Source organism: Eptatretus burgeri, chromosome 5 (genome assembly GCF_056783735.1).
Source record: "Eptatretus burgeri isolate ZD-2024b chromosome 5, Ebu_testis_v1, whole genome shotgun sequence".
Taxonomy (NCBI): Eukaryota; Metazoa; Chordata; class Myxini; order Myxiniformes; family Myxinidae; genus Eptatretus; species Eptatretus burgeri.
The window spans coordinates 31,889,189-31,961,277 of record NC_140965.1 but is presented as its reverse complement, the minus strand read 5'-3'; the positions used below and the strand labels follow the sequence as shown (position 1 = coordinate 31,961,277).

The 72,089-nt window shown below is 48.2% G+C and overlaps 1 protein-coding gene across 1 annotated transcript; it reads left to right on the top strand.

The window, feature by feature from the left end:
- The first annotated feature begins 30,950 nt into the window (after positions 1–30,950).
- Positions 30,951–64,144, top strand: GRK7 (G protein-coupled receptor kinase 7). Its single transcript, XM_085881295.1, has 6 exons — positions 30,951–31,348; positions 46,151–46,486; positions 46,876–47,316; positions 48,758–48,895; positions 55,756–55,889; positions 58,176–64,144. The coding sequence occupies exons 1-6, from the start codon at positions 31,085–31,087 to the stop codon at positions 58,510–58,512; spliced, it is 1,650 nt and encodes a 549-aa protein (XP_085737421.1). The 5' UTR covers positions 30,951–31,084; the 3' UTR covers positions 58,513–64,144.
- Positions 64,145–72,089: the final 7,945 nt, after the last annotated feature.

Here is a 72,089-nt window from a genome sequence, read left to right as displayed (position 1 = left end):
TTCAGCATTGTATGGACTGGATTCTAGGGAGGATGGCGGAGAGATCAAGTTGCGGTGCGTCATTTGGGAATGTCAAGATCTCGGACCTTGACTTTGCAGATGATGCAGTCATCTTTGCGGAGACTTTAGACATCCTCTTGGGGGCCCTCGAAGTGCTGAATGAGGAGTCGGAGCCGTTGGGATTACGGGTTTCTTGGGTCAAAACTAAGATCCAGGCTTTCGGTGACATCTTGGATGCTGCTGTCCTGTCTGTGTCTGTTTGTGGTGAGGATGTTGAGGTCGTGGAGAGATTCACTTACCTTGGCAGTGATATTCATGTCTCTGCTGGCTGCGAGTCAGAGGTCAATAGACGTCTGGGTCGGGCCTGGGGAGTCATGGATTCACTGGATCATGGGGTGTGGCGCTGCCGGTACCTGTGCGGGAGGACGAAAGTCCGAGTCTTCAGGTCCTTGGTACTTCCAGTCTTGCTCTATGGGTGCGAGACTTGGACTCTGACCAAGGATCTGAGACGGAGACTTAATTCCTTTGGTACCAGGTCTCTTCGGAGAATCCTTGGCTATCGCTGGTCGGATTTTGTGTCCAACGAGCGGTTGCTGAGAGAGACTCGGATGAGATTTGTTACCTGCATAGTCCATGAGCGTCAGTTGCGGCTGTATGGACATGTGGCTCGTTTTCCTGACTCTGATCCTGCTCACCAGATTCTCTCAGCGAGGGAGTCTCATGAGTGGAGGAGGCCAGTGGGTCGACCACGTGCCTCATGGTTGCAACAGGTTGACCATCGTCTCAAGGAGATGGGGATGGGCCTGGCATCTGCCTGGGGGATGGCCAGACGGAGGCCCCTGGAGTACCGGCGGAAAGTGGACGCAGCGACGTGCTGTTCTGGCACATGCTCCCATACCTGACCTGACCTAGTATAAAAATATATAGCGACCACCCATGTCGCCTACCGGCTTGTTTGTCTGTCAGGATCTCAAAAACGTTGTAGATGGACACGGACAAAATTTGGTGGACAGTTGGGTATGTGACAATGACGAAATGATTCGATTTTGGTAAAGATCTGAATCCGGATCCAGATCTGAGAGGTTTTTAAGCGGTTCTTCACCATTGAGTGCATGATTGTGCTGAAACTATTTATCACTCGATATCTCAAAAAGTTGTGGATGGATTCAGACGAAACTTGATGGATGGGTTGGTTAGGTGACAATTACAAGCTGATTTAATCTAAGTTCAGTTTCGAATCCAGATCCGGCCTATCAGTGGGATACAAAATGTGTAAACTAATCAGCCTGGTGGAGGTATCTATTCCACCGAGTGGCCGTTGTAGTGTGGTTTTGATTTTCCTTGTCATGGGTGCATAGTTACCTGGAGGAGGTTGTCTTTTCACACCTTCTTCTTCTTCTTCCTCTTTCGGCTTGCTCCCGTTAGGGGTCACCACAGCGGACCAACCGTCTCCATTTCGATCTATCCTCCACATCTTCCATTGACACTCCAACCACCCGCATGTCCGCCCTCACCGCATCCATGAACCTCTTCTTTGGCCTTCCTCTTCTCCTCCTACCTGGCGGCTCCATCTTCAACATCCTTCTCCCGATATACTCCGTTTCCCTCCTGTGCACATGTCCAAACCATCTCAATCTCGCCTCTCTCACTTTGTCTCCAAACCGTCCTACCTGCGCTGTCCCTCTAATACACTCATTTCTTATCCTATCCATCCTCGTCACTCCCAACGAGAATCGCAGCATCTTTAACTCTGCCACCTCCAGCTCCGCTTCCTGTCTTTTTGTTAGTGCCACCGCCTCCAAACCATACAACATAGCTGGTCTCACTACCGTCTAAAATACTTTCCCCTTCACTCTTGCAGCTACCCTTCTGTCACAAATCACTCCTGCAACTCTTCTCCACCCACTCCATCCTGCCTGCACTCTCTTTTTCACTTCTCTCCCACACTCTCCGTTACTTTGGACAGTTGATCCCAAGTATTTAAACCAATCCACCTTCCCCACCTCAACTCCTTGCAACCACACCATACCACCACCCTCCCTCTCATTTACGCACATGTACTCCGTCTTACTCCGACTGACTAACATTCCCCTTCTCTCCAGTGCGTACCTCCACCTCTCAAGGCTCGATTCAGCCTGCTCCCTACTCTCCCTACAGATCATGATGTCATCCGCGAACATCATGGTCCATGGAGACTCCAGTCTGATCTCGTCCGTCAACCTGTCCATCACCATTGCAAACAGGAAAGGGCTCAGAGTCGATCCTTGGTGCAATCCCACTTTAACCTTAAACCGGTCCGTCATTCCTACCGCACACCTCACCGCTGTCACACTGTCCTCATACATATCCTGCACGATCCTCACATACTTCTCCACCACTCCCGACTTCCTCATACAATACCACAACTCCTCTCTTGGCACCCTATCGTAAGCTTTCTCTAAATCCACAAACACACAATGTAACTCCTTCTGGCCTTCCCTATCCTTCTCCATCAACATTCTCAAAGCAAACATCGCATCAGTGGTCCTCTTTCCTGGCATAAACCCATATTGCTGCTCACAGATCGTCACCTCTCCTCTCAACCGAGCTTCCACTACTCTTTCCCACAACTTCATGGTGTGGCTTAACAACTTGATCCCTCTGTAATTTCCACAGCTCTGCACATCACCCTTATTCTTGAAAATCGGAACCAGTACACTTAATCTCCACTCCTCCGGCATCCTCTCACTTTCCAAGACTTTATTAAACAATCTGGTTAACAACCCCACTGCCATCTCTCCTAAGCACTTCCATGCCTCCACTGGTATACCATCTGGGCCAACCGCCTTTCCACTTTTCATCTTCTTCATAGCAGTCCTCACTTCATCCTTACTGATCCACCCCACTTCCAGATTCACTATCTCCACCTCTTCCAACCTTCTCTCTCTCTCTCATTTCTTCATTCATCAGCTCCTCAAAGTACTCCATCCACCTTCTCAACACACTCTCCTCACTCGTCAGCACATTCCCATTTGTGTCCTTTATCACCCTAACCTGCAGCACATCCTTCCCAGCTCGGTCCCTCTGTCTTGCCAATCGGTATAAATCCTTTTCCCCTTCTTTTGTATCCAACTTCTCATACAGCTCGTCATATGCCTTTTCCTTGGCCTTTGCCACCTCTCTTTTAGCTTTTCGACGCCACTCCTTGTACTCCTGCCTACTTTCTTCATCTCTCTGACTATCCCACTTCTTTTTCGCCAACCCCTTCTTCCTTATACTTTCCTGTACTTCCTCATTCCACCACCAAGTCTCCTCATCTTCCTTCCTCTGTCCAATGTCACACCAAGTACCTTCCTAGCTATCTCCCTCACAACTTCTGCTGTCGTTGCCCAATCATCCCACCCATCTTTACCACCATCCAACGCCTGTCTCACCTCCTCCCTAAATTTCACGCAACAGTCTTCCTCCTTCAGCTTCCACCATCTGGTCCTTGGTTCAGCCCTCACTCTCTTCCTCAACCTCACCTCTAAAGTCATCCTACAGACCACCAATCGATGCTGTTGAGCTACACTCTCCCCTGCCACCACCTTACAGTCACTAATCTCTTTCAGGTTGCATCTCCTACTTAAGATGTAATCCACCTGTGTGCACTTTCCTCCACTCTTGTATGTCACCCTGTGTTCCTCCTCCTTCTTGAAATACGTGTTTACCACTGCCATTTCCATTCTTTTTGCAAACTCTACCACCATTTGCCCTTCCACATTTCTCTTGTTGAGACCGTACCTCCCCATCACCTCCTCATCCTCTTTATTCCCTTCCCCAACATGTCCATTGAAATCTGCTGCAATCACCACTCTTTCATCCTTGGATACACTCTCCACCACTTCATCTAACTCACTCCAGAAATCTTCTTTATATTCCATCTCACACCCCATATGTGGGGCATATGCACTGATGACATTCATCATCACCCCTTCAATTTCCAACTTCACACTCATCACTCGGTCAGACACTCTCCTCACCTCCAATACCCTCTTGACATAATCTTCCTTCAGGATTATCCCGACACCATTTCTCCTCCCATCCACACCATGGTAGAACAGTTTGAAACCACCTCCAATGCTCCTCGCCTTACTCCCCATCCACTTGGTCTCTTGTACACACAGTATGTCCACCTTTCTTCTCTCCATCATATCAGCCAACTCTCGCCCTTTGCCAGTCATCGTCCCAACATTCAGAGTTCCAACTCTCACCTCCACACTTCTACCCTTCCCCCTCTCCCACTTCCTCCGGACTCGCCTTCCCCATCTCCTTCTCCTCCTTCGCCCAGCAGTAGCACAATTTCCACTGGTACCCTGCTGACCACCGGTACAGGTGGCGGTCGTTGGTAACCCGGGCCTCGACCGATCCGGTATGGAAATTCGTTTTGTTGTCCGCATAATGATTTGGCATAGGTTTTTATGCCGGATGCCCTTCCTGACGCAACCCTGGTCACCTCTTATGACACACAGGGATATGGTACACCTATTCTAACCGGGGCATACATCGGGCCCAGTACAACTGGTGCTCATTTCGCCGACCTCGGAAGGATGGCAGGCTGAGTCAACCCCCTGGTGTTTTCGACTTGGTTTATATATACATATATATATATATATAATATATATACATATTATATATTATATATATATATATATGTATATACATATATTAATTCAGTGTCCCAAAGGGGCTTGAACTCAGGACCTCTTGGGTCCCAAGCCACTGCCCGAACCACTGCGCCAACACCAGGTTGTCTTTTCACACCTGTCTGTCTGTATGTCTGTGAGCAGGATATCTCAAAACCTTATGGACGGATTTGGACGAAACTTGGTGGACAGGTTGGGTGTGTGAGAAGGACGAAATGATTGGATTTTGGTGAAGATCCAGATGTGGATCCGGATACTAGAATTTTGAAGTGAATCTTTACCATTGCAAGACAGGGCCAAAATGATATACAGCGTGATATCTCAAAAAGTTATGGACGAGTTACAACAAAACTTGGTGGATGAGTTGGTTAGGTAACAAGAACAAGCAGATTAGATGTTGGTTCAAGTCCATATGCAGATTTGGCCTATCAGTGGGATACAAAACGTCAACTGTTCAGGCTGGCAGGGGGGGCAGGCCCTGAAACCTCATTACTTAAACACTTAAAATTCCCCCTTGGAACTTAAAAATCTCGTGTCATTTCTCTTGTGTTCCCAGAACTTTATTATATTGCAGATGACCACAAAGTAACTCTTCTATCAATCTCTTGGCATCTTGTCTTCCTCCCAGATCTTAACCAACATCTGTGAAAGCCAGTTAACTCCTTCAACCCCCAATACTTTATCACATCTCCACTGCCATCCCTGATGGTCCACCAGCTCTCCATATCTTCGTTTTCCAAAGAGTTGCCATAACCTCCTCCAGCTCCAAACCTCTGACTGACCCTTTCCCCTTCATGGTATATCCTTCCATTCCCCACATTTATCAGTTCCTTAAAACATTGTTTACACCTACTAAAGGTGTCCTATTCTTCATGAATAATCTTCCCTTTATTGCTCTATATAATCTTAAATATATATATATATATATATATATATATATATATATATATATATATATATATATATATATATATATATATATATACACATACATATTGTTATGGATTTCAGAATCGGATCCAACTAATGCAGACAAACATTTCGGTCCTCAGTTAATTCCCTAAATGCATGTCCAGGATAGACCCATCCCCATGTCTGGTGGGATTCTAACTTTGATGCGTTGAGAAGGGTAAAGAATAGATTCCCTTTCTTATGGGATGCCCTTTTTCTCTTCACGATACATTTATGCATGTAAGATAGCCGTGAGCCCAATGGAGGCTCGTCTGCCCCCTTTCCATCAGGACACATTGGCTTGGAAGTGGACGATTTATTTACACCTTAGACTTACAGGACATTTGATTTAGTACACTGCGGGCTTTTCCTGAGCAGTTATTCTGACGGTCAAATACGGCTGTGGATCATTGCCCTCACCCACCTTTTTCCATCGACGTTTGACACCCATTTCAGCAGCTCTATGGACGCTAACTGGCTCTTTTTCGTATCGGGCTGAACATTGAGATGATAATTTCCCGTTAACGTTTTGTGAGCGCTTCACGTTTTGGCAAATGGCTGCTTTCTTCCGTTCATCCAGCGCCACAAACATGGCATTGTAAGCTGGGCCTGTGCTGATTTGGGGATTGCATCTCACTCTGATAAGGAAGGAATGATCGCGAGATGGGCGTTTTGTCACGTGCAACGATGCACCAATAGGCAAGGTGGATTTGGCTGAAGTCTGCTTGAGGCTCCGCCCAGACTTGCCACCTATAAAAAGGACGAGAGGACCGTTTTTGTGACAGTTGGTGATGGCTATTTTCAGCTCCAGTCAGTTCAAGTCAGACGGTTGGTGAGCTGGCGACAGTTTAGTTGGTGACAGTTGGTGATGGCTATTTTCAGCTCCAGTCAGTTCAAGTCAGACGGTTGGTGAGCTGGCAACAGTTTAGTTGGTGACAGTTGGTGATGGCCTTGCAGCCTTGCAGCTCTTATCGCGGGTGACAGCATTGCATTTCCTCAATGCCTCACAGCGCCTCAGTGCCTTACAGTTCCTCAGAATGCCTTAGAGTTCCTTGCAGCTGTTCATTGGTTGTGGCTCTTGACGGTGGGTGACAGTTGGATCGTTAATGCTGGTTCTACTCGAGACCTGCTCTTGGCATACCTGATTCTTGGCGTCCCTGGTTCCTGGGGGTGACGACGTGACGTCAATTGGTGTTCAAGCCTGTTTGCGAGAGGATGCACGGCAAGGCAGGGCGCTGGCAACGGACTAAGGCACACTTACACACCAGGGACACTTACACACTAAGCACTACGACTTCTACTTGGTAAGCGAGACCGGATTCCTCTCCCCCCTGAATGATCTGCTGGGTACCCTTGTCTGTGTTTAATCGTTAAATAAGGTATAGTGATAAGCATCTGCTCTTTGTCTGTTTTTCTATCAATGCATGATTAATTCTTTATTTGTTTGAGATTATTTAAATTGATTTGAATTTTCATATTTTCACCACAAGGAAAGAAAAAGTTATTCTGTTAATTTATTTTTTCCTTATTAATAAATTCCTTGTTGACGTTTCAACCTGTCCCTGCTTGTCCTTTCCTTCCATTGATTCAACATTATCCGAACCTAGATAGACTGGGAGGTAGTTCTCAAACTAATTGACATGTCATAGTCAGCATGCACCAGCGGTAAACACTCGGCCGCCCAAGTTAAGATCTAATCAAGATAAGATTGGTGCATTGCTGAGGGCGCACTCCTCATTCAGGAAGCCATATGACCTCGAGTTAAACAGCAAAATTAGATGGCGGACATTGGAACTCGTGGTTAACTGATTGGCGTTCGTGGTTATAAAGCAACCCACCGCACCATGAAGTTAATTGTTAGCAGTGGCCCCAGGTCCGGATCTTCAAAGGATAAATGGGGATTAACCCCCTCATAATACACTTGGTACCCATGGCGTAACAAAATATATATATATATATATATATATATATATATATATATATATATATATATATTGTTACGAATTCTGCGCCCGCCGGCGTGCGGACAGCCGCTTTCGCCAATGGCGGCCGCCTCGCCCACCGAATGGACAATTCAGTCGCGACTTTCCGGAACAACGCCGAAAACCAGTCACGGGTGTGCTCCAAGCGCACACCACGGCCTAGTCAATATTCTACCCGCGCGCGACAGGGTCAATCGCCGAATTGTCGATATACCTAATTATTCGTGCGGGCAGCCTACCGAGAGACCGTACCTCAGCGAGGTCTGCTTGGACACGAACTGCTAAAGCGGTTCATTCCATTCTGGGATAACCGAGCGGGGTATTATCGCGAGACCTCGCTGGACCCGATTCTTTTATTCCGAAGGCAAGATAGCAGTTCGATTGGGGAAAGAGGACACAACGAATGGGTGACATTTAAACAAGCACATTTATTATTTACACGTATACAATCAAGCAATGAATTGGTGGGAAGGGACAAGACGCGAGCATGGCAAAGCACTACAACCGTCTATTAGTTATTATTCACAAGCACTTAACAGTTCTACTTAACTGGACACGGCACCACAACATTCACACAAATAACAGCAAGGAAAAGTCCCCCTCAAAGACAAGGGGGTCAGACTGGATGCATAGGCTTTTATAACGTGGAGCTTGGCGGACCGAAGGAGTTCCACGAGACCGTTGCAGGTTACCTCCACCCTCGTGACCCATGACGTCCCGTCCCCACGGCAGCTAGCATAGCCGCGGTTGAGCCCAGGCCTTGCCAAGCGGACGGGTGATTCCGGCCTCAGCCGGCGACGCGTTGAGAGGAACGAATGGGTCTTGATGCTCTTCCAAAGTTGATGCTCTTTGTAAGAACCCGTCCGTTCCTCAGCGATGCTTGGACTGTCCCGAAGCCCGATCACCTCAGACCGTTTGGCACTGGCTGGCGAGCTCTCTCCAGCTGTCTCCACATGAACGCGCAGGTCTGCGCGGCACAGCAGGTTTGGCCATGCCCCCAGCTCGCGTGTCCTCCGCTCTCCTGGACTTCTCCCCCGACTGTGTTCTCCAGGCTTCAGGCTCCCACTTGGCTCCAGACTTCTCCAGACTGACTCTCCACCGACTCCAGACTTCACCGACTAACTGCGAACTGGCGCTCCACTTGGCCTTTTAAAGGGCCTGAGAGACAAGCTATAACCTCCGCTCTCCAACCTTCGACCCCCACTGGCCCCGCCCCTTTTTCTCTTTTGATCCGAATTCTGAGGCGAAGCTTCCACAGAACGGACGTGCGCGAGATCACCAGACTTGCGCGGAGAGCAGACATGCACAAGGTCACCAGACTTGCGCGGAGAGCGGACGTGCGCGAGATCACCAGACTTGCTCGGTGAGCGGACGTGCACGAGATCACCAAACTTGCGTGGCGAGCAAACCCCCGCGTATGCCTGCAGCGATGCCGTTCGATGCGGACTCGCCGCGGCTGGTGCAAAAGATGGCGTCGCTTCGGGGATGAAGGAGAGGCGATGTTATTCGGGTTGGTCTATTGGGGGAGATGCGGTTTAGGAGATGGTGGGGAGATGTCGTTGTTATGAAGGCGGTGTGGAGAGGGTGGTTGGTCGTTGACATGGTGGTTGGTGGGTGGCGTGGAGAAGGTGGTTAGTGGTTGGCGTTGTGGTTGGTCCAAAATAACGATAGTAAAGAAAAATGGCTAACTCAAAGATCAGAGCCCTGTCCACACGGATAATACCCATGAAACAACGGTGGGCAAATCTATCTGAACACGGACTTATCGGCATAACTAACTAAGGACCTATATGGTGTTGTGCGAATTTCCACAGCAGTAACAATATATATGTATATATATATATATATATATATATATATATATATATATATATATATATATATATATATATCTATACATATATATATATATATATATATACATATATATATATATATATATATATATATATATATATATATAAATATATATATTTGGAAATATACATATTCTTTCGAATGAATGTTGTTGGCGCCGTGTCCTGTAAGTAAAAACTGTTAAGTGACTCGATAATTGCTGATAGACAGTCGTAGTGCTTTCACCTTGCTTGTGTCTTTGACCCCGTCCCGTGCATGATTGTATTACTGTATAAGTGTTTTTCATTGCTTTTTCGAGTATACGTGCTGTGTAAAATAAATGTGCTTGGTTAAATGTACCCCTTTCTTTGCGTCCTCCTTTCTTCCCATTGAAATGCCATCTTGAATTGTGGAATAATAGTTGGGTTGTTAAATACCGTTAAATAGAATCGGATCTGGCGAGGTCGGGTGATAATATCCGCTCGGTTATCACTGCAGAACGGAACGGACCACTTGAGCGGTTCGTGTCCAAGCCGACCTGCGCCGAGGTATGATCTCCTGGTAGGCTACCCGCACAGGTACTTAGGTATATCGATATTCGGCGATTGACCCTATTTTGTGTGGGTAGAAAGTTGGCTAGGCCATGGTGGGGTTGAAGACCCACCCGTGACAGAGTTCCGGCATTGTTCCGGAAGGTCACGACTGAATTGTCCGTCCCGTGGGTGACGCGGCTGCTGATAGGGAAACGCGGATGATCGCACGCGGAGGGCGCAAATTCCTAACACTGGTGTCAGTAGTGGGATTCACATCCATCCTGCCTCCAACTAAATTAACGAGAATCAGATCAGGGGTGTGTAGAGCGACCCTCGATTCCCATCAAATTGCGAGCGGTAATAATTATTTCCGAGAAGCAAGATGGCGTTTCAAGGCGAATGGGTGCAGGGTGGATTAGAAATGTGATTGAATGTAGGATCCATGGCCCGAGACGGTTCTTTTTATGATCCCACCACTAATTATAATCAGTGGGGGAGCTCACCCTCATATACTGAGCATGAACTTTGCCAACAAACGAACTCGAAGTCGCACAATAGCGGCGCGATCGCATCTCAGTGCAACACGGAGCGAGCTGCTATTATTAGCACAACTAACGGCATGACACGAGGTGCGTGCTCCCAGCCACCGTTTCAAACCACGGTGTCATGGCAGGCATGGCAGGATGCCAGAGCATGCATTGACGGGCTTCGGAGACAAGTGTCAAAGTCCTTGCAGCGGTGGAGGAATGGTGACAACTGTATAGGGGAATTGCATTCGTTTTCCTTTGAATTGGAGGAGGCACGGCGGCGCGTAGACAGGGTTCATGAGGATTACGTGCGAACGGAGTCACAACGATTGGCCGATGTACACGAAGAAAGGAGGGAGGAAGAACAAAGGCAAACAAAGCTAGAAGAGGAAAAACGGAAACACGATTTGGAATTAAAAAACCTGAAGGGAGAGGTAGAAGAAGGCAATCAGAAAAGAGAAAGCCGAGAAGAGACGATAAAAAAGGAGAGAAAAATCTGGAACAAGAGAAGAACAAACTGAACGAAAGAATTGAGGAAGAGCAAATTAGTAATTCCCGGGATAGAGAGAACTTGGAAGAGGAATGGAAAACTAAGCTGGAGGAGGAAAAACGGGAACACGATGGGGAATTGGAACAACTGAAGAAGGAGGTAAGAACAGGCAATCGGAAAAGAGAAAGCCTGGAAGAGAAGATAAAAAATGAACAGGAACGGCAGGAATTCCGTAAGTTTTTGCAAGGAATGAAGCAGGAAGTGGAGATAAACGAAGTGAAGAAAACGATGAGATTGAAGAATGAGGAACGAGAGAGACAGATGAATAAGAAACAAAACAAACACGAATTGGAAATTCACCAACTAAAGGAGATGAGCAAGAGAGTGGATGAAATGAGGAAGGAAGAATGTGAAAGAGGTGTGGAGATGAGGACGGAATTAGAAAAAAAAGCTTCTGAGTTACTGAAACACCAAAACAAAGAAAGGGGATTTCAAAACGTGCTGAGGATGTTGAGAGAGAGGAAAGAAAGAGAACGGAGAATGAAACGTTAAGGAAGCACACTGTGCAGATCAAACAGCTGGAAGCCAAGGCTAGATTGAAGAATGAGGAACAAGAAAGACAGTGGAATAGAAAACACATAGAACAAGGAATGAGACAGGAGAAGGAAATCAGCCAATTGAAGGAAACAACGAGATTGCAGAATGAGGAACAAGAAAGACAGTGGAATGGAAAACACAAAGAACAAGGAATGAGACAGGAGAAAGAAATCAGCCAATTGAAGGAATTAACGAGATTGCAGAATGAGGAACAAGAGAGACAGTGGAATAAAAAGCAAAAAGAGTATGAATTTGAAACTGAACAACAAAAGGAAAAAACAAGGTTGGAGTACGAGGAGATAGTGACAGAACAAGGAATGAAACAGGAAAGGGAGATTAACCAATTCAAGGAAACAACGAGATTGCAGAATGAGGAACAAGAGAGACGGTGGGATAGAAAACACAAAGAAAACGAGTTTGAAGTTAACCAACTCAAGGAGAGAGCAAAATTTGAGTCCATGGAGATGGAAAAACTCCGGAAAGATAACGAACAGCTAAGGGGGCTCAGAGAAGAAGAACAACTCAAAAGGAGCCAGGAAGTAGAACGGCACAATAAGGTGGGATGTGTGACATCACCACAAGGAGTAATGTTAGTGGTGCAGGACTTGATTGACACCACTCGTCGGAAGAAAGAACAATTAGGGCAAACCCTGAAAAAGGAGACACAAATAAAAATGGAGACGATGGAAATAACAGAGACAAAGAAGGAAATAGAAGTGTTGCCAGAGACACGGGAGATAGACGGAGGCGAGATTGAATTAAATAGACACGAACAGACAACAGAAATAAAATGTATAGAGACTTGGGAGATAGAAAAAGAAGAGGAGGGACTAGACAATAAAGACTGGATGAAATCCGAGCACACACACATGGAGGTAGTGGAGTACAATGAGGGGGAGCTTGGGGAATGTGTCGTGACCTGGTGCAAGCAGCCGGATAGCCTCCTCCAGGAACAAGGGGAGGGAATATCCCCCTTGAAGCTGATCCCGACCAGGTGGGGCCGGTCGAGCTTTGCGAGGTAGAGGGGGTCAGTGCTGTGGACGGGTGCACATGGAGCTTGGGGGGTGTGAAGGCCCCGGCACCCCTTGTGGTGGAGGGAATCCCCAGTTGGTTGTTCCGGTGTGTGTGGTTTCGGGATGTGTGTACACGAGCGTGGCCAAATGTGTGCTTAAACGCGCGCATGGTGTGGGTGAAAGGTTGTGTGTGAAAGAGAACGCATGTGTGAGTAAAATGGTGTGCGAGGTTGCGAGTGAGCCGAAATGCATGCCTTCCAGCACGCTGAGTGTGGAAGAAGCACGATGTGGAGAAGAGACAGTGTGTGTAAGTGAAATAGCGAGCTTGAGTGAATAGGTGTGTGTGAGTGGAACCACGTGTGCGAGTGAAAGGTCATGCGTGAGTGAACGGGCGTGTGTGAGAGGGACCGCGTGTGTGAGAGCGCTGTATGTGAGGGAGATGGCGGTCGGCATGCGGGAACACGCAACCGCATGTCCGATTGTCCTGGTGAGGTGTGTAAGCGTCGTGGCACGGGGGAGTTTGTGCGCGAGAGTGCGATGACGACAGTGCCTGATGGTGGACAAAGCCCGAGTTGCGGCCGTAGCTATTTTGGGGACCGTGCCGGGTTTGCACGGCAGCGCGCGCGGGGTCCGTGCTGTGGTACGCATGAGGCCGCCACTTGCGCGCCTGCGGGAGTGAAGCCTGGACCGTAAACGCACGCGGTGGATTAGCCGATCTCACGGACGGACAGAAGGTAGGCTGGATACGGATTTGGACTGGATGGGTTCTGCAGGCGAGTGTGTGTGAAGCTCCGACGAGCAGAGCACATGTGTTCGCGTGGAGAACCCCTCGGAATGCGAGGCTTGTTTTTTGATGCGCATGGTGACGTCATGGCTGCACGTATGGTTGGAATCCAGCAGGAGGGAAATCCCTGCCGGATGGTACCGTCCAAGGAGGGACGAGGTGTGTGAACAGCTGCCATGACGTCACGGGAGTAGAAGAGCGCAGGTTGCGAGTTGCCGCGCTGGTGCACGCATTTAAAAAAAAAAAAGAAGCAAGCCTCGCTTTGGGTGAACACGATTCCCGGGCAAGGGGTGGAAGACCCCTTGGCCCGGGCACAGGATACCACTAGTTGGGGGGAAGGGTTAGTGTTAGCTAGACCGGCTCCATGGGGCAGGGATAAGTCCTCATGGGGCCAGTGGAATGGATGAGGTAGAGGAATTCAGTTTAGATTTAGGAGGGAAATAGAGTTTTGGATTTGGAGGACAGTGACAGACTGTGAGTGCGCAGAGGGGACGTAGCTTAGCTACGTAGTGTTAAATGGAACATGCTATAGTTTAAGGGATGACGAGGGAGCACGAGGTAGTTAGGGGATGTAGTAAGAGGAATGGCAGAGTCAGCGATGTGTGAGAAAAGAGTGGGAAAATGGACTTGATGAGTGAGTGAGGCCAGCGAGCCTGTGGGTATGGAGTGAATGTGGAATGCATGGTGTGATGAGTGATTGGGGGAAGGAGTGATTCCCACCCAAGGGACCCTGGGGTCAGTGGAAAGTGAGTTAGTGGGTTAGTCAAATTGACAAAATGGAGGTCGTTTTGCTGTTGGTGCGAGAGTAGGCTCGAAACCCATTTGGAGGGGTGCAGGAGCCCTGTTGACGGGCTGGGAGCGTGGCTACGAATGGTGAGTATCGCTTAGTGGGTACCCCGGGCACCGGGCTAGTCAGTCACGGTAGGCCAAGGGTCCATTGGGGGTCGGGATAGTGTAGTGGGCACGGGTGGGCCCGCATGATGCGGGGCCCAGGGCGCCATTGGCCGGGTGGGCAGTGCATTGGGCATGGGCACCCAGGGAAGGGGCCCGGGGTGCCAGCCTGCCACGTGAGCGTTTCAGGGGAGTCGCCAGGGAGGGCACTCCCCGGTGTTTAGGGAGCTGGTAGGCTCGGAGACAGTTGTAGTGCCCGGGGGTGCCATAGTTTGAGAATCGGCAGAGGGTAGTTCCTGCCAAGGGAGCCATGCGTCCCAGCCATGTAACTTTGTGGGGGCACGAGGGGAAATTTGAGGGCGATGCCCAAAATTGTGAGGACACCTACACAGGCGACGGGAATCTGGGTTTTTAGAACCAGCAGTTTAAGCGAGAGGCACTTTTGGAAAGCCCCGGGGTAGTTTAAGTAATAATTGGTAGGGTAGATAGGAAGTGTACCCCTCTGCACCATCCAGCCCTTTGCTCTCGTTGTGGGCCACTGGACCCACTTTGGATTAAAGATCGCTGAAATCTGAGGAGGCCATTCTGAGGCTAACATTGGGCCTCGACACAGGACGCCAGCTCTCCCTTATTCTCTCCCGGAAGGGAACGTAGGGGTTGGGAGTAGGCTAGGATGACGATAGGTTAGCCAGACAAAGAAAATAAAGGAGGTTAGGAGACGAATTATAGAGGGAAGTAAAAAGAAAAATAAAACAAAAAAATAGGTGGGGCTAAATTTGTTTTGTTTGCAAACTAAGGGGGTCTGTATGGACAGAGACAGGCAAAGGCGATAGGTGGGGAGGGAGACAGTAGGGTAGGTCTGAGCCCGCTTTCCGAGTGGCCAGCACCACCACACTCCCTCCACGAACCTCATTATTGCAAGGCCGGTCAGTTCACCTGCCGGCTGTTTTGCTACAAGGCAAGAGGCCAGCGAACTCCATCAGCCGGCTGTTTTTCTACAAGGCCTGTGCCGATCAGATTCACCATCGGCCCGTTTTGCTACAACGGCCTTGTTTTGCCTTGCCATGCCTTGACCCCATGCCTGCTAGCCCTTCTCTTTTGCATTTGCCCCCCATTCATTACCATGTGCGCCAGGATCATCGCGCGTGCTGCAGGCACTGCCCTGTAGGCGGTCGCATCACGGGACTGCACTGGCAGCCCGTGCACCGTTTGTTTGCTGCGTCAGATCGTCACGCATGCTGCAGGGACTGCCCTGTCGGCAGCCGCATCACGGGACTGCATTGGCGGCCCATGCACCGTGTTAATCCATCCATCCACCGCTCAGTTGCATGTGCGGCTTGTGTACAAACCTGCAGTTGACTCACGAGCCAGAGACTGCGTGTGAGCAGCCTGGCTCCCTGTTTGTTTTTCCCACAGAGTCCTTAGATCCTGGGCCATGGTTAGTGTACCATGTATAAGGTTAAGGTTAAGAGTTGTAAAATGTAAATGAGCTGCGCCCCCTGCATGTGTGTCGTAGCTCCAGCAATTTATTTAAGTCGTCTGTATGAGTGGGTTTGTTTCGTTAGTTACTTAGCCCGTAGGTTATTTATTTTTGGGACACAAATACACTAAATGTCGTACTCGGGGAAACTTGCACATGATGGCACACGAAAATTCAGGGACTCGGGACGTGTCTGTAAAACGGGGAGGGGGTAGTGTTACGGCTGTGGAAATTCGCAGAACACCATATAGGTCCTTAGTTAGTTATGCCGATAAGTCCGTGTTCAGATAGATTTCCCCACCGTTGTTTAATGGGATATATTCGTGTCACAGGGCTGTGATCCTTCGAGATAGCCGTTTTTCTTTACTATCGTTATTTTGGACCAACCACGTTTCAACCACCACAACCAACTTCACAACGCCACCATCACAACAACCACGATCGCCTCAACCACCAACCTCACCTATCCACCTTCCCCGCTACGCCAACTGCCGATCTCCTTCTCCACAAACCAAACCACAACCCTCTATCGGTGGCGCGCGAATTTTCCCGCCTGTTTTTCCCACGTGCCGATCGCGGAGATCGTTCATCATTAGTCGGTTCGTGGAAGTGAGGTGCTGGAGATAAGGACCGCCGCCTTTCTCGAAACTTCCCGCAGGAGCTGGAAGGGGGGCGGAGTGATAAACGGGGAGGCACGAGGCGTTGAAACTGAAGAATATAAGGGCGTGCAGGACGCCAGGTCTGGGTCTTCGTGGTGGTTTTCGTCTGTGTGTGTGTCGTGTGCATTGGTGGTTTCGTCTTGGTCTTCGGAGAGTCATGGGTTCGGTGGTTCGGGTCGAGCCGTCGGAGCTCGCAGTTGGTGGGGATTCTGGGCATGGCATGGGGGACGCGGACGGGAGGCGCCGCTTTGCCAGCTCTGTCGCGCATGCCTACACATCCGTGTGGAGAGCGCCGGAGAGAGCTCTCCGGCCCCGTGGAAGGCCGAGCTCAGCCGCGGCTGTCCTAGCTGCCGTGGGGGAGAGACATCGTGACTCACCCACCATCGCACCACGATGATGCAGGTAACCTGCAACAGTCTCGTGGGGCCCGTTCGGTCATCCAGGCTCCACGCCATAAAGGTCTACGGACCCTGTCTGGCGCCCTCGTCTTTGAGGGCGGCCTTTTCCTTTCTTTTGAATGAATGTTGGTTGCACCGTGTCCTGTAAGTAAAAACTGTTAAGTGACTAGATAATTGCTGATAGACGGTCGTTGTGCTTTCAACTTGCTCGTGTCTTTGTCCCCGTCCCGTGCATGATTGTTTTACTGTATAAATGTTTTTCATTGCTTTTTCTAGTATACGTGCTGTATAAAATAAATGTGATTGGTTAAATGCACCCCGTTCGTTTCGTCTTCCTTTCTCACCATTGAAATGCCATCTTGCATTGCGCAATAATAGTTGCGTTGTTAAATACCCATTAAATAGAATCCAATCCGGTGAGGTCGGGCGATAATACCCGCTCGGTTATCACTGCAGAACGGAACGGACCGCTTGAGAGGTTTGTGTCCAAGCCGACCTGTGCCGAGGTACGGTCTCCCAGTAGGCTACCCGCGCAGGTACTTAGGTATATCGATATTCGGCGATTGACCCTATTTTGCGCGGGTAGAAAATTGGCTCGGCCATGGTGGGGTTGAAGACCCACCCGTGACAGGGTTCCGGCATTGTTCCGGAAGGTCACGACTGAATTGTCCGTCCGGTGGGCGACGCGGCTGCTAATAGGGAAACGCGGTCGATCGCCTGCCGGTGGGCGCGAATTTGTAACAATATATACATATATATATATATATATATATATATAGCCTGGTGTGTTGGCGCAGTGGTTAGGGCAGCGGCTTGGGATCCAAAAAGTCCTGAGTTCAAGCCCCGTTGGGCCACTGAATTAATACACCAGGGGGTTGACTCAGCCTGTCATCCTTCCGAGGTCGGCGAAATGAGTACCAGTGTACTGGGCCGGTGTATACCCCGGTTAAAATAGGTGTACCATATCCCTGTGTCGTAAGAGGCGACCAGGGTTGTGTCAGGAAGGGCATCCGGCGTAAAACATGTGCCAAATCACTATGCGGATCGGATGATCCGCTGTGGCGACCCCTAACGGGAGCAGCCAAAAGGAGAAGAAGAAGATATATATATATATACATATATATATATATATATATATATATATATATTTATATATATATATATATATACATATATATATATATATATATATATATATATATATATATATATATATATATATATATATATATATATATATATATATATATATATACATATATATATATATACATATATATATATATATATATATATATATATATATATATATATATATATATATATATAGTTACCAATTAGCCAGTTCGGCGGCTTACGCACGAACGCTTCAGCCCAACCGCAGTAGCGTGTCTGCCGTAAACCGGAATTCAGTCGTAGCTTCCTGGACAACTCCGGAAACCTGCTACAGGTGCCTTAACGCACCATAAACTGTCAATATTCTGTCCACACGGAACAGGGTTAATTGCCGAATCTCGATATACAGTATACCTAATTATCCGCGCAGACAGAAGTACCGAGAATTTATACCTCGACGGAACTCATACGGAAACGAGCCGCTAAGCGCACTCGTTCCTGTGCTGTGTCACGTGGTTGGGTTTTCGTATATCATGCCTCGCCCGCTAGGGGTGGCAGGAGTGTACTTCTGGTCACGCAATAAAGCGGAGTTGATGCTGGCGCGCGTGCTTCTTGCGTCCCACTGCACCTCGTACACTCGAGTTGGCGACGAGGATGGTTGAATACGGACTTGTGCCCGTTTTCGTCGGAGACGACTTCAAATTGTTTTCGGAGCAATTGGGATGCTATTTCCACGCGAACGATGTGGTCAACGAGAGCAAACAAAAGTCGATCTTGCTCGCTTCGCTTTCGGCGGAGCATTATCGACTACTGAGTGATTTGGTGGCACCGAACAGGCCCCGGGATGACGAGCTGTCGTTTCGGGACATTGTGCAGAAGATGAAGGCACACATGGCGCCGGAGAAGTCATTACAGCTCGCTCGATACCAGTTCGATCGCCTCTCGAAAGGAGCAGAGGAACGCGTCACTGATTTCGTGGCGCGGATTAAGCGTTCCTCCGTGGCCTGCAAGTTCACGGCGGGGGAGCGTCCAGCTCGGCTCAGAGATCGTTTTATTGCTGGTTTACAAGATGCGAAGATGGTTTCAGCGGTTTTACAGCTGAAGGGTGAAGCTATTACATTCGACTCGGCGGTCAGCACGGCTACGGCGGTCGAGCAGACTCGCGGAGATGTTCGGGCCATCACCGGCAACGCGGGGTCGCAAGCACCCCGGGACGCATGCACGACCTTCGATGCGGGTCGGACGTCGCCGCGCGACCGCGCGTACGGCGGGGTGACCCCGCAGATATGCTTGGGATGTGGAGGTCGACACCTGCGCCGTGCGTGCCCGCATAAAGGCAACGTGTGTTTAAATTGTCACAAGGTGGGTCATTTGGCGCGTGTGTGCCGTGGGGCGCCGGCCGCCGTTAAGGTCATGGACGGCGATGTGCGAGGCTACTCGGGGCGGAACCAGCGGCCGTTGATGGACCTGTTTTCAATTGGCCCGGCGGCGGCGCGCCCGATGACGGTGGAAGTCGAAGTGAACAAAACGCCGATCACGTTCCAGGTCGATACGGGAGCAGCGGTGTCGCTCATCGGCGAGCAGACCGCGCGTAGACTCAACGGCTTGAAGCTTATCAGGTCAAACCTCACGCTGTTCACGTACACCCGCGAGAAGATAACGCCAGTCGGGATGGCAGACGTGTCTGTGCGGTACCAAGGCCAGGTCGCCACGCTTCGGGTGTACGTCGTGCGGGGGAGGGGACCGTCTCTCCTCGGCCGAGATTGGCTGGCCCGCATCAGGCTATACTGGGCTGCAGTTCACCTTGTGCAACCCGTGCCGAGCCGGTGGGAGGATCAGTTAGAGGAGATTCTTCAAAGACATCAAGGGTTGTTTAGCGACGACCTTGGGAAACTCAAGGGCATGGAGGCAAAGCTCTTCTTGAAGGAGGGGGTGGTTCCTCGGTTTTGTAAACCACGTCCTGTGCCGTATGCCCTGCGGGAAAAAGGTCAAGGGTGAACTGGATAGGCTGGAGGCCTGCGGAGTGATCGAACGGGTGTTGTGCTCACATTGGGCCACCCCGGTTGTCACGGTGCTGAAACGGAATGGAGACGTCCGATTGTCCGGGGACTTCAAATCCACGGTTAACCCGGGGCTCAGCGTGGAGCAATATCCATTGCCGTCAATCGATGAAATATATGCGCGATTGGCGGGGAGTCAATACTTCACGAAGCTAGACCTGCGTGATGCATATTTTCACCTGCCGATGGATCCCGGGAGTAGCGAGCTTTTGACAATCAACACGTGTCAAGGACTCTATCAATATACCCGACTCTGTTTTGGGATTGCTTCAGCCCCAACTTGGTGGCAGAAAGCTATGGATCAGGTTTGCATTGGCCTGCCCGCTCAGACCTACCTGGACGATGTGCTCATTGCAGGGAAAATGGCGGACGAGCATCTTGCGAACATTGCCCAAGTGTTGACAAAGCTAGAAGCGTGCGGCCTGCGCTTGAACAGGGACAAGTGCGCGTTCTTCAAGCAGTGCTTGGAATACCTCGGGCACATCATCACGCCGGAGGGGCTGTTGAAAGGTCCTCGGAAGGAGGAGGCGATTCAGCACATGCCACCGCCTCGCGACAAGACGCAGCTGCGCTCATTCATTGGTATGGCCCAGTATTACCAAAGGTTTGTGCGCGGGCTCAGCTCACAACTTGCGCCGTTAATACGGTTGCTCAGGAAGGACGAGCGCTGGGCTTGGGGGCCTGCACACCAGGTGTCGTTCGACCGCGTCAAGCGGCTGCTCACAGAGGATACGGTCCTCGTGCACTACGAGCCTGCGCATCCGCTCCTATTGGCATGCGACAGCTCTGCATATGGCATCGGGGCAGTGCTCTCCCACAGGATGGAAGATGGTTCCGAGCGGCCTGTTTGTTTTGCATCCCGGACCCTGTCCACAGCAGAGCGCAGATATGCCCAGATTGAGCGTGAGGCTCTCAGTCTCGTCTGGGGTGTGTGGAGGTTTCATCAATACCTGCTGGGGCGGCATTTCACTTTGCAGACGGATCACAAACCGCTTCAATTCATCCTGAGACCCGAGCGCGGGGTGCCGGTGGTAGCGGCTGCGTGAATACAGCGGTGGTGTCTGTTTCTGGGTGCTTACGATTATGATATTCAGTTCCGAAGCACTGAGAAGCATGCTAACTGCGACGGGCTCTCACGCTTGCCGTGTGCGGAGGGTCCAGCTGCGTCTGAGTTGGCCGACCGGGTCGATGTGTTCGCGCTGGGCCAGGTCCAAAGCGGGCCGGTCACGGCCAGGCAGGTCGCGGTGGAATCGGCTCGTGATCCGGTGCTTGCCCGTGTCGTCCAGGCGATTTCTACGGGGAATTGGAGCGATCTGCCTTCGACACTGGCATTTCAACCTTTCACGTCACGCGCATCGGAGCTGTCGTTGGTCCAACGGTGCGTAATGTGGGGAATGAGGATGGTGATTCCACCGAGGTTCAGGCAGCGGTGTTTGGAAGAACTGCATGTCAGTCACCTTGGCATCGTGAAGACTAAGAGTCTTACGCCTGTTGTGGTGGCCGGGGTTGGACAAAGACATTGAGCAGTTGGTTAAGCGTTGCGCCACGTGCCAGACAGATGCTGATAACCCGCGTCGAGCCTCAGGTCTATGGCCTGCGCCAGACCGAGCTTGGCAGAGGGTCCATGTAGATTTTGCGGGACCGGTTAATGGCAAAATGTTTTTGATTGTGATCGATGCATTCTCTAAATGGCCGGAGGTTGTAGTAATGCAGCGTACATCAGCAAACATTACAGTAGAAAAACTGCGGACGATCTTTGCTAATAAAGGATTACCTGAGATTCTGGTCTCTGATAACAGTCCGCAGTTCATCGCAGGTGTATTTGATGAGTTTATGCGCCAGAATGGTATTCGGCACCTAAGGTCCGCACCGTATCACCCTGAGACGAATGGCCAAGCTGAGTTGTTTGTCAAGATGTTGAAGCGGGCTTTGCGCAGGGGGGGGGTGTTGCACCTGTGCAGACGGTGGTCGATGTCTTTTTGCTCCATTACAGGAACGCAGTTCATCCTGTCACGGGTGATTCGCCTGCCATTCGTCTCTATGGACGGGCATTGCGGTCCAGACTAGATTTGCTGCGACCTGGAGGGTCGGGGAGTGGGGTGGTGTCGCATCCAACGCGGCTGCGTGGCTTCGATGTGGGACAACGGGTAATGGTGCGTGATTATTTCCACGGTTCCAAATGGGTGCCGGCGGTGGTCTCTGTGGTGCTGGGGCCGGCGAATTGCATGGTGCGGACTGATAGTGGGGATGTGTGGAAGCGGCACGTGGACCAAATGCATGATCGCTGTTCAGCGTCACCCCCCCCCCGCACCTCCCCAGGCCGAACGATGTGGGACCCCCACCGATGATGTCGCCGGCACCTGACGTTGTATTGCCGGGGCTGGTTGGGCCGACGCCCAGGGGGTCTTCGCCTGATGCCGTCCTACCTGGGGACGTTGGGCAGGCTGGGCGGTCGGGGGTGGTTGGGGTGGCGGAAGGTGCGAGTCCGGCGAGGGTGTCACCTCGACCGAGCCGGGAGGCGTCTGAGCCTGGACTGTCTGGCGGCGCTGCCTGTCCGAGGCGGGTCAGGGTGCAGCCGCGGTACTTGGAGGATTATGAGTGTTGATGGGTTTCAGGTGGTCATGTTGTGATTGTCCTTTCATCGTGTGATGGGTCATTTTTACGAGGGGAGGAGTGTGCTGTGTCACGTGGTTGGGTTTTCGTATATCATGCCTCGCCCGCTAGGGGTGGCAGGAGTGTACTTCTGGTCGCGCAATAAAGCGGAGTTGATGCTGGCGCGCGTGCTTCTTGCGTCCCACTGCACCTCGTACACTCTAGTTCCGTGTGCGATGCTGAGTGGTTTTAATCGCCAAGTTCCGTTGGACCAATTGACCACTTTAATTGGCTTTAAATGCCTGCTAATTTCCTGAACGTGCCATGGAAGTCAATGGGAGGAAATGACGCAACGAGCAGATTGACATTCAAACAATGGGGGCATTTATTTCAAATAAGCAATCAATGGGGGGGGGGGGACAAGATACGAGCAATGCCTACAGCCGATGTCTATTTATTATGTACAGGCATGCACACTTATCCAACAATTCTACTTATAAAGACAAGGCGCCACAGACTTTCATCCAAAACCCAGGACAAGAAACGGGCTCGTGAGCCTTTATTCCAACTCAGAGCCTGGATGACCCAAGGCTCACAAGAGGCCGGGCAGGTTACCTGACCACCCCTTGTGACGGCTCGACGGTCTTCGGGTCGGTGACCCCTGGTGTCTTTTTCTTGGCCCTCGAGTCGCATGTGCCAGTCCCTTGAGCGGCTTGAGCAGCTTGGCGAGCGGTTTGCTCGGTTCCCTTCGGTCGTCCAGCCTTCACGCGGCCTGGTCGGTCGGGCCTGGCCGGCGACGCGTTCGGAGGAGTGAACGGGTCTTTGCTCTTTTAGTTGATGCTCTTCGGGACCTGTTCACTACCTCAGCGTCGCTCGACCGTCTCAGGGTCGTTCGACCGGACCACGACGCAGCTTGCTCGACTCCAGAGAGGGACGAATATCCCGAGTGCCCGCTTCTCCATGCTGCCGCCACCGTCTGCGTCCTCCTCCGAATGCTTGCTCCGTGTGCCTTCCTCTCCCGCGACTGCCCATCTCCAGAGAGCGATGAATCTTATCTGCCTCAAACTCATTCGAGTTCCGCCCTTATATTGGCCAGGGGCGAGACGCTCTTTGATCTCTCACCCGAGGCCGGGCTATGCCCACTTTTCACCTCCGACCTCTCACCCCTGGTAAGCCTCGCTGGGAAACCCCAAGTCCGACATCACGGGTTGGTGTCGGGGAAGCCCTCGTTTTGATCTGTTTATGCAAATTGGCTCGTGTTGTTTGTTAAGGAGATGGTTGGCGTTGTTTGTCGATGGTGAGGAGATGACGGTTGCTGTGATGTTTGTAGGAGATGATGGTGTTTTTGGAGGAGATGATTGCATTTTTTAGGAGATGATGGCATTGCGATGTTTGCAGGAGATGTTGTGTTGTTTTAAAATAAAAGATAGAGAAAGAAAAATGGCGACCTCAAAGATTCACAGCCCGGCACACGAACAATTCCCTTTACACATCGGTGGGGATTCTAACCTGAAACACTTACTTATCGAAATAACTGATCTCCTGGGAACCTGAATGATGTCTTGTGAATTTCCACAACCACCACAATATATATGTATAATGTCACGGGTCTGCACTCAGGGAGGGTTAAGCTAAATCCCCTTGAACCAATTGTGGTGGACGGACGGTTAACACCGCCCAGCCCAGATAGCCGAGCGGTTTTCCTCAGGAGGTGGACACGTGATCCTCAGAGATTACGGCGTGTGCAGGAGGGGCAATCGGCACGAGTGGAGTGATGGATGCACAGCACACTCGAAACCCACGCCAAATACATGCACACATCAACTTAAAATAAACGTAGGATTTAATGAAAATAGAAATATTTACAAGGGTAATGATTAAAAATGTAGTAATAATATGTGAAGTAAACTGAAGTCTAATTCGAGGAACCTCGAAACACGGATTTTCATACAAACAAAGGGAAAACAAAATGAAAGAAATCCTCCCTTTATTCTGGCCCTTCGCTAAGTCAAGAGGTGGTCTTTTGGAACTTGGGAATCGAGGCGTTTCGTCCTGCACAGGTAGACATGCCCAAAAATGGCACCGAGCCACTCTCTTGCAGCGGATAAAACGTACCTGAGATTATTCGTGAGCGGTATTCAATGCCAAGACTCGGAGACCGTGCGGCTTCCTCATTCGGCTTCCTTGGCTTCCTCACCCTTCTTCTACCTCTGAGCGTGGCTTGCTGGCACAAAAAAACCCAGGAAGGCAGGGCCTCTGCCTGCTCGGCACGTTGTGCTTGCTTGTTATTATGGTTCAGGTCAGGTATGGGAGCATGCGCCAGAGCAGCGCGTTGCTGCGTCCACTTTCCGCCGATACTCCAGGGGCCTCCGTCTGGCCATCCCCCAGGCAGATGCCTGGCCCATCCCCATCTCCTTGAGATGCCGATCAACCTGCTGCAACCACGCAGCACGTGGTCGGCCCATTGGCCTCCTTGTCCACCCTTAGTGCACGTACAATTTTACGCCTCAGCTCCCTGAACAGCTCAGCTCTGCCATTCAGCCTGGCCCTGTGACTCTGGTCAATGGTATCCAGTGTCCCTTGAGAGACAAAATTCTTCTTTGCCCGACGGTGAGTTCCAAGACATCCACGGCAAAATCAAGGAGGGTGGTCTTGAAGGCACTCCACAACTCTTCAGGACCTCCCAAAGCACCCAGACCCCCAAATCTCTACTCAGCTTGTTTGCAATCTCCTCAGCCACCCTCTCATCCTTGAGCTTGCCAACATCTAGGTTGGGATGGTACCATTCTCCTGGATTTCGTCAGAGTTGCAACTTCAGAGTTGCTACAACAAGCCAGTGGTCGGTGTTGAGGAACTGAGCACTCCGGTAGACCCTGCAGTTCTGGATCATCCTCCAATGACCGACAATGAGGACATGGTCAATCTCCTTTGCCACACCGCCAGCGTTGGAATACCAAGTCCAGCGATGAGCTTGTGGGCGCTAAAACCATGAACCGGCCACCCTAAGTCCATGACTTATTGCAAAGTCAAGGAACTCAGTGCAATTCTGGTTCATAGTTCCTGACCCATGGGGACCACACATGTATCATAACCATCCCTATCAGTTCCAGTGGATGCATTGCAATCCCCCAAGACTAGAAGTGTATCTCGTCTGGGGCACTGATCAACCACAGACTCGAGCGTGGTGTAGAATGTGTCCTTCATGGTGAGATCACTTGCCTCAGTCGGAGCATAAACAGAGACCAGGGAAATGACACCGAAGGAATGACGAATCCTAAGTCTCGTAATACGCTCGTTGACCGGTGTTACCTCAATTATCATTGGAGTCAGCTTATTGGACACAGCTACAGCAACTCCTTGGGTATGGTAACCATCAGAGCGACCAGACCAATCGTAGGTGTAACCACCCATCATGATCTTGCCGTAATCCGATCTCCGAACCTCAGAGAGTGCTGCAATGCCGATGTCCAAATGCTTGAGCTCAGATGATAACAGAGACAGGTGATCATCCTCTCTTAGGGATAGGACATTCCAGGCTTCCAGGCTTGACATTCCAGGACACCCACCTGAAGGGACCGCCTCAGGTTAACCCAAGGAGACCGCCGTCTGGTGGACGACACCTCAGCACCACTCCGACACACTCTCCCGCAATCTAACTCTGGAAAGTTACCCTGTGGTTTCCCTCCTATCATCAAAGATTGGGGGTCCTGACGGCTTTGCCCCAATCCTGTCATCTGGTGAGCTGCCCTGTGAAGGGAAGCTGCACAGGAGGTACTCCCACGGAGTGGGTTTTCAGATTTCTTTGCGTTTTTGTGTTTTGCGGAATGAAGGGTTTTATGGTGGCCGGAGTGCAAATCCTGCCACCAACCTTCTAATAAGAAGTAACCCAACTGCAAGAGGACGTCTGCAGACACAGTTAGGCACTAGATATTTGCAAGAAGTCATGGACTAAGGGTGGCTGGTTCATGGTTTCAGCGCCCACAAGCTCATTGCTGGACTTGGTATTCCAACGCTGGTGGTGTGGCAAAGGAGATTGACCATGTCCTCATTGTCGGTCATTGGAGGATGATCCAGAACTGCAGGGTCTACCGGAGTGCTCAGTTCCTCAATACTGACCACAGGCTTGTTGTAGCAACTCTAAAGCTGCACCTTAAATCCTGGAGAATGGTACCATCCCAGCCTAGGCTGGATGTTGGCAAGCTCAGAGATGAGAGAGTAGCTGAGGAGTTAGCGAACAGGCTGAGTGGACACTTGGGGGGTCTGGGTGCTTTGGGGGGTCCTGAAGAGTTGTGGAGTGCCTTTAAGACCACCGTCCTAGATGTTGCCGGTGGATGTCTTGGAACTCACCGCAGGGCAAAGAAGAATTTTGTCTCTCAAGGGACACTGGATAAAATTGACCAGAGTCGCAGGGCCAGGCTGAATAGCAGAGCTGAGCTGTTCAGGGAGCTGAGGCGTAAAACTGTACGTGCACTGAGGGTGCATAAGGAGGCCAATGTGCGAGGAATATGTGAGGGCATAGAGCAACACCTGTGGACACGTGATTCTCGTCCCGCTTATAGGGGAATTCGCGCATTGCGTTCATCCAAGCCCATCCCTCGGAGCACTGCAGTTGGAGCAGAGGGTGGTAGACTCTTGACAGAGGAGTCTGAAGTGAAGGCCCGCTGGGCCGGTTACTTTGAGCGGTTGTACCGGGCTGATCCCCCAGCTGTCTAGTTGGACGTCAAGGGTGTTACAATCCCTGTTGCTGACCCTCGAATAAACTGTGGTCCACCTTCGCTTGTGGAAACACCGGCTGTGGTGAACCAGTTTAAATGGGGCTTAGCTCCAGGGATTTGTGGCATCCATGCTGAACTTCTCAAGGCTGGTGGAGATGCTGCACTCGTGTCGTTGCATGCAGTTTTGTGCTCTGCCTGGAACACAGGCATCATCCCAACTGACTGGAAGAGGGGCCTTGTTGTTCCTCTCTGGAAAGGGAAGGGTGATCGCCAAGACTGCAACAACTACCGAGGGGTGACGCTGCTCTCAGTGCCGGGCAAGGTCTTTGCTCGGATAATTCTTGATAGGGTTCGCCACCATCTGCTTGAGCACCAGCATCCAGAGCAGTCAGGCTTTACACCAAAGAGGTCAACGATTGACCGTATCCTTGCTCTTCGTGTCCTCACCGAATGCAGAGGAGAGTTTCGGCAGGGGCTGCTTGCAGCCTATGTTGATCTCTGTAAAGCGTTCGATTCAGTGAATCGGGATGTCCTCTGGAGGATTCTTGGTCTTCGTGGGGTGCCACCAAAACTGATCGATCTGATGTCTGAACTCTACTCTGGTACTGAGAGTGCTGTGAAGTGTGGTGGTACCATCTCTGACTTATTTCCAGTTTTTACTGGAGTTCGTCAGGGGTGTGTACTGGCCCCACACTTTTCAGCACTTGTATGGACTGGATTTTAGGGAGGATGTCGGAGAGCTCAAGCTGCGGTGCATTGTTTTGGAATGTCAAGATCTCAGACCTTGATTTTGCAGATGATGCAGTCATCTTTGCGGAGACTTTAGATATCCTCTTGGGGGCCCTCGATGTGCTGAATGAGGAGTCGGAGCCGCTGGGATTACGGGTTTCTTGGGTCAAAACTAAGATCCAGGCTTTCGGTGACATCTTGGAGGCTTCTGTCCTGTCTGTGTCTGTTTGTGGTGAGGATGTTGAGGTCGTGGAGAGATTCACTTACCTTGGCAGTGATATTCATGTCTCTGCTGGCTGTGAGTCAGAGGTCAATAGACGTCTGGGTCGGGCCTGGGGAGTCATGGATTCACTGGATCATGGGGTGTGGCGCTGCCGGTACCTCTGCGGGAGGACGAAAGTTCAAGTCTTCAGGTCCTTGGTACTTCCAGTCTTGCTCTATGGATGCGAGACTTGGACTCTGACCAAGGATCTGAGATGGAGACTTAATTCCTTTGGTACCAGGTCTCTTCGGAGAATCCTTGGCTATCGCTGGTCGGATTTTGTGTCCAACGAGCGGTTGCTGAGAGAGACTCGGATGAGATTTGTTACCTGCATCGTCCGTGAGCGTCAGTTGCGGCTGTATGGACCCGTGGCTCATTTTCCTGACGCTGATCCTGCTCACCAGATTCTCTCAGCGAGGGAGTGTCATGAGTGGAGGAGGCTAGTGGGCTGACCACGTACCTCGTGGTTGCAGCAGGTCGACCATCATCTCAAGGAGATGGGGATGGGCCTGGCATCTGCCTGGGGAATGGCCAGATGCAGGCCCCTGGAGTATCGGTGGAAAGTGGACGCAGCGACGCGCTGTTCTGGCACATGCTCCCATACTTGACCTGACCTGTTGGCTCACAAGGAGCTCTCCCGCCCTTTGACAGGTTTTGTTTTTAATCCTGCTGGGTGTCCATATAATTGTGGTTGTTATATTATGGTTGAGGTTAATATAAAAACACAACTCCTTCATGGCTGGCTTGTAAATGTAAAAACGTAGGAATTCACAGGGGGCAATCACATATGGGGGGGGGGGGTTGTTGTCCTTAATCCCTATCTAACTAACACCGCACACCCCCCCCTCCCCCCGCATGTGGTGACACATAACACTTAAGCTCACAGTTTCCCTAATTAGTTTACATCGAGATGTCTCCTGCACGTCCACGGATCAGGCAACTCTATACAATCCGATCTTTCCAATTAAATTCCTCCATCTACCCTCATAACCGTAAATATATATATATATATATATATATATGTGCAAAATCCATAAAACAAATTTGACCTCAAAAATAATTGGTGCTTGAATTCAATGACCAAATATGCAACTCCTCTCCAAATTTCAAGTCAATCGGATGAAAATTGACAATTTTAGACATTCGGCCTATGTTGACCTTTTTGCCGATGTTGACTTCAAAAATAATTGGCTCGTTGAATTTGGTGACCGGATATATAAATACTCTTCAAATTTCAAGTAAATCGGATGAAAATTGAACATTTTACAAATCCCACCAAAGTTGTTGACCTTGTGCCAATGTTGACCTTTTTGACCTCAAAAACAATCGGCTTCTTCCAAATGACAAACTTTACCATGTGTTGAAGTTTCGTGAAGATCGGTTTAATACTGTGACCTGTAGGCGACAAACAGACAGACAGAATAACAAAATCGATTGACCAATATACTTGAAAAATCTTCGATTTTACAAGTAACAAACAAACAAAGCCAAATGCAATGCCTTCTCCTTCGGTCAGGGTAACTAGAACGGCACTCGGTAGAGCACATACCCCCCACAAGGCTGAAGTTTGCATTTTGTATCCCACACCAAACTCTAATTGGCTTGTTATTGTCCCCTACCCAACTTAACTACCATGTTTTGTCATGATCCATCTTACAACTTTTTGAAATATCATCCTTTTTATCGTTTTTGGTCCCACCTCTCAATGGTTAAGAATCACACTAAAAATTATCGAATCCAGATCCTTCTCGAGATCTTCACCAAAATCGAATCAATTCGTCCTCATCACACACCCATTACAACCTGAACACCAAATTTTGTCAGAATTCGTCCATAACTTTTTTGAGATATCCTGCTCACAGACAGACAGACAGACAGGGGTGAAAAGATAACCTGTATCGACCTTGGTGACCATCTTTGGATGTCCAATTACACAAATGTTTGGTTTCAAGGTTTGTTCTTGAAACAGTGTGATGTTGGAAAGTAATTAAAGGAACGTCCTTGGGACTCTTGCCATTATTGATAGCATCCTCTAGTTCAACTGGTGAGCAGGCCGGCCTGCATCTCAGATCTTTTTCTGCCAGTTGGAGTCCAGATATGCGCAACCCCAATACACCAGTAAGCCTGGATAGGACACCATTTAGTATATGGCTAAGTAAGAAAATGTATAGTAATAGTGGCGAATGCTTTCACTTCGTTGATGCTACCGAAAAGCACTTCCATTATTCAGGAGGTTTTTGCTTACCTTCCTCCTTGCTGCAGCCTCGTCTCATTTCAATGAGCGAGAGATTTGTCTTTATGGTAGTACCTAAATGTAATCGTGTAACAGCTTCTTCCCTTTAATACTGAATACACTCAATGTTGATTTATTGTTAAAAAAAAAAAAAAATTCAATTACTTTCTTCCAAGTTTTAAATAAATGTGTGGAAAGAAGAGTACTTGAATTACAATTTGTTGCTCTACGCAATTAGAATAAATGAAAACGGGTATTCAACCTTAGATTGTCAGTAGGGTAACATCAAAATCCACAGCTAAGTCAAAGTTACCCAGATTACATCCTGCAGATAACTTCATCTGCTGTGCTAATCGCCTTAATGAGATAAAGATGCTGATGCCAGGTGGAACAGATCCAAACTGTCTCTGCTATTTATGCTGCTGCTGTCTATCTCTCTCGTTGTTATTTTTTTTTTTTTAACACATGTTGTCTGTATTTCCGACATTGCTTTTGCAACATCTTTCCCGTTACCCTTGGGTTTAATCGATTTATCTCTTGGCTGATACTTGAAAGTCACTGTGGTCAAAACTATGTGTGACCTCGGGGGCCTGGATAACCTCATCGCCAACACGGCTTACCTGCAGGCACGCAAAAGCATGGATGTTGGTGTCGGAGGGTCAAAACGCCGCCGCAGTCTCGCACTTCCAGGGCCGGCCAAATGCATGGAGATTCGACAACTGCTGCATCTGTCTTTCGCCAGTGAGTGTGAAGAACAACCCATTGGGAGGCGACTGTTCCATAGCTTTTGCAACTCGGTGGCCGAATACAGCAGGGCTTTCGCCTTCCTCGATCAGGTGTGCGACACCATTTGTAAACATATTGTCAGAAGCGTGTGGATTTCAAGTAGATTTCGATTTCTGCGCACATCTACTAACGTGTTTGTCATTTTTACCCACACTAACCCAAAAACTATTTTTGGGCCAGCAAATCATCAAATTAACAATTTGTTGTTGAGTTGCATGCCTGGTGTTGGCTTGATGGTTAGGGTGGTGGGCTTGGGATCCAATGATCCTGAGTCCCACTCTGCTGTTGAATTAATACCAGGTGGGGTTGACTCTGCCTGTCATCCTTCTGAGGTTGGTAAAATGAGTGCCAGCTTGCTGGTATCCTGTGTCGGAGTGGCGACCCGTCCAGGATTGTGTGCACTCGCCAAGGAGACTGCTTAAGCAGCACCAACGCTCTGCGCAGAGTATGGTCCCGATGGATGGATGGATGGATGGATGGATGTTGAGGTGTGCAATCTGCTGCAGTTTATCTGCAGTTTTTTTCGATTTCTGCAATGATTATGAGTTATTGAGAAACCATGCGGAGTAAAAGACGTTTAAATTGAGGATAGCCAATAATTTGTGGATATTTCTATACAAATTAAGAAGTATTTGATGTTGGAGTGAATGCTTTTAAGTGAATGCATTTGTCAACAACAAAAAATTATCCAAGAAATAATGAAGGCCCATGAAAGAGTATGATGACAATCGAAAAACACACTGACAGTGGGGTGATGGGGAATGAGCTTAGACAATAATGCAAGCAGGTGGATGAGCAAACAGGAGAAGAGGATAGGAAAGAAACAACGACAGGAACCTGCAGGTAAAGGGAGTGGGTGTGGGGAGACCTCACAGGAGTAGAGAGAATCACGGGTAGGGACAGAAGATGAAATTGGATCGCAGTGCATTCCCATTGAGAATCCCGAGAGGGTAGAAAGTGTTCTAATGACTCAAGAAGGTGGTTCCACAGGCAGGAGACTAGAGGTACAAAGTAGTGGAGGTGAGCATTTCTTTCTCTCAATAGAGACAAGTAACTTGGTCAGGTCGAATGTGGGAGCATGCGACGTAGCAGCGCGTTGCCACATCTACTCCACAGACCTCTGTCTGGCCATCCTCCTGGCAGTTGCCCAGCCCAACCCCACCTCCTGAGACACCGATCAACAAGCTGCTACTACGAGACACGTGGTCGGTCAGTTGGCCTACTCCCCTCACGAGGCTCCCTCGCGGAGAGAATCTAGCGAGCAGGATCAGCGTCAGGAAAAAGAGCCACATGTCCATACAGCCACGGCTGATGCTCACGGACAATGCAGGTAACAAATCTCATCTGATTCTCAGCAAACGCTCGTTAGACACAGAGTCTGGCCAGCGATAGCCAAGGATTCTCTGAAGAGACCTGATACCGAAGGTGTTAAGTCTTTGTCTCAGATCCTTGGTAAGAGTGCTCGTCTCACATCTGCAGAGCAAGACTGGAAACAAGAAGGGACTTAAAGTCTCAGACTTTCATCCTCCTGCATAGGTACCGACAGCACCACACTCCATAATCAAGTGAATCAATGACTCCCCTAGTCCGACCCATATGTCTATTGATTTCTGTCTCTCATGTGAAGAAATGAATATTACTGCTAAGGTAAGTGAATCTCTCCATGACCTCAACATCCTCACCACAAACAGGTACAGACATGATAGCAGCATTCAAGAGGTCATTAAAATACTAGATTCACTGAATCGAACACTTTACAGAGATCAACAGAGGCTGAGAGCAGCCCCTGTTGAAACTCTCGTCTGTGTTTGGTGAGGACCTGAAGAGAAAGGATATGGTCAATAATTGATCTCTTTGTTGTAAAGCCAGACTGCTGTAGGCACTGGTGTTCAAGCAGACGATGGCGAACCATCTGAAAAATTATCTGAGCAAAGACCTTGCCCGGCACTGAGAGCAGTGTCACCCCTGGATATTTGTAATCCTGGTGATCACCCTTCCCTTACCATTCAGGGACAACAAGGCCCTTCTTCCAATTAGTTGGGATGATGTCTGTGCTCCAAACAGAGCACAGAACTGCATGCAACGACATGAGTGGAGCATTTTCACAAGCCCTGAGAATTTCAGCATGGATGCCACAAATCCCCGGAGCTTTTTGCTCCCTTTCAACCAATACACTGCAGCCTGTGTTTCCAAAAATGATCAGGTGGTTCATAGTTGATTGGAGGATCAGCAATAGGGATAGTAACAGCCTTGACATCCAATTCAACCGCATATGGGTCAGCCTGGTACAGCCGCTTAACGTGTTGGCCCAGTGGGCCTTCGCCTCAGACTCCGTTGTCGAGAGCTCACCACCCTCTACTCCAACTGCAGTACACCAAGGGACAGGTCTGGAGGAACACAATGCATGGATTCGTCTGTAAGCAGGACGAGAATCACTTGACCACAGGTGATGCTCTACCCTTTCATAGATTCCTCGCACATAAGCCTCCTTATGCAGCCTCACCGAATGTACAGCTTTACGCCTCGGCACCCTGAGCAGCTCAGCTCTGCCATTAAGCCTGGCCCTGCAACTCTGGTCAATGGTATCCAGTGTCCCTTGGGAGACAAAGTTCCTCTTTGCCTCACATTGGGTTCCACGACACCCACCAGCAACATCAAAAATGGTAGTCTTGAAGGTACTCCACAACTCTTTAGAATCTCCAGATCCCTCCAGATCCCCCACTCAATTTGTTTGCAAACTCCTCAGACACCATTTCATCCATGAGCTTGCCAATTTCCAGCTTAGGTTGGAATGGTACCATGTTCTTGGATTTGAGCCACAGCTTCAGAGTGTCATATGTCAGGTCAGGCCAGATTAGATGTGTGACTTGCTTCAGGTAACATGTAAACCTGTACTAACCTGTTTCATAGTCGGGTTGTCGGTGACTAAACCGTCTCCCACACCAAGTTTCTTGGTGAGGAGGGGTGCTTGGATATGGACACCCAGCAGGATTTAAAACAAAACCTGTTCAAGGGCGGAGGAGCTCCTTGTGAGCCAACTGCCATCCATATATCATACCCAACTGTGTCTGCAGACGTCCTCCTGCAGTTGGGTTACTTTTTTTTTTTGAGGTTGATGACAGGATTTGCACTCTGGCCATTGTAAAACCAACGAAACGCTTCACTCTGCAAAACACAAGGAAAATGCAAAGAAATCTGAAAACCCACTCCGTGGGAGTACCTCCTGTGCAGCTGCCCTTCGCTGGGCAGCTCACCAGATGACAGAATTGGGGCAAAGCCTTCGGGACCGCCAATCTTTGATGATAGGAGGAAAATCACGGGGCAACCTTCCTGGGTCAGATTGCGTTAGCGTATGTCGGGGTGGTGCTGAGGTGTCGTTTACTAGGCGGCAGTCTCTTTGGGTTAACCTGAGGCGGTCCCTTCGCGTGGGTGCCTGGAATGTCCTATCCCGAAGAGAGGATGATCACCTGTCTCTGTTATCTTCTGAGCTCAGGCATTTGGACATCGGTATGGCAGCACTTTCTGAGGTTCAGTGACCGAATAGTGGTGAGATCATGGTGGGCGGTTACACCTTCTAATTGGTCTGGTCGCTCTGATGGTTACCATGACCAAGGAGTTGCTGTAGCTGTGTCTAATAAGCTGACTCCAATGATAAATGAGGTAACACCGGTCAACGAGCGTATTGCTACGGCTGTGGAAATTCGCTGAACACCATATAGGTTCTTAGTTAGTTATGCCGATAAGTCCGTGTTCAGTTAGATTTCCCCACCGTTGTTTAATGGGATTTATTCGGGTCACAGGGCTGTGATCCTTTGAGGTAGGTTTTTCGTTTTCTATCGTTATTTTGAACCAACCACATCTCCACCACCATTACAACAACCAAAATCGCTCCCCTTAACCACAATGCCAACCACACCACCAACGCCACAACCACGATCGTCTCTACCGCCAACCACCTAACCACCTTCACCGCTACGCCAGCTATCAATTCCCTTCTTCTCCACGAACACATTACAACCATCTCTCCGCATTCATTCAATAAACGCGAGCAAAAGGAAACCAAAGGAACTTCGATGGCGCACGGTTTTTTCCCGCCTAATATTCCCGCCTGTTTTCTCCGCACTTGGTGTGGGGGAAAGGGCGAGGCAGATCGTTCACCATTGGTTGGTTCGTGGAATGAGGTGCTGGGAACAGAGGAACGCCCCTTTTCTGGAAGCTTCTCACAGGAACTGGAAGGGGGGCGGAGCAGAAAACGGGGAGGACCAAGGGGTTGGACCCCAGGGGAAAGGGTGAGGCAGATCGTTCGCCATTGGTCGGTTCGTGGAATGAGGCGCTGGGAACGGAGGAACGCCCCTTTTCTGGAAGCTTGTCGCAGGAACTGGAAGGGGGGCGGAGCAGAAAACGGGGAGGACCAAGGGGTTGGACCCCAGGGGATATAAGGGCGGACAGGACGCGAGCTCAAAGAAGGAGGGGTGATTGTGTGGGTTGTTGTCTCTTCGGGGGAGCTTCGTCTCTTCGTGACATTAGTGCTTTTTGAACGTCGTCGAGCCCTTTTGTTGTCGAGCCTTTTGTCGTCAAGCCCTTTTGTTGTTGAGCCTTTTGTCGTCAAGCCCGTTTGTCATCGAGCTTTGGTAGTGTGTCTTTGGTCGTCATCATTGTCGTCTCTTCGGGAGAGCTTCTGGATTGCGTTGGTGGTTTCAGCTTATTTGGGGTCGTTGGTGGTTTCGTCGTCATCGAGCTCTTCTGGTCTGGTGATTGCTGCTGCTTTGTGGTGGTTCGAGCTCCGGGTGCCTTCCCTCTGGGCGCCAAGTCATGAGGGTTGTGTGCGCTGGTCCAGGGTCGAGGCGCGCACGAGAGGAGAGTGCCGGAGAGAGCTCGCCGACCGTCGCACCACGAGGGTGCAGGTAACCAGCGTCGGTCTCATGGGGCCCATTCGGTCAGCCAGGCTCCACGCACATAAATGTCTACGAACCCGGTCTGCCATCCTCGTCTTTTGGGGATGGCCCTTTTCTTTTGGGCTTTGGAATGAATGTTGTGGCGCCGAGTCTGAGAAGTAGAACTACTTAAGTGCCTGTAAATTATTACTGCTTATATTCGGTCGTAGTGCTTTCCCTTGCTTTTTCTTTGTCTGTATACATGATTGCTCTTGTCTCTTTGCATATGTGTATGATTATTTAATTGCATTGCCTGCATACGTGTTGTGTGTAAATTATAAATAAATGTGCTTGGTTCAAATGTATCCCGTTCGTTGCGTCCTCTCCCTATTGGAAATGCCATCTTGCATTGCGGAATAAATAGTTGGGTTTTAAATACCCGTTCAATAGAATCGGATCCGGCGAGGTCGGCAATAATACCTGCTCGGTTATCACTGCAGAACGGACCGCTTAAGCGGTTCGTGTCCCAGCCGACCTGCGCCGAGGTACGGTCTCCCGGTTAGCTATCCGCGCGGGTACTTAGGTATATCGAGATTCGGCGTGAAATGAGGACGAGAGAAGAACCTTCAGAGTTTAGGCTTTATTCCATTTGATTGAAGCCGCTTCTACGGGCACACCAGGAAATACAGACGCAGCATGGAGTACATAAGCAGTAAGGTACACACGCGCAACTAATCACCGCAAAATAAATCAGTATTATATATCAATCAGTATTCTCACCATTCAATGAGCACCAAGTGAGCCGCCGACATAAAACGACAATGCCCCAGGGACAAACCCCGCGGCCGAGCCGAACCTCAGCTTTATCTCTTCCGTGCTCGAGCCGGGCAACATGTGATCACACGTCACGACCTTCAATTCACCACATTCTCCCCGTCTTTAAAATGTAACTAGAGGCCCAGCTAACGCACCATGATTACTTCTGCGCTACAGGAGTATACATTTCAAGCAATGTGAACTATCTAAACTACAGAAGCATACATGCCAAGCAGTGAGGATTATTTGGAGTTGTAGGAGCATGGTAATGAGCATCGATATATTATGTAACGAGCATATAGGAGCATGAGCATCGAGGATGCCGATAATCCCCTTTACAGATCGAGTCGGCGAGGGGGTATTATTCGTCGGCCTCTCCGGGAGTAGATGGCGGTTTCACTTGAGGGAGGCTTCCGATCCTCTTGGTGAGCCTCGACTCGTGCCGGAGATGACTCCCCGATCGCTCCCGGGTGGAACGCGGTAGCCCCGTCGTCACCCTTCTCGGGTGGAGTCCCGGGGGGGGAACACCTGGGGAGGGGATGTCAGAGGGAGGTGTGCCAGATGGTGGTGTACCTGCGGGATGAGTGCCTGAGGGAGCCAAATGACGAACCGACACAGTGGTCTCCCTGCCATCCGGGAGCCTGACATGAGCGTATTCTGGATTAGTATCGATGAGTTCGACCTCTTCCACCAGGGGTTCATACTTGCTTTGTCGTACCGGGTGTTTCATGAACACTGTTCCGGGATGGGTTAGCCAGTTGGGCACCGATTGGCCGTCAACATAACGTCGTTGGTGAGTAAACATTCGTTCGTGAGGAGTTGCATTGGTGGACGTGCAGAGCAAAGAGCGTATGGAATTCAGAGCGTCGGGAAGGGTAACCTCCCACCGCTCGAAGCCCAGTCCTCTTGATTTCAACGCCAGAGTTACGGCTTTCCAAATGATTCCGTTATACCGTTCCACCTGACCATTACCCTGTGGGTTGTAACCCGTCGTTCGACTAGTTGCTATGCCGTGCTCTAATAGGAATTGTTTTAGCCCGGCAAAAATGAAACACGGCCCCCTGTCTGAATGTATGTACGAAGGTTTCCCAAACATAGCGAAGAGGTCAGACAGACATTTCACGACAGTGCCCGAGGTCATATCCGAGCACGGAAATGCGAAAGGGAACCTTGAATACTCATCAACAACAGTGAATATGTATCTGTTGTCTGTCTCGGTCGGCAGGGACCCTTTGAAGTCAATGTTTAGTCTCTCGAAGGGAGAAGTGGCCTTGATCAATCTGCCAGAAGCCGAACCATAGAATCTGGGTTTTAGTTCAGCACAAACAGGGCATGAAGCATTCATTTGTTTAATATCTTCAATAGAATAGGGCAGGTTCTGTCTGCGTACGAAATGTGCCATTCTGGTTACCCCCGGGTGGCACAGAGACACATGGAGGTCTTGCAAAGCCCGACTGATTGCCGCCGAGCAGTAGACCCGCGAGAAGGTGTCTGCAGCAGGGTTTTCCCTCCCGGGCCGGTAAACAATGTCGTAACTATAGCAGGCTAGGTCTATCCGCCATCTCATAATTTTTTCATTCTTAATTTTCCCGTTATTTTTCCCATCAAACATGAATGCCACGGATCGTTGGTCCGTAACGAGCGTGAAGTGGTTTCCCAGTAAATAATGTCTCCATTTACGCAGCACTTCGACGATGGCGTACGCCTCCTTCTCTATTGCCGAGTGTCTCTGCTCGCTTCCAGAGAGAGTTCTCGAGAAGAACGCGACGGGTCGCCCAGACTGATTAAGCGTAGCAGCTATCGCGTGATCAGAAGCATCTGTTTCCACCACGAAGGGCACCGAGCTATCGATCGATAATACCACGGAATTACTGATATCGTCTTTGAGGTTGTGGAAAGCTGTTACAACAGCGGCATCTGGTGGGAAGTTTTTGCAATGCACTAGGGGATGTATTTTCTCGGAGTATTGCGAAATCCATCTCGCATAGTAAGCGAACATGCCGATCACCCGGCGCATTGTCTGCAGGTCCTGAGGTGGGGGTAGCTCACGAAGTGGGCGCAATCGTTCAGGATCAGGCTTAATCGTGCCGTCGGCTATTGTGTAGCCGAGTAGGTCAATTGACCTTTCCGAGAATACGCATTTCTCGTAGTTGAGAGTCAGATTATATTTTCTAGCAATGCTCAAGAATCTGTCCAGATTCATATCATGTTCCCCCTGATCCCTACCGCACACTGTGACATTATCCACGTAAACAAAAGTGTCTTTGAGGTTTTCATCTGAGATGATGTCGTCCATAACTCGTTGGAAGCAAGCTACTCCATTCGTGACACCGAATGGTATCCTTCTGAACTGGTAGAGGCGCCTCCCTGCCTGGAATGCGGCGTAAGGTTTGTCTTCCTCTCGGATGGGAATTTGGTGATAGGCGCTTCGCAAATCGATGGTGCTGAATATCTTATAATTGGCCACGCGTTCGACCATCTCGTCTATGCGCGGCAAAGGGTAGGCATCGAATTGGGTGAAACGATTGACCGTTTGGGAATAATCGACAACCATTCGTTTCTTATGGTTCTGACTGCTGGTTACTAACACCTGTGCGCGCCATGGCGAATCGCTCGGTTCTATAATTCCTTCTTCCAGTAATCGCTTGGTCTCTGAAGTGATGAAGTTCATATCAGCAGTGGTATATCGCCGCGATTTGATCGCTATCGGTTTGCAGACCGGCGACAAGTTAGCGAACAGCTGGGGGGATGTTACCTCTGCGGTAGTCAAGGCATTTAAAATTAGATGAGGTTTGCTTCCTCCAAAGGGTATTTCGACGCTCGTGTGCTGCTTGAGGACATTATGACCCAGAATTACGTTTGCGCACAAATCATGAAGCACCAGTACCCTTACATCCCGATGCGTGTACCCTTTTACGTCCAATTCAACATTGTAGTACCCTCGTACGCGGGACTGTAGTGAGGTGGCGGCCATGCATACCGTATTGTCTGTCAGGTGGATTTTCCATTTCCTGCCCTTCACTAGCGAGCTGTTGACGAAACTTTCAGAGCTACCGGTATCAATCAGTGCCTCAGCCATATGCCCATTAATTCGTACGTTGATGATAGCCTTGGATAGATTCCCCGGGGAGGCTGCAGTTAATTTATTTTGCGAGTAGAGAGCCGCAGAAGTGGGTTTATTTCTCCTTAGAGTAGATTTACATACCCTGGCATAATGCCCTTTCTTGTCACAATTCATGCATGTGGCATCTCTGGCGGGGCATTTTTGGCGGGGGTGTCTTTTGTACCCACAAAAGAAGCATTTACCAACCGGAGCAGTTGCTGAGGAGTTTGACGTGGCCTGGGTATCCGGCTCCTCGGGTGTTTCTCCATCCCCTGTGTCTGGCTGTGTCTGTGCCAGTGGGGTTCCTTGGGTTCCCATCGTAGCCACGTTCATTAGCAGCATCGGTGTCCCAAATGACTCAGATTGCTGCTGTGCCGTATCCATCGCTCGAGCCTGATCGACTACCTTTTCAAGAGTGGGTTGCGCTTTCTCTAGTAAGCGTTGCCGTATGTGGGCTGATCTAAGTCCTTGGATGAATGCCTCCCGGGTCGCTTCCTTTCGGTGTTCCTCGGCGCTTACGGCCCGGAAGCTTCAGTCTTTTCGCAGCTGATTCAGAGCTTGCAGGAACTGATCGATTGTCTCCCCGGCTGCTTGCTTGCGTGTGTTGAGAAGATGTCGTATGTATACCTCGTTCTTGCGCTTCACGTAGAGCGCCTGCAGCACGTCGATCGCTGCTTCGTAAGTGTCGCACTCCGAGAAGAGCCTGTATACGCTGGGCGAGACATGATTCACAAGGGCGGCCAATTTGTCAGCTCCCTCTTCGATGATGGTCAGATAGTGTGAGAAGGAACAGAACCAATGCGACCATTTCATTTCTGAGTCAGTCGCGTTTGGGTCTGCGTTGAACCTCTCTGGTTTGTAGATCTTGTCCATCGTTGGTTGAGAGAGCCGAGAAAACCAAATGGAATAAATTGAAATGAGGACGAGAGAAGAACCTTCAGAGTTTAGGCTTTATTCCATTTGATTGAAGCCGCTTCTACGGGCACACCAGGAAATACAGACGCAGCATGGAGTACATAAGCAGTAAGGTACACACGCGCAACTAATCACCGCAAAATAAATCAGTATTATATATCAATCAGTATTCTCACCATTCAATGAGCACCAAGTGAGCCGCCGACATAAAACGACAATGCCCCAGGGACAAACCCCGCGGCCGAGCCGAACCTCAGCTTTATCTCTTCTGTGCTCGAGCCGGGCAACATGTGATCACACGTCACGACCTTCAATTCACCACACGGCGATTGACCCTATCCTGCGTGGGTAGAAAATTGGCTAGGCCGTGGTGGGGTTGAAGACCCACCCGTGACAGGGTTCCGGCATTGCTCCGGAAGGTCACGACTGAATTGTCCGTCCGGTGGGCGAGCTGCTACTATTAGTGGAAAGCGCCAGTTCGCACGCCAGCCGGCGCTAATTCGTAACAGTGTTATGAGACAAAGGATTCGTCACTCCTTGAGTGTCGTTTCCCTGGTCTCTGTATATGCTCCGACTGAGGAGAGTGATGAGAATAACAAGGAAACCCAACACAGGTGGAGGCCATTCAGCCCATCATGCCTGCGCGAACACCACACCAACCCATCTACACAAGATCCAAGGAAGAAAATGCAAAAGATGTTTTTAATTGATGAAATAAAAAATTTTGTTTGTTTGTTTTTGGGTTTTTTGTAGTTTTTGTAGGTTTGTGTGTGTTTTTTTTTTCCTTTTCTTCCCCTCAGGGAAGGGGGCATGGGCTTGGTTAAAAACACACATCAGCCACACAATCCCCCTTGACAAGACCCCCAACCAACAGCACTCCATACACAATCACCCATCAATGCTCAAACTACCCAAAAGTCCGATCAACATCCCCATACCCCTCTATCTCCATAACTTCCAGGTGTCTATCTAATTCCAATTTCAAGTTATCTACTTTTTCTGCTGCCACCTCCTTTCCAGGGAGACCATTTCATGCATCAACTACTCTCTGAGTAAAAGTCCCCTGCCTTGCTGCCAACTTAACTCTCCTCTTCTTTACTCTCAAGCCATGGGCCCCTGGTTCTGTCACTGTCGACTCCATTTAATAATTCATCTGCACTTATTTAATCTTTTCCTTTCATTATCTTAAACATCTCAATCATATCTCCTCGTAACCGCCTTCTTTCTCATGTATAAAGCCCTGTCTCCTTCAGCCGCTCCTCATAGCTCAGTCTAGCTAGGCCCGGAATCAATCTAGTAACCCTGCGCAGAACCCTCTCGATGGCACCGATGTCCTTCCGGAACTGTGATGACCAGAACTGCACACAATATTCCAGATGTGGCCCTCACTAAATTCCTGTACAATGTTAACACCACCTCTTTTGATTTATAAATGATCCCCCTCCTTATACAGCCTAAAACCCAATTTGCTCGATGTGTAGCTGATTGGCACTGTGCTGACTGCTTACCTCCCAGATCTATTACCATCCCCAGCCCCTTCTCCTGTGTGACACGCTCCAAAATTACCCCTTGCATCCTGTAATCTCTATTTTCATTGTTCTTTCCCATCCCCAACACCTTACACTTGCTCAGGTTAAATTCCATCTGCCAGTCTTTTGTCCAATCTATACAAGTATCAATACTTTCCTGTGTCTGATCACCACCCCCTCTGCTATCCACCTCACCTCCAATCTTTGTGTCATCTGCAAATTTGGAAAGCTTACTCTTTAACTCATTATCCAAATCGTTGATGTAAATAATGAATAGTAATGATCTGAGTACTGATCCCCGAGGTACCCCGCTATTTACATCCACCCAGCAAGACATCCTCCCACTCACAGCCACTCTTTTCTTCTTACCACAAAGCCAGTTTGCGATCCATTTAGCTACCTGACCAGCCACTCCACAAACCCTCACTTTGGCGAACAACCTCCGATGTGGTATCTTATCAAATGCCTTCTTAAAGTCGAGATATACTATGTCCACTGCCTTTCCCTCATCCATCCAATCAGCCACTGATTCATGCAATTAATGGTGTTACATTTACTACTCTCCAATCCTCGGTACCTGCCCTGACTCCAGTGAGCTCTTGAAAATATGTGTTAACATCTCGCTTTCCTGCTCAGCCACCTCCATCAATACTCTCAGGTGCATATTATCTAGACCCAGAGCCTTATCTACTCTTAGGTTACCAAGCTGTTCCTTTGCTTCCTCCACTCCAACCTGGATCTTTTGTAAAAGCCCTTCCTCACCTCCTCGATAGATACTCACCTCCTCAATAGATACCGTCGCCACTGTCTGCCCCCATTGCACCGTCGCCACTGCCCGCTCCCGTTGCACCGTCACCACTGCCTGCCCACGTTGCACCATCACCACTTCCAATATCCTCAGCAACCTCACTCCACAACCATAACCAACTATTATCTACAAATTTCTCACATTCTTCTACTTGCTGCAAGTTATCGATGCGTTCCTTCAACCCGGTAAAAACCATCCCCAAGGTGGACGATTTCCTCACAGTTCCGACAACAATAAGAACCCTCTGCCTTCCCCATTGTTGACGTGGCCCACATTGAGCAACTGTTACATTTTAAATACTCCTCTTCCTTTCTCCTTCGCTCTCTACTTATAACCTTCTTCACCCCCATACTACCAAGGCCCCAACTGACTTCACGCAAAACTTATCACAAGGCCTCGCCCTGCTTCTTTCAATAAACTAACTCAACAACCCGCTAAAACTGTGATGAACACGAAAAAAATAAGTACAGTTCCACAGCCCCTGACACAAATCTCGATAACAAAATGCACAAAACGCTTTAGGACTGGAAACTTAGCTTTAGAGGGACTGGAAGGAGAGCTCGCCACCCAGTCATCCTTGTGTGCTGATCCTTCAACCGGAAGTCCTCAACATGTGCTCAACACCAGCTCTGCTTGCTGTGCACTCAGTCCAGTGCTTATATAGCCTCGGTCGGCAATTTTGATTTAATGAAGGATCTCACCTCACCATGAAGGTGACCAACTCACCATCTCTCACCTCATCATGGTGATCTCACCATGAAGCACGCATTCTATGCCACGCTCGAATCTGTGGTTGATCAGTGCCCCAGGCAAGATACTCTTCTGCTCTTGGGGGATTGCAATGCATCCACTGGAACTGATAGGGATGGTTATGAGACATGTGTGGTCCCCATGGATTTGGAACTGTGAACCAGAATAGCACTAAGTTCCTTGACTTTGCAAGAAGTCATGGACTTAGGGTGGCTGGTTCATGGTTTCAGCACCCACAGGCTCATCGCTGGACTTGGTATTCGAATGCTGGTGGTGTGGCAAAGGAGATCAACCATGTGCTCATTGATGGTTGCTTGAGGATGATCCAAAACTGCAGGGTCTACTGGAGTGTTCAGTTCCTCAATAGCGACCACAGGCTTGTGGTAGCAACTCTGAAGTTGGGGCTTAAATTTGGGAGAATGCTAGCTTAGGCTGGGTGAATGCCATTCTGGGAGAATGCCAGCATCCCAGCTTAGGCTGGATGTTGGCAAGCTCAAGGATGAGAGGGCAGCTGAGGAGTTTGTGAACAGGCTGAGTGGAGATTTGGGGGGGTCTGGGTGCTTTTAGGAATCCTGAAGAGTTGTGGAGTGCCTTGAAGACCACCATCCCTGATGTTATGCCTGGTGTTGGCTTAATGGTTCGGGTGGTGGGATTGGGATCCTCGAATCCTGTGAGGGGGTAGAGCATCACCTGGGGTCAAGTGATTCTCATCCTGCTTACAAGGGAATTCACACGTTGCATTTCTCCAAGCCCATCCCTCGGTGCACTGCAGTTAGAGTAGAGGGTGGTGAGCTCTTGACAACGGAGTCTGAAGTGAAGGCGAAGGCTCTAATTTCAGTTGATTTGGGTGATGGTTTGGATATGTAATACTTTTGGAATGGTTCTGTCCAGTGTGCATTTGGCCCCCCTCCCACGATCATGGCCTGCTTTGGTTGAGTGCACATTTATGTTCGATTTATTTTCGTAATAAAACGATGAATGTTTTATTTGTTTTTTTAATTTTTGGTTGCGTGCGTTAGCCCAGAGACAAAGTAACTTCCTCGCGTTGGAATCACCATCATCGTTTCAGCAGTTATTGAGTTCGGTCGGGCTACAGTTTTAAATTGTTTGTAGAGGGGAAGTAGAAGAAATACAAATTTGCGATTTCGCGAACTCTCGCTGTGGTACTTTAGCGATGTATTGTGGTGTCTTTTATAGTCTTGGTAGTTCAGAAAACGCTCAATAATAATAGGTATGGCTTTTAAATGCTTAGGACTTCACTGTATTGGAGTTTATGAGTGTATTGCTGTGTACACATTTGAATGGGCCACCATTTTTCCCCCCCCGTATCATCCCTCTATATGGAGTACTACCCTCGTGGCAAGTCTCAAACCCCGTGTCCGCAACAATATGTAATGCAAGGAAAGTATCTATGTATGTATTAATTATCATCTCCTCCTCTGAGAGTATTTGACCAAGGAAGCTGAAACTTTCAGGGATGAATGAGGGCACTCTGAACTTGTGCACATGCAGGTTTTGTTTGATTCCATCAATTTTTGAATGTTTTTTTGCCCATCTTGGCATTTTCTTCCTGAATGAATGGGGGTAGGGGGGAGGGGCACAATTTTTTAATCGATTTAGTTTGGGGGGAGGGGGGAGCTCTTCAGATCTTGAAAATATTGAAGAATTTGGAAATATTCTGCCTGTAGGGTGGGTATTTGTTTGAAGTAACAATGCGTGTGTGTGTGCCATCCAGACGTGGCAAGGATTCTCGATGCCATTGGCAGAGCTTGGTTTTTATTTTTTATTTTTTATTAAATAAGCTGGGTGCCAAATTGCCTTGGCCTTTTTTTATTCCATCATCTGCATTATTTGTGAATGGTCTGTCTATACAAGTGTTTTAAGAAAAAATACCTCTCCACAAACCTCAGACAATTGCTAAAAAATACACTGGAAAGTTCTGCATGTGATGTCACTCAGTGTACAGAGCTTGTAACAACGAGGTGGTGGGTCCGTATAACAAAATCATATTTCCTCTCTCCCATCCTCTCCCCCACTCCCTCCTTATCCCCATCCAGTTAGTAGAGCTGGAGCTTGCAGAGGACAACATGCAGAATGCGCTGCTACGTAAAATCGTTGCTAATTTCCTTCAACCTGACTCTGAGAACTTCCTGTCATTCCTGAGTGATGCAATGACTTCAGCAGCCAGTGGTGCATCAGCAGTGGACATGAAGGAGCTGGTGCCACGAGCTCAGCAAGAAACGAGACAATTCCTAATGGGAAAACCATTTCGGGAATACCTCGAGAGCCCGTTCTTTCAACGCTTCCTGCAGTGGAAAGCACTTGAGCAACAAAAAATCACTGAAAAGCATTTCTGTGAGTTTCGAGTTCTTGGAAAAGGTGGTTTCGGAGAGGTAAGCGTTTCGTTTTGGTATTACTGCGCTGAGGAGTTCAAAGATGGCTCCTCCATCATTGCTTTGTCATTTTTTTTCTTTAAAAAAAAATCTCCCCCATAAAAAAACTAAACAATGGTGAATTGGGGGTGGGGGTGGTGGTGGTGATAGAGCCATAAAACTCAATGCACAAATACTTTCAATTCAACCTGTTATACTTGTTTGATCAAAAATTGAATCTAAATGAGTGACCCTGTTAATAAAGAGTTCAATTTGTTAACACTGGGAATGCTGTCTTGATGGAATTCAACCCCCTGTTTGGAACTCTGAACTAAAGCTTTGTCTTTATTATTATCCATTTTGCTTGTTGAGTTGTCACTCATCATCATGGAAGACTGTGGTGTTGCCAGGTGTGTGCTATCCAGGTGAAGTTGACAGGAAAAATGCATGCATGCAAGAAACTTAACAAGAAGAGCCTGAAGAAGAAAAAAGGACAAAAGATGGCTCTCCTCGAGAAGGAGATCTTGGAATCGGTGAACAGCAGCATGGTTGTGCGTCTCGCTTATGCGTTTGAGACGAAGGAGCACCTTTGCCTGGTGATGACGTTGATGAATGGCGGAGACCTCAAATTTCATATCTACAATGTAGGCAAACGAGGACTGTCCATGGAGCGTGTCCTCTTCTACACGGCACAGATCACTTGTGGCCTACACCATCTGCACGGGTTGTCCATCATCTATCGGGACATGAAGCCAGAGAACGTGCTTCTTGATGAGCGTGGAAACTGCAGGCTCTCCGATCTCGGGCTTGCTGTCGTGTTGAGGAATGCCGATGACAAGATCACTCAGAGGGTACGTGCTCATCAGAGTCATCACGCAATAACTTAACACAGTCAGAAAACTACGAATTTACATCAGTTCTTGTAAATTGATTCCAAGAGCACTTGTTGATAATGTAACCTCGACAAACTGACAAATGTTGATAATATTATTATGATGCGATGAAAGAGAGTATGCAATGATGAAAGCGCACGTTGCGAGGCTGTTCATTGAATTCTGAGATAAGAATTGTACCTTTGCTGCAGTTTTTGAAGGTGGTGAGTCAGAATGTTTCCATATTGAACTCCTCAATCTCCAACAAAACCTCCATCAGATGAAACAAATTAAATTATATTCATAACTTGGCACAAACATGTGATGCCCTTATCCTATTACAGTATTACACCATCTTATGCAATGCCACTGCCATTACTACTCATTGCAGATCTACAGCTGCTCTGGTATGAGAATTAAACTATTAATCCTTGTGACGTATCGCCTTCACATTTGAACCAGTTATAGTGAAGCCAATGACCTAATTCCCCCAATTTCTGTTTCTCGCTGTATGCGTCATTGCCCGGTGTTGCACCATGATGATGTTATTTTTGATTTCTGAACATAAAACAGCAATTCTGACGCAAGTCCAAGCTCGTGATTGAATATGGTACAATTAACTTGTGCTTGCATGTAACCATTGGAGGATCCTCCTATATTAGGGGGAATCTACTTAGTGTGTGCGCAAAAATGGTGGAAAGTTTGACAACCCTCTTCATTGCCCCTTCTCTGTGCTCCCTCATTACATAATACATATAGTGGAGCAACTTAGCATAACAATATTGTGCATTTTGTGAGGAAAGCGCCAAATTTGGCACACTAGTAACCTAACATATTATGAACAGATTTGGATATTGGGCCATCTCAAATTCAGCCGCTGATGGCTGTGGCACCCATTTTCCACTGCCATCAAAAAATTTTGAGATGGCCCAATATCCAAATCTGTTCATAATATGTTAGGCTACTAGTGTGCCAAATTTGGTGCTTTCCTCACAAAATGCACAATTGTTATGCGATATTTAGCTAAGTTGCCCCACTAATAACCCTTATGTTCCCCCCCATTCCCCTTACCTCTGTACTCTCCAAAATGTGTTTCCTTCCTCTCCCCACTCCTCCAAATATCCCATAACCTCCTATATGTCCTATTATCCTCCTTTTCTTCATTTCTCAATTTCTATTTAATTAATTAAACCCGTCCCATTCACCCCATTGGTGTTGCATATAGAACTTATAGGTGTCTGAATACATGTTTTTGTTGTATTTGTTTACGATACCACAATTGCACCTTCAGGCTTCAAATAAATTGACAAAGGGAGGAAAAAGGATTCCAAGAGACAGTTATGTGAATGAGTCAAGAGGAAGAGGACTCAACAATTAGGACTAACTTTGTTTTCTTGTCGCCTTTCATATGTGTGGCCAGGCTGGAACCAATGGTTACATGTCACCTGAGGTTATCAAGCAGGAACCATACTCATATGACGCAGACTGGTTCGCCCTCGGCTGTACCATACACGAGATGATCTTGGGCTACACACCATTCAAAAACTTCCAGGAGCAGGTGAAACTGGGAGCCATGGTCCAAGGTTTGACTAATGTTACATTTGAAAGTGGTTTTAGATCCCAGTCATAAATAATGGAGGTTCAAATAACATGCTTATGAAGTCTTACCATTTTCATAACATACCATGGAATCCTTAAGGTACACAAGCAAAAGCTATATGGAATACCCATGGGTTGATTGCCACCTACAAAGGACAGAATACTCGACAATGAAATGCATGCCATCCCCATGAAGAATCAGGATGACAATTTATGGTTGGGTCAGATAATCAAAAACATTGGATTGTTTTTGTATACATAGTCGATGCTCGTGGAGCTTGACAGTGGAAAAATGATGGGGGGTGGTGAAAGGGGGGTGCTATAAGACACACCAACAGCAGGGTAGAGTAGAGGGACAAAATAGACAGACTTGAATATGAAAGGACATGAAGAACGAGAATTCAAAGAGAGATTAACTCAAAGATAGGTGAGAGGCAAGTACTTACATGACCTCTGAGCTAAGCTATCCTGCCGAAGCAGTTGCAAGGTAAGGAGTCAATGGGCTGGTTTACTATCGCCTAACCACAGACCCGGCGGAAGCATTTCAGGATTGGAGAGAGGCAAAACACATAAAAAGGCATTTTCATTTTGATATATATATATATATATATATATATATATATATATATATATATATATATATATATATATATATATATATATATATATATATATATATATATATATACACATACATACATACATATAGTCACACGAGCAGGCTATACTTACACATTGTAAGCAACAATAAACCGTGCTTCCCCACTGTCTTGGGTTGCTCACCTGAATTTTAATTTTCATTTATTTATTTTCATTTATTTATATTTTAATTTATGGATGCTTTCCGATGGTTCTGCAATTTTTCCTTGTGTATCGGCTTCGATCTCCATCAGCACGCAAACTTATTGTGCTTCCCCATTGTCTCAGGTCGCTCACCTGCATTTGATTTTTCCATTTATTAATTGCCGGAATCCTTCGGATTTCGACAATTATGTTGATCGGTTGTGTGTCATTCTGTCTGTCTGTCTGACTGTTTGTTTGTGTGTTTGTTTACCCTGTAGCAGCCACACCGTTTCAGCGATCATGACCAAACTGGGTACAGGCGTCGGCCATGGTCCAACTTAGACACTCGTCGTTTTTGGTGAATCTAGGTCAAAAGTCAAGGTCAAGGTCACCGAAAAACCGAAATTCTTATTTTCGCAATAACATCTGTTAAAATGGTCGTATCGACTTCAAACCAAATCCAAAATCTGCATCTTCCAATTTTGCATCCAACCATATGTCTCATTGGGGTGTCACACCAACACCCTTCTTAGCGGTCGGGGGTCAAGTGTCAGCGGGGTCGGGTCAAAACTTTCAAATTGCGATAAAAACGCCATTTCAAGTCCGATTGACTTCCAAGTTATGATCATGACCAAACTAAGTGCTATAACTCATTAAACAGTAGCACTATCGACTTATAAGAACCAAATTGATTTCCAGGTTTTTGTTTTTTCAGAGATCATGGAGATATGACAAAGTTATTCCAGCAATTCCTTGCTCAACGAGCGATTTCATTTCTTTGTTTGTTTGTGTGCAGGATATCTCAAAAAGTTGTGGACGGATCAAGATGAAATTTTTTGATGGGTTCGGTGTGTGACAAGGACGAACTGATGAGATTTCGGTGAAGATCCGGATCCGGATCCGACTACTAGCATTTTTAAAGTGATTCTTCACCATTGAGAGATCGGGCTAAAAATTATATATGGCATGATGTCTCAAAAAATTGTGGATGGATTCGGATGAAACTTGGTGGACACGTTGGGTGGGTGACAAGGAAGAATTGATTCAATTTTAGTGAAGATCCAAACCGGATACGGATGTGATCATTTTTTAAGTGATTCTTCACCATTTTGGGATTGGGCCAAAACCGATATAGTACTGTATAGCAAGATATTTTTTAAAATGTATTGGGCCCGATATGTTCTCGTGGATGAGGCATTATGTGGTGGAGGTTTGCGATCTACTAAGTGCCCTTCTAGTTTTTTATATTTTCATTTACAGATGTTGTCCAACGATTTTGTGATTTTCCTGGTGATTCTGTGATTTTTTTTCTGGCTTCGATGTCCATCGGCACGTAAAATTTCAGCTTTCTACATCACCTGGAAAGTTCCGATCTTTAATAACAGTCAGTGAGTCAGTGAGCCAGTCAGTCAGTGGTTGGAAAAAGCTTGGTGTTGGCTTAGAGTGGAGAGTATTGACTGAGGACAGAGGGGGGTGGAGGAGTATCATGGTCAAGGCAGGGCAGAAGCTTGGTGCCATCGGACCTCACCCCTTATAAAGGGAAGAGAAAGAAAATAAGAAGATAGTCAGAGTAATATCTTAGGCGTAAACACCTCTTGTTTGTGGGCGACGCCAGGTGAGGGATTCCTGTCACAAAAAAGTGTGTCACACATGTGCAAAAGGCCATTACAATCTCTCTGGCGAGTGTGTGCCAGCCAGGACGGTGTAGTGTGCTATCCAGCCGGAAGTGGCAATGGATTTATTTTAATTGGGGCCGTCTAACCCTGAAGGCTCAGTGGAGGACTGCCCAGGAGTAAGAAGAGGATGAGAAATGGATCACGGAGGAGTTTGTGAGGCAGACATTATCGTGGTTTTATCTGAAGAAGTTTCGGATTGACCCAAGCTTGTGTCACCCTGTTTTTGGAGAGTGGAAGAAGCAACCTCGGATAGAGAGGAGAACTCCATGTGCAGGGAGCCAAGATGCGACCTCCGAGAGACAGGAGAACCCAATGTGCATGGACTGCAAAGAAGCGCTTTGAGGAGGACGAAGAAGGGTCTGGATAGAGGATGGAGAGCAGACCAGGAAGACTCGTGTGGAAAGGACAGAGAGGGTCACGAGGGCTGGTTGAGGTGCTACCCATCTCTGGCTTACTTAGTCACTGGCTCTCGTCTTATCGCTCCTGGCTTTCATAAGTGGCTGCATTGAATCCTGCAACTACATGTCATAGACAAAGAAAAGTCCCTGCCTGCAAAACTTAATGTTTGTATCAGTGTGATCTCTGGTGCTTGAGTGGGTTCGGTTTTGGTCTCTCTTTCTCATCATTGGAAAATGTTTGTCTGTCCTCATTCCCCTCATTGTGCCTTTTGATTTACACCATTTATGACAGCATCTCGTCTACCGTCTTCCCTGTACTTCTATATTCAAAATAAGCCCTTTAAAGGGAAAGAAAACACGTTCGAGACATCTGCTTCCTCTGCGTGTGCCATCAAGTTCTGCTCACTTGGGCGACCTCAGGGAACAGTGAAGAGTAACTGAACGCAGAGCAGTAAGAGACCGTTTGGCCATTTCACCAAAGCTCCCAGTGCTGATCGAGGAATACTGTGTTAATGAAGCCTCAGATGTGACTACATATATATATATATAGTTACGGTTGTGGAAATTCACAAACCACCATTCAGGTCCCGTAGGTGAGATATCTCTGTAAGTACATGTGTAGTTAGCCCCAAACCCGTTGTTTAGAGGGAATAAATGTGATTCATTCGGGCTGCGACGCTTTGAGATAGCCGTTTTTTCTGTTCTATCTTTATTTTGAACCAACCACGCTCCAACCGTCAGACAACAACAACAACGCCAACAGCCACGACCTTTACCTTCACAACTCGCTCCCGTAAACATCGCATCACTCCCATTCCAAATGGCACCATGGCCATAAACCACCACCATAAACCCTCCACCACCTTCACCTCTCTCCTTCTGCGGCCATTCCCGCACCACCTGTGAGCACCGAGCGCCGGGCTGTCCTGGGCTCGTACAAGATACGCGCCGACCCGCGAGTGCAAAATGCGGCCTTTCCGAGGAGAATTCGGATCAGGAATGCTACACGCCCACTTCTGATCCGTTCAATCAGCAAACACGGGGCGGATTGGTCCCGCCTCCAGGCGCGTCTGTGTGGAATCGAGATATGCAAATTCTAGGATCAGGGGAGATTCACGCCCCTTTTTCTCCGTCCAATGGGCGAGCGTGACTCCGCCCCCGAGCTCATCCGAATCCGGAAATTTGCATATGGGTTCTCCTGCCGGCCTATAAAGCGCCGAGCGCAAGGCGAATCTGGGGAGAGTCAGTTTGGAAGAGCGGAGCGGAGTGGAGTCGGGAGGCGAGGGAGTCCAGGTGGTTTTCTGCAGTCGGCTGAGGAGAATTGGGGGAAGAGTCCGAGGAGCTCAGGTCCGAGGCAAGGAAGACGGCGGTCGGCGATGAGGTCGCGGTGGAATCGCTCATCACGGGACCCAAGCAAGCCAGCTATACTCCTTCCCCAGAGCATCAACAATTCCCCCTTTCCCCCGCGCTGAGATAGTGCGAAAAGGGGGCCCCGTTCCCACCCCACTCCAAGCGGTGACAACAAAACCCGCGAAGGAGCATGAAGTCGGGGCACCGCCGCGCTGCCACATTTACGGTTCATCATGAATACGCGGGTAGGACCCCCCCCCCCATCTCGCGGGACTGGCCGCTCCTCCAGGTCCCGCGCACACATTGGCCTACGGGCCTCTCTGCCCCCATGCCTATGAGGGTGGCTTTCTTTTCCTTTGCTTTTGAGTAAATGTGTGTTGGCGCAGTCTGTGAAGTAAAACTGTTTAAGTGTTGCCGTGTGCTCGCGTAGTCGGTAGTATCTCTGCGTCATTCTTTCTTTTCTAGCATTTGATATATGTGCATTTTGTTTGGCTGTATATGTGTGCTCTCCGTGTGCCGCGGAATAAATGTGCATCATGTTGAACTGTTTTCCCGTTTCGCTTTGTCTTTTCTTTAATTGAATCTCCATCTTGCTTCATGTAAAGGGTTGGTAGTGGGCTTAATACGCCCGATAATTAATCGGAACCGTCGAGGCCGACGATAACACCGCTCGGTTATCCCGATAGCATGGAACGGATCGCTTCAGCAGCCCATGTCCGGAGTCGACCTGCGGCGAGGTGTGATCGCCCGGTCTACCAGCCGCGTGGGTACTTAGGTAGGTCGAGTTTGGCGAACAACCCTATCCCACGCGGGTGGCCGATTGGCACGATCGTGGTGAGGCCGAAAGGCCCACCCGTGACTGGCTCCCGGCGTTAGTCCGAGAGGGTCACGACAGAATTGTCCATCCGGTGGGCGACGTGCCGCGATTCGAGTCACGTGGCCGATCGCACGCTGTTGGGCGCGAATTCGCAACAATATATATCATCTTCTTCTTTCGGCTGCTCCCGTTAGGGGTCGCCACAGCGGATCATCCGTATGATCCGCGTAGTGATTTGACACATGTTTTACGCCGGACGCCCTTCCTGACGCAACCCTGGTCGCCTCTAACGACACAGGGATATGGTACACCTATTTTAACCGGGGTATACACCGGCCCAGTACACTGGTACTCACTTCGCCGACCTCGGAAGGATGACAGGCTGAGTCAACCCCCTGGTGTATTAATTAAGTGGCCCAACGGGGCTTGAACTCAGGACCTTTTGGATCCCAAGCCACTGCCCTAACCACTGTGCCAACACCAGGCTCATATATATATATATATATATATATATATATATATATATATATATATATATATATATATATATATATATATATATATATGTCAAATCCCCTAAGCCTAATATGGTGAGGTCATAAGGCACAATGAGTCCCATAACAGCAAATGCTGCACAACCTGTTGGTAACAAGCATCATTTGCCACACAAATGCATTGTCTCTGCCCTGATAATTTCCAGTTTGGAGGTGGGGTTGCGTTCAGGCATGATAAATTAAACAATAAATGATTCTCTGACCCTGAAAGAGACATGACGCTGACGTCTCTGTCATATTTACTTATGCTCATGATGTCAGCGTCATGTCACATTCAGTTAGAGAATCATTTTTTGTTATTATACTGTTACACCCCCGAGCTTGATAGAGCAGCAACACACAAATTGCATCCCACAACAGCCAAAACTGCACGATCTGTGAGCAGTAAATGCCCGTCTGCCACCCAAGCACCGTAGTTCTGCCTACTTACTGCCCACCAACGAGGAGGTGGCGTTGAGGTCGTGTGTAACAGTAATCCAAATAAGGTCCTTCCGACATGATAAATGCATCATATCATTAAACGCCATGAGTGCATGCATTCCGCTTCCCTTCCTGCCCGGAATCCGACTATCCAGGAGATTTAGCAAGTAATAAGAGATGAGAGACGGAGGAGGAGGAGGAGGAGGAGGAGGAGGAGGAGGAGGAGAGGAAGCACAGGAACCTGCAAGTAAGAAGGTTGGGTGAAGTGTCAGGTTTGGTTGAGCATCTTTGAGATGTGATCAGCCATTGCACCAGGACCCATCCACAGATACTAGTTTTTTTTATGATGCAAGTTCAACCAATACTGCATCAACTATATCAAGTAACATTGGATGTCATTGACCATTTTGTGAGGTGATACCACATTGTGCTCCCATCATTCAGAGTTGAATTAGTTTTTCAATGAATAAGTCCATATGGCTTGACAGGCTTAGCTTTGATGGTGCATTATCGTCCATCACCTCCACTGCACATCACCTCCACATCTAAACGAATACAGAAATAGTCATTCCGTAAGTTTTGATGATCTGCCGCAGAGGTATAAACAGGTTTTCTGCCTTTGTGTGATACTTCAGCAATGCCTAATCTGTACACATAACAAGGATGGTCCAATCACATTTAATGGGACACACAACTTATTGTGGATAGGTTTTAGTTGAAAAACTTGTGATATCTTTTCTAGATGTTATCAAACACTGATCATCGACCTTTGCCTCGCGTCTACTTTAGTAAAATGCTTTTTAACTTGTTCTCTGGCAAAGGTAAGCAAGGAGGAGTTACGGCGGCGAGTATTACAGGACAAAGTGGTATTCACCAAGACCACTTTCACCGACGAGGCAAAGGACCTTTGTACTCAACTCCTGGCGAAGCGAGCATGTGATCGCCTGGGCAGCAGGTATGTTACATCCCTCTCCTGAACGGTGTTCTCCATACCACCACTTTATGCGTGACTTCTTTGGAAAGCTTCTTAATCCTTATGTTTGCCTTGTTGGTTGGCCAAGTGAGCTGCACCTCAAAACTCTGTTGAAAAGTGGGGGAGTTTAATTTTTTTTAAGTTAAATCACTGATTACATGCAGGTTAAACATATTACACTTACTTTGTATCTTTTCAAACAAATAATTTGCTCCTGAAGTGATTGAGGGTTAATTCGGTGAAGGGTTTGAATACCATGCACCTGAGAATCATCTGATTTTTCTCTGTGAAATCTAATTTGTTCACATTTTATCTGCATTTTTTTAGCTTTATCACTTTGGAGTAGTTTATGAAGACTATATATCAAGTTTGATTTGAAAGCATCATGAATTAAGGTCAGGTGGCATGTGAAATGTGAAATCTTCTGAAATGAACTTCTGAAATGTGAAATCTTTGGATGGGAGTGAAGACTGTTGTGGGCCGGGGTCGGTAGCGAGAACGATCGCTAGGAGGGGAAGTTTACGCCATCTCCCACCAGACTCCCCGGAATTACAGGACGTCGCTCTGGATAACTCCGAAGCCAGAGGGTCGATTAATCGACCGTGAAACGCCAATATCTCGACCGCGTGGTGTAGGGTTAATTGTCCAGATCCAATATACCTAAGTAACCACACTGTCTTGGCTACCGGGGATTCACGATGGTTGGATTTAATAACCTAACTATAAAAAAAAAAAACATCACAACGCACATATTCGACTCTCCCACTAGACAAAAGGAAGGGACCTGTCTCACACGTACTTACCGGCATAACTAACTTTGGGACCTGAATGTTGAGTGCGCCTGGTTTCCAGATTCGTCACAATACTTTTGAAAACCACTGTGAGTTTTTTGTTCGGTGTAAAACAACCTCAGTGACTGTTAAAAGGATCATCATACATTGAAAGGTAGGAGCCGATAGGCATCATGGGCCTTGTGAAGGTGACAGTATGTAAAGGCTTCATGTGTTCGGTGTCAGGAACTCTGGTATTAGTCCATGGCCCAGTGCAATTGGAATTATCTGAGCTATATAACCATGATGTGTTATGTGTGCACACAAGCAGTACGCATGTTTTTGCTTCATGTACATAACCTGGGTCCTTTTTAGATTCTCGTGGAGGATCTCTGAGTCTTACTCACATTGCTGTTCTTCATCTTCTTCTTGTGAACTTTTTTTGTTTCACAGCCTACAGTTTTCATCGAAACTTCCTGAAACTTGGCATATCTATGTAAAAATTCCCTGCGCAGACAGTAACCATCTCGGATTTTGAAAATGCCTCCGAGAAAAAAAGTTATGATGTCAAAATGTCTCCGCTAATGGAAATCGCCTAAAAAAACTATCTCCGAAACTAGGCAAGCTTTTTGAATTCTGTTTGCAGGAATCGAACGGGGCATTAGCAGAGATGAATTACCCCACATATGATACATCACTATGACGTCATATCAATTTTTTATGACGTCATTCCTATTTTTTGACTTTTTTTGTTTCACAACCCAGAGTTTTCATCGGATCTTTGTGAAACTTGCCATGTATATGCAGAAAGCCCACGCACAGGCAGTAACCATCTCCGATTTTGGAAATTCTTCCGAGACAAAAAGTTGACATCATAATATCACCGCTAATGGAAATCGCCTATACCATTATCTCCGAAACTAGGCAAGCCGTTTGAATTTTGTTTGCGGGAATCAAGCCGGGCATTAGCATAGATAATTTATCACAAACCTGATACATCACAATGACGTCATATTAGTTTTTTATGACGTCATCATTAAGAGGACGAGGATCTTAGCTCATTTGAGCTTGTTATTTTGAGAGAGATTGAGGTAGTTGCAGATAGACAAGTTTGAAGATATACCCTGCTCAAAGAATCACACCGAATAATGAAACCAAAAGATTTTAAAAAATAATGTAGTACTTCCTTCCATCGGGTGATTTCAGGTGAATATAGCAGACTTGTCGGCACAATGATTAAAGTGTCCTTTATGAGTCTGGGAGGGTTGGTGGTTTAAACCCCTTGCTGAGTCAAACCAATTAATGAAGGGTAACAAGACATGTTTCTGGATGAGCACCACGAGACCTGACTTTCCTTGTTATTGACATTTAATGGCATAACTTTACTCGTCGTCTTGCTTATCCGTTATAAGAAACCAAATTGTACCCATGGTCAGTTGTGGCACATGTGTGTTTCTGGTTGTAATTTTGTGTCATCATTCCTTGCAAACCCCATCAGGAACCCAAATGATGATCCTCGGCGGCATGGCTTTTTCCGCAGCATTAACTTCCAGCGACTTGAGGCACGCTTGGTGTCACCACCGTTCGTGCCTGATCCTGATGTTGTCTACGCGAAAGACTTGTGCGACATCGACGAATTCTCGGAAGTGAAGGGTGTCGAGCTGGATGAAGAGGACTTAAAATTTCACAAGGACTTTGCCACAGGCTGTGTGCCTCTCACCTGGCAGGAGGAGATTATTGAATCGGGCCTTTTTGACGATGTCGAAAGTATGCAGCACAGGGCATCTTTACCTGGAAATAGCGAGAGACGCTCTGGTGTCTGCTTGATACTATGATGTCCCACGTGTTTGGTCTTCTCAATAAATCTCAAAGAGGCCACACAGATCTAGCATATTGTTACGGAAATGGCCCTTATTGGACTACTAAATATAGGATTAGCTCAGATCCCCATTAAATGCATGTTTAACTAGGTTGTGTGGTAAAATGGACGTTACATGTGTGTCGGGAGGTGTAAGAGGCTGTATTATTGTTTGTGCGGTGGTGGTGGACCGAGAGCTCCCTCTTCTTCTTCCCCATCCCAGACGAGGCCCCGCCCAGTCGGCTGAGAGGGTGTGGCCAAAATGAGGAAGTGAAGCTAAGGGGAGGAGTTTGTTGGTTTTCGCTGAGAGAGGGTGCTTGTGTGTCAAAGGAGCGAACGAGAGAGAAACGAAGGCTTCGTAAAAAAGTTGAGTTTGTGGAAAACAGTGGGGTTTTCGAGGTATGCTCGGGGTGGCTTCGAAGCGAGCGAACAAAGACTTCCTGAAAAGGTTCAGTGTTTGGAAACAGTCGCTCTCGAGGCGCGCTCGTGTTTTTGAAGCGAGCGAACGAAGGAGGCACAGTGTTGGATCTGCTGGGAGAGACGCTGAACCTGCCTGCACTTCGAGTCTGCCTTTTTGGGGCAGTGGGAGAGGCGGCCTGCACGTCTAATCTGCGATCGACTCTTATGAGGAGGTGATTCTGCCGTGAGAGAGATGGTAGCCGGCTTTGAGAGGCGAGCGTGGAAAAGGAAAGGAACGGTGATTCGACAGAGAGAGAAACTGAGAGGACGGAGTTGGGAAGTAGAGCTTCGAGGTGGTAAGGCAGGAGAGGAGACGACGGAGCCTCTGACAGTCCCTACTCACACCAACGGCTCGACAAATTTGCCGATCCGCTTGCCGGAGCCCAGCACCTTGATTTGGGCCTTGTCTGGTGAATAGGCCAGGCCTGGATTTGTATGCTGGACCTTGAGAGAGATCGGCTGAGGCCCATCGTTGATCTGGCGGTCTCGTGCTGTCGACCTTACGCGGGGTCAGAGCGTGTGCAGACCGCGTGCGGTGCGAAGGGGGCAAGTGTACGACGCCTCCATTTTGCCACGCGGTGCGTTCGAACGGGGGCTCAAATCCATGGACATCCGCTTGTTGCGAGCGACATTCATGCTTTTTGACACTTTCCTCTCGTCCATGAGACATCACCAAGTACTCTGTCTTGCATGCATGCTGTCTCTCTGTCTGTCTTGTTTTCACGTTGTTTAAGGCATATCTCGGTAGTGACCCCCTCAAAACCTGTAGTCCGTGGTTCCCTTGTTAAGAACGGGTTAAAGATTGTTAATGAAAGCATTGTCATGAATGTTTTGCTTGTGTCGTGTTCCCCGATGTTCCCCAATAAATCCGCCCGATTCGTAAAAAAAAAAAAAAAAAAAAAAAACTGCTGAGAACTGTGATTGCCGACACAGCTCGAATCCCAACACCGCGGAAGCCATTAACAAACTGGTAGTCAGGAGCGGGATATTTGGACCAGTGGTGCATTTCACACCCCAGACATTGGTTACAAAAATAAAAAAGGTCCAAATTTGATTTTATTTTATGTTTGAGCGGATCGGGTGGAAAACTTGCAAATTATAAAGAAAATGGAGTCGCAAAATGGCAGCGTGGCTCCATCTTGGCGTGACACGAAGTGGGAGAGGGCTAATTATAGCGCAACGAACGGCACAACATGAGGCGGAGGCTCCCAGCTACCGGTTCAAACCACGTGGTCACGGCATGCGCCATGGCAGGCGTGGCAGGACGACGACGCAAACATTGGCAAGCTTCAGACACAATTGGGGGATGCCTTGGAACAGGTGAGGCGTTATGAGAATTATATAAAGGAATTGCAGATTGAATTGGACGAGGCACAACGGTACGCAGACGACGTTCAGGAGGATTATGTGCACGGGGAGTCACAACAATTGGCCGATGCACAGGAACGAATTCGGGGGCTGGAAGAGGACTTGGCCAGCACACTCGAGGAACTACATGGAGAAACGACGAAAGCAGATTGGTTGCGTGGGTTTGTGGTACATGAGTTGAGGGAACTGAACTCTCGGGATAGGAAGAACTTGGAGGAAGAATGGGAAAAAAAGCGAGAAAAGGTAAAATGTGAACACGATTTGGCATTGAAACAACTGAAGGAAGAGGCAAGATCAGGCAATCAGATAAGAGAAAGCTTCGAACAGAAGATAAAAAGAGGAGAGAAATATCTGGAGCAAAGGAAGGAAGAATTGTTGGAAAAGTCAAGACAGTTCCAAGAACTACAGGAAGAAATGAGGGAAGTAGAGTGGAGTACCCATGAGTTGGAACAGGAGAAGAGCGAACTGAATGAAAGAATAAAGGAAGAGCAAATTAGTAATTCTTGGGATAGGAAGAACTTGGAAGAAGAATGGAAAACACAGCTGGAAAAGGAAAAACGGGAAAAAAAAAACAAAGCTGGAAGAGGAAAAACAGGAACATGATGTGGAATTGGAACAACTGAAGGGAGAGGTAAGATCAGGCAATCGGATAAGAGAAAGCCTAGAACGGGAGATAAAAAAAAAGAACAGGAATTTCAGGAACAACTAAAGGAATACAGTAAGAAAAGGGACGAAATGAGGAGGGAAGCATGCGAAAGAGTTGAGGAGATGAGAGGAATTATGGAAAAAAGCTTCTGAGTTACAGAAACACCAAGGCAAAGAGAGAGAATTACAAAACGAACTGAGGATGTTAAGGGAGGAAAGAACGAGAACGGAGAATGAAACGTAAGGAACCACACTGTGCGGATCGAACAGCGAGAAGCCAAAGGAAGATTAAAGAATGAGATGCAAGAAAGAGTAGTGAAAGAACAACGAATGAAGCAGGAAAGGGAAATCAGCCAATTGAAGGAAATTATGAGCTTGGAGAATGAGGAACATGAGAGAAAGTGGGCTAAGACACAAAAAGAACAACGAATGAAGCAGGAAAGGGAGATCAACCAATTGAGGGAAACGATGAGATTGGAGAAGGAAGAACATGAGAGACAGTGAGATAAGAAACAAAAAGAACAAGGAATGAAACAAAAAGAAGGACAAGAACAGCAAAAGGAGAAAGCAAGGTTGAAGTACGCGGAGATAGTGAAAGAACGACGAATGAAACGGGAAAAGGAAATCAGCCAATTGAAAGAAACAATGAGATTGGAGAATGAAGAACATGAGAGACGTTGGGGTAGAAAACAAAAACAATATGAATTTGAAATTAACCAGCTAAAGAAGAGAGCAAGGTTGGAGTCCACGGAGATGGAAAAACTCCAGAAAGATAACGAACAACTCAAAAGTCTCAGAGCGGAAGAACGACTCGAATGGAAAAGAAAATGGAGCCAGGAAGTAGGACAGCACAATAATGTGGGATGTGTGGCGTCACCACAGGGAGGAATGTTAGTGGTGCGGGACTTGATTGACATCACTCGTCGGATGGCACCACAATTAGAGCAAACCCTGGTGATGGAGACATTGAGGGAGCATACGGGGTTGTTGACGAGTGAGATACATTTTGAGCAGGTCCAGCATGTGGAGCTGACAGCCCCAGAGGAGTGCGGCGAACCGATGATGAGCAACCTGCTGGAGAGAAGCGACCGGACCGAGGTGACTGAAACGAAGCAGGTACGTGGGTACATGCATACATGGTGCGGACGATGAGCTTAAGGTAGAAATTGAATTTTATGTTAACGAAGAGACTCTGTCCGATAGGGTGCACGTATGCGTGACCCCTGAAGGTGTGTGTGGAGTGCCTGTGAACGAATGCTGTGAGCCCACAGTCCGGACTACAGCACCGGTATGTGCTGCCATGGCCGAAATGTGTGTGGGTACTCACGTGGCGTTCGGAAATGTAGCCGTGGAGTGCGAGGCGGTTGGTCAGTACGCAGGCAAGGTTGAAGGTGTGGAATGTGAACACCTAACCTTGGAATGTTTGCAGCCTGCTGTGTGTGGGAGTCCTGAGCGTGGAATGAGTGGTGACGTAGGAAATAGGTTGGAGGTGCAAGGGGAAATAGAAATGCCACCAGGACAGAACTTGAGCCAGGGGACGGAAACCATGGTGGACAGCTCCGCATGGGTTCTTACAGAGTTGGAGGTGCTGCATCCAGGAGCAGGCTTTAGAAGTAGGATTTTAATTTGTCTATCAGCCTCACAGGAACTTTGGAGTGGAGTGCAGATGAGTAGCGGGCGGCACTGGCGTGTGTCACTTGGTCTTCAAACCTTTCTGAGCACACGCGTGGTTTGGCTCGCTGAATGGGGTTTATCTGTCTTGAGAGAGTTGTGGAGAAGAGGGGGAGGCCGTTCCACCGATTGGGGTTTACCTGACTTCCGCGAACCCTGGAGAAAAGGAGGGGATAGATCACAGCCCCCATTGAGGCATGACCCCCTTGAGCCGTGGCGGAAAGGCGGCGGGGTCATGTAAGGGGTAATGAGGAATTCGTTTCCCCACTCCCCTTCCAATGAGCCAAAGAAGTAGGCCATATGGGGATGTAAGAGATTTTGATTGGAAATTGTACCGAAAGTGATTGCAAGATTGAGAGATGACAGAAAGCATAAGAGGGGCACGAGTGGATTTGGGAGATAATTGAAAAAAGCTGTGGACACATTACAGGCGAGCGTTAAACACACCTGAAACAAGTGGATGACAAAGGGTGGCTTGTTTGAGGAAGGATTGAAGTGCCTGGTTGGAACCATGCAGAGGTTCATGAGGCTGGTGAAGAGATTTTGATGTCTTGTTTAAACTTTTGGAAATAAATGATTGGGACAGTGTGGATGAGGCCAGCGGACGACGGATGTAGTGACAAATTAATTGGGGTTTGATGAAAAAGTGTACTGGTTAAATTTGATGACAAAGTGTGATCCGAGGGACTGGTGTGTTTTTGTTTTCACATAAAAGTGAAAGGTGTTGGATGGTGTTGTGGGCTGGGTGTGCGGCACTGTGGAATGAATGACTAAAGTGTTTGGGGTGAATGGCGTGATTGTGCGAATGAGGAGAGTGAGCGCGAACAACGTACCCTGTCGGTAGGAGTCTCTTAACTCCTAGTGGTAGGAGTTAGTGTAGGTTAGGGGGACTTAGAGGATTTGACATGGATTCTGGCTGCTGTTCCATTGTGCAGGCGGACTGCGAGGGGTAGGTGCAGGCCAAGGTATTGGGATACTGGCTGGGAGTGTGACATGGTATGGGAAGTTGGTGAGTTGGGAAACAGGGCAGCAGGGGTTTGGGGGTTCATGGCAGGTGAAGGCTGTCAGTGGTGCCAGGAGAGCACAGTAGGGTTCAGTGCCAGGAGAGCACGGTGGAGATGCTATGCGAGCACATTATGTGTGCTATGAGAGCACAGTGTTGGTGCTATGAGGGCACAGTATGGGGGCTCGATAGAGTCACCCCTTAGTTAGGAGCGCCAGAAGCACGCTCAGGTGAACCGCGGGGTCGCTGGGTGTCCTCAACCCCCGATTGGAAGCAGGCAAAGAGGCCTAGTAGTAGTCACACTCCCAGCCAACGAGTTATGCCTGGCACCACCAAATGGAAAAGGACAAATAAGGGCCTTGCCAAGGTTTAATGGAATGGAACAGTGTGCCAGGTCGGGAAAAATGGGTCATTAGGATCATTCTAGCCATAGCAGAGTTTGTTGCATTGTCTGGAGCTAAAAGTAAATGGTTCGGTTCGATGGACTCTTCTCCGCACCATTCATGTGTGACACCTGGTACGAGTGGTGTTGATGGGAGAATTGGTTAACAAGGGCCAGGCTAGGTCACCCTCTCCAAGTGCCAGAGAGACCACCGGTATGTCATGAGCACACATCCACGAAGGTAGCAGTTGAGTAATAAACACACCATCCCGTCTGTAAAAAGAAAAAAAAGAGAGAAAAAAAAAAAAGAGAACTTAACCAAAACAAGTCAGGCAAGGAAGGTTAAGGGTACACTCCATCTCACCTGGTCTGAGGTCATCACACCCATTTGCGTCCTCAAGAACACCTCCAAACTGCATTTGTTTACCATCAATATCACCGTGCCACCATTGCTGTGTCACCTGCTGTCCAATGCAGGGCTTGTTGCCTGCTGCTGCTTGTGAGTAGGCCATATGGGCCGAAGCATTTTTGTGGGCCATTGAGGCCAAAGTGCTTCTGTGGGCCGTTGCGGCCAAAGATTCATGCTATTTTGTGGGCTCAGTGGGCCGAAGAACTCTTTGTGAGATTAGGCCACTGGGCTGACTGAACTCACCTGGTGAGAGGCCAATCAGGCCACGAAGTGAGGAAACACTCAGGGGTGAATGGACAATACTGCCGGGAGGGGGCATGAAGCAGCGAACACGTGAAAGAACTTTGAACCTTTGAATGTTCTCATCCTATGCCAATATTGGTGTGAAAAGTAAAATTGAATGCCCTCCCGTTCAAATCCATCATTAGAATGTTAAGTAGTGTGCATAGAGTGTGAATTCGTTTGTAAGATTGGTGACCCGACAAACTAGGATAGGGACATGCCAATCTTACTGTGACACTGATTTTTGGAGTTAAGTGCTTCCCATGTTGTGGGTTAGAGTAAATGGGAGATCTGTGCTGTACGTTAGACAGGGACATTACCATGGGCTGCCCCAGATGGAAGCTCGGGAGAGCCTCGGGAGAAAGGTGGGGTGTAGTGTTGTGGAAATGGCCATTATTGGACTACTAAATATAGGATTAGCTCAGATCCCCCATTAAATGCATGTTTAGCTCGGTTGTGTGGTAAAATGGACGTTACATGTGTGTCGGGAGGTGTAAGAGGCTGTATTGTTGTTTGTGCTGTGGTGGTGGAACGAGAGCTCCCTTTTCTTCTTCCCCATCCCGAACGAGGCCCCGCCCAGTCGGCTGAGAGGGTGTGGCCGAAAAGAGGAAGTGAAGCTAAGGGGAGGAATTTCTCGGCTTCGCTGAGAGAGGGTGATCGTGTGTCGAAGCAGCGAACGAGAGAGAAACGAAGGCTTCGTAAAAAGGTTGAGTTTGCGGAAAACATTCGGGTTTTCGAGACGTGCTCGGGGTGGCTTCGAAGTGAGCGAACGAAGGCTTCGTGAAAAGGTTCAGTCTGTGGAAACAGTCGCTCTCGAGGCGCGCTCGTGTTTTTGAAGTGAGCGAACGAAGGAGGCACAGTGTTGGATCTGCCGGGAGAGAGGCTGAACCTGCCTGCACGTCGAGTCTGCATTTTTGGCAGTAAGAGAGGTGCCCTGCACTTCGAATCTGCCTTTTTGGGGCAGTGGGAGAGGCGGCCTGCACGTCAAATCGGCGATCGACTCTTATGAGGAGGTGATTCTGCCGTGAGAGAGACTGCAGCCGGCTTTGAGAGGCGAGCGTGGAAAAGGAAAGAAAAGGTGATTCGACAGAGAGAGAAACTGAGAGGACGGAGTTGGGAAGTCGGGCTTCGAGGCGGGAAGGCAGGAGAGGAGACGACAGAGCCTCGAACGGTCCCTGCTCACACCAACGGCTCGACACGTTTGCCGATCCGCTTGCCGGAGCCCGGCACCTCGATTTGGGCCTTGTCTGGAGAACAGGCCAGGCCTGGATTTGTATGCTGGACCTTGAGAGAGATCGGCTGAGGCCCATCGTTGATCTGGCGGTATCATGCAGTTGACCTTGCACAGGGTCAGAGCGCGCGCAGACCACATGCGGTGCGAAGGGGGCAAGAGTACGACGCCTCCATTTTGCCACACGGTGCATTCGAGCGGATGCTCAAATCCATGGACATCCGCTTGTTATGAGCGACATTCGTGCTTTTTGACACTTTCCTCTCGTCCATGAGACATCACCAAGTACTCTGTCTTGCATGCATGCTGTCTGTCTGTCTGTCTTGTTTGCACGTTGTTTAATGCATATCTCGGTAGCGACCCCCTCAAAACCTGGAGTCAGTGGTTCCCTAGTTAAGAACGGGTTAAGGATTGTTAATAAAAACATTGTCGTGAATGTTTTGCTCGTGTCGTGTTCCCCGATGCTCCCCAATAAATCTGGTTGGTTCATATGAAGTTGCCGCTCTGGATTAATTTGTGTCGCGTCGAGTAACGATCCGTTCGATTGGCATATAAAACCAAAAATGGTTGCAGACTGGCAGAAAACGCTCGGCATCTGACACAACCAGTCTGTAACCAGGGTTCTATTTCCCCAACTGATAAGGTACAAGGATTATGTTGGTATCGCGATTGAAGACGCGTGACCCGAGGCCTGTGCCGAGCCGGCCGGCATTATAAACCCCGGAGACGGCGGTGGTGAGAGTGGTGCCAAGAGTCGGGTGAGAATCCCGCCACCCCGGATCCGCAACAATATTTAAACCGAGCACTTCTGAAGCTTTCTTTTTCAGGACCGGAGTGATTCGGGTAGATTGTATTTTCCTGCACCATCATCAGTGCTTTGTGGTGTCACCACTTTCTAAATATTTGATGAAGAAAAAGTGTTAAAGAAGGAATGGGGGTAATTGGTGAGCCTGGGGCTGAGAGACTGATGCTCTGTGGATGTCTTGGTGTTGACTGAAAACTTGCCTTGAAACGAACATGGAAACTAAACATTGGTCAAAGACATTTTCTTTCAGCTTCCAATAAGACGGTGTAAACAAACACTTTAAATTATTGCATGTTCTCAATATAAATCCAGCCTAGGATGGATGTTGGCAAGCTCAAGGATGAGAGGGAAGCTGAGGACTTTGCAAACAGGTTGAGTGGACACTTGGGGGGTCTGGGTACTTTGCGGAATCCTGAAAAGTTGTGGAGCGCCTTCAAGACCAGCATCGTTGATGTTGCCGGTGGATGTCTTGGAACTCACCGCAGGGCAAAGAAGAATTTTGTCTCCCAAGGGACACTGGATACCATTGACCAGGGTCACAGGGCCCGGATTAATGGCAAAGCTGAGCTGTTCAGGGAGATGAGGCAGAAAACTATACATGCGCTGAAGGTGAACAAGGAGGCTTATGTGTGAGGAATCTGTGAGGGGGTATAGCATCACCTGTGGTCAAGTGATTCTCATCCTACTTACAGAGGAATTCGCACATTGCGTTCATCCAAGCCCATCCCTCGGGGTACTGCAGCTTGAGCTGAGGGTGGTGGGCTCTTGACAGAGGAGTCCGAAGTGAAGGCCCGCTGGGCTGGTTACTTTGAGTGGCTGTTCCAGGCTGATCCACCTTCTGTTGAGTTGGATGTCAGGGGTGTTACTGTCCCTATTGCTGATCCTCCAAACAACTGTGATCCACCATTATTTGTGGAAACAGCTGAAATGGGGTAAAGTTCCTGCCTGAGATCTGTGGCATCCATGCTGAACTTCTCAGGGCTGGTGGAAATGCTGTACTCGTGTCGTTGTATGCAGTTCTGTGCTCCACCTGGAAAACAGGCATCATCCCAATTGGCTGGAAGAGGGGCCTTGTTGTCCCTCTCTGGAAAGGGAAGGGTGATCGCCAAGACTGCAACAACTACCGAGGGGTGACGCTGCTCTCAGTGCCGGGCAAGGTCTTTGCTCGGATAATTCTCGATAGGGTTCGCCACCATCTGCTTGAGCACCAGCGTCCAGAGCAGTCAGGCTTTACACCAAAGAGGTCAACGATTGACCGTATCCTTGCTCTTCGGGTCCTCACCGAACGCAGACAAGAGATTTGGTAGGTGCTGCTTGCAGCTTATGTTGATCTCTGCAAAGCGTTCGATTCAGGAAATCGGGATTCTCTTTGGAGGATTCTTTGTCTTGGTGGGGTGCCACCAATACTGATCGATCTGATGTCTGAACTACACTCTGGTACTGAGAGTGCTGTGAGATGTGGTGGTTCCATCTTCGACTTGTTTCCAGTTGTTACTGGAGTTTGTCAGGGGTGTGCACTGGCCCCCACACTTTAGAGCACTTGTATGGTCAAGATCTCTGACCAAGCTGTTAGATCCAAGATCTAACCCGGACACAATTTTTACAATTCGGGGTGACAAGACGTCGGAGGCCACCCTGCACAATAAGGGGACATGTGGTCCACTGTGCCTTTGTTGTAGCCTCCTTATCATTCCAGTAATTGCAGCTCTCAATTTCAACTCACTGATCATCGATTTATTATTCACTCATCGGGGTGGAGGCATTCGAAGAGACAAAACAGGTCGGGGGAGTGTTATGTGTGAGGAGTGGGGAGAGAAGGGAATGCAATTTTGGGGAAGGAAGAAGTTAGCCAGACATACAGTATGGTGGGAGGGCAGGGGACAAAAATTGTGCCCCATTTACAGACATATCAAATGGAGGACCAAAACGCCGACTCTTCAAAAGATACCATACGGGATAATTTGACGAACACGAGATTTCAGATGGGATATGTTCGGCTTAACTTTGGAAGGTCAGCATACTCTGCGATGCAACACCCCTGCCAACACGACACCAAGATGACAGTTGAAATTTTTTTTTATATATAATCACAGCAATCCAATGGCATCATCATCTGTTTTTTTTCAAGCCACTCGTTTCTCGTGTAAGCATCAAGGTACACCTTTGGGCGCACCTGGTCAGAGCGAGACCCGAGCTTCCCAGCACCACTCTTTGTCGCCACAGCACCTGCTCTCTGTGGTTGGGAAGATTCAAGAACCACTCAGACCCTTGGTCCAGAAGGTGGCAGCCGTAATCTGGATTCCAAGACATCTACTTATACCAGCCACCGGGAAATGGTGGTGTAACATCGGATGGCAGAGGTTGGATTTGTCTTCGCTAAATAAAATTATGTCTTGGATTCCAAGACGTAATCTGGACATCTCCATTTTTGTTTATCTTGCAGATTTCCATCATTGAAAGGCCGGAAATCAAAGCAAAGTCATTCTGTCATTCGCACACAAAATCTTTCACTCCATCCATTCAGTCCAGACTCCAGACTGTCCGCTCTGATGTCTCATTCAAAGAAGGCTCAACGATGGGGGCAGCTGTAGCGGTTATCGACCAGGAAGGCCAGCCCGTTACAGCATTTTGAATGTGTGCAGCTTATCCATTTTTCAGGATGTTTCCAAATGATTTTTGTGTGATTCAACAGGTGTTATGGTAAGGCCGTAAACACCTGTGTATTCGATGGTTCGAACAACCTGGTTGTGCTGGCCTTCGGGACCGGTCGTCACAAAGAGGATGTAACATCCGTGCCCTCAATAAATGGACAAAACGAATATCCATTCCAGTTGAAATGATGTCGGAGGATTTTATAACACGGACGAAGTTAACATCGTGCCTGTGATCAGGTCGACGGGATCACCATACAGTACAATTACAAGACACGCCCATTATCTTGGGTTTGACCAAGCCACGCCTGGTCTTGTTCCTGTGAATATGGTGTGACATTTTGTCCTGTTGCATGTCCTGTTGCATGTCCCGTAAATTCACATTCCCAACTGCTGGTGTTAAACCGGCGTCCGGCCTGCCAGCATTACTTGGTGGATGTCAAAGTTCCCACGGTGTTCTTCGCGAAGAGTAGGCGAGCTGTCGCCAGCACCCTGAACAAATTCAAAACTCCTGCCCGAACCAACAGGGGAGTGTTGTCTCGGCGGCATAGCCGCCCCCTCAGCCGATGATGCTACTTACATCCATGCGCTGTTTCTGAAATAAGAGGAAGAAGAAGAAGAATCCTGCTCAGCCCCATTGTGACGTCAATCACATTCACCGCTGTAGCTTTTTCTTTGCAGCCATTATTTCATCAAAACACCCCCATCCCCTTCCCTGACTATAAAGTAATTGTATTGTGCCGGAGAAACTCTAATCATTTTCCATGAGATCTCCAATTTTTAAAATTCCCCCAGCACTTGGTGAGTTCCCCAATCCCCCCATCCATGGGGATCATACTCTGTATCGCGCATCAGGACCACCCAAGCAGTCTCCTGGACTATTGGGCACAATCCTGAACAGGTCACACCACTCCAAAGTAGCATACTCAAGTGGCTCGATCATCCCAGTAAGTTGGAACTCATTTTTGCCAACCTCAGAAGGATGACCGGCTGAGTCAACCCCACCTGGTATTAATTCAACAGCTGAAGGGATTTGAACTCAAGACACTAGGATCCCGTGTCCGCAACCCCAACCATTAAACCAACACCAGACGACATAGTTCCCTAATGGCGTTGCAATCGAAGGCATGATTGGAGGAGAATTGAAAAAATGCTGATAGGCAAACATTTTAAAATGTCGTCATAGATTCCCATTATGACAAGAGTGACGTGTGACCAATCCGAATTCACAGACACAATAGGAGATACTTGTGTAATTTGGGGAGGCTGAGGATTCTGTAATTTTTTTGGCCAGTGACTGACTACACATTGTCGGGAAGGAAGTGGAGGTTCATTGTGCACAAGGAATGGAAGAGACAATGCTCATCTGGTGAAGGTGCATCGTCGAAGTGGTCTCCGTGGTGCAGCTGAGGCCTGAATTCAATGCAGAGGATGGGTAAAGGTGTACCGGATGGGTAAAGGTGTACCGGATAGGTAAAGGTGTACCGGATGGGTAAAGGTGTACCGAACGATTCAGAAGTGCTAATGGAGACGAGGCACATAAAAGCGAAGAGACAGCGTTTACAAAATGACCTGCACTAACTTCAGGTGGACCACACCACATATATATATATATATATATATATATATATATATATATATATATATATATATATATATATATATATATATATATATATATATATATATATATATATATATATATATATATATCTGTTGCTGGAACATCAAGAATGTCATAGTGGGCAGCATTTTGTAACACACATCAGGGTGTACACCTGTGTAACCTTTTGCCATCCTCTTGGGTTAAAAAAAACCAAAAATCAATTTCTGCTTCTTCCCAAGTTTTTCCTTCCACTTCTGTGATTGAGAGTTTGTTTGCACCTGTATCCAGGTTGTTCACACCCCTGCGTCCTCCTCCTGTTCCCCTTGCTCTCATTCTTCCTCCAGGTGTCCTATTTTGTCCCTACATCTGATGTTGGTAACCCCCTCCACCCCCCATTTTCAACTGTTCTTTTCGTTATGTTACTTACCGGTCCGTTCTGTGCTCCAGCTCCTCCATGAGCCTCGATTATGTACACAAAAAATCCCATCCTTGAGCTCGCTTTTCCATTGACCTCACATCATACTTGCGGAGTTTATTAAATACAGAACGCCTTTGGACGTCATCTGATCCTCCCGATGAACCCCACGGTATTTTAATCAAACCGGCGAGTTATTCAACTACCAGGAGATTTCTGCGAACATGAGGCATCAAAGTTATTGTTTGTAAATGTATAACAGAATGTTTGATTTGTAGCTCTTTGTCAACCTTTCAAAGTCCAGGCTTCTTAACTTACCTGCATTCCTTTTGTCTCTCTGTTTTCCTACCTGTGGATTTGCCTCGCCTCTGATTGTCCAACCACATGCCCCTGTCCATTGCTTCAATGTTTAAGTTCAATGCCACATCATATCATCTTTCATTTACATTCACGATCATTCGTTTACTCCTCCGAATCTTTCCTGCCATGCCCTGATTTTTTTTGATTTTTTTTTTTTAAACAGGCCATCTTTGTTTGACGGTCAAATAGCCACTTGTTGTCTTCTGCTCTTTTGTTTGAAACCACCTCATCCTCTGTTGTGTTTCACTCCTCCGTGAGCACCGACTT

Excerpts from the sequence above, each read along its gene's own strand:
- GRK7 (XM_085881295.1), top strand. The coding sequence starts at position 31,085 with ATGTGTGACCTCGGGGGCCTGGATAACCTCATCGCCAACACGGCTTAC. Across the intron at positions 31,349-46,150 it reads CTTTCGCCTTCCTCGATCAG|TTAGTAGAGCTGGAGCTTGC; the intron begins GTGTGCGACACC and ends ATCCCCATCCAG. Across the intron at positions 47,317-48,757 it reads ATGACAAGATCACTCAGAGG|GCTGGAACCAATGGTTACAT; the intron begins GTACGTGCTCAT and ends ATGTGTGGCCAG.